Consider the following 72089-nt stretch of genomic DNA (forward strand, 5'->3'; position numbering starts at 1 on the left):
AGGATTTGGGATTTTTGGAGAGACCATATTCAAGTGGGACGATGGTAGACGAAAATTGCTTGTACTGACTCAACGGCGTTGTTCACGTTGCCGAAGGCATCAATGAGGAGGTTAGTTTGTTTTTTTTTTTAAGCATTAGAGTTTAGAATATAAAATCTAGTATTTAGGGTATAGGAATTAGAATATAAAATTTAAGATTGATAGTTTAGAATTTAAAATTTAAAATTTAAAATTTAAAATTTAAAATTCAAAATTTAAACTTAAAAATTAAAAAATTGCACATTTGTTACTTGTTCTAAAGTACATTAGCATTCGTTCTATATTTTTATTTAGACAATCATATTTATTCTTCTACTTTATTAAAATTAAACTCATACAAGATTTAACATAGAATTTTAAGAGAACTAAATTAAATATTTAATTAATGTATACTAATTGAAAATTAACAAAAAGCAAATAAGTTTTAGTATCCTGAATTTGATTTCCGTTTTTAGAAAAGTATGATAGCATTTATTATACTGTGAGAAAAACATGTCTTCGTTCTTCCAAATCAAACAAGATTGGTATCTTTTTTATCAATAATTTATTGATTAGGTTTTAATATATTAGAATTTTTATGTTTTTTATTCTTACTTCTAAAAGATTAGATAGATAATAGCTATGTAGTTTTGCACCAGATTAAAATATTTTTAGTAATAATTTATGGTTTAAACTTGTAAGTATTAGAATTTAGGGTAAAGTATATTTTTTGTCCCTGAAGTTTGACAAAAGTTTTAAAAATACCCCTAAGTTTTATTTTGTTTCAATTTTGTCCTAAAAGTTTTCGATTTGCATCAAATATACCCCGAACGGCTAATTTTTCAAAAAATTTAACACTAATTCAACAACAATTTCATAAGAACAACCTTCAACACAAGCAAATCAAGCATAGTTTTCATGCATTATTGTTAGATTGGTCTTAATTTTTTTGAAAATTTAGCTGTTAAGGGTATATTTGATGCAAATCAAAAACTTCTAGGACAAAATTGAAACAAAATAAAACTTAAGGGTATTTTTGAAATTTTTGCTAAACTTCAAGGACAAAAAATATACTTTACCCTAGAATTTAATTACAATGTGGTTATTTTTATCATATGATGTAGCCAAGTATGTGTATTTACAGTGTTTAGAGGCAACAAAATATGCCGATGCATGAAAGGATCATACCTTTTTTGAAGAGGGCTAATTTGTACCACTTGGTTTGGCTGAACACTCATTGGTTCTTGTTGGATGAGCCTATGATCAGTGCATTCATTGAGAGGTGGTGTCCTGAGACGCACACTTTTCACATATCGTTCGGAGAGTACACAATTACGCTGCAAGATGTGGCGTATCAGCTGGGGTTGTCCATGGATGAGAAGGCTGTTAGTTGATGCCTTACCGACTTTGAAAACTTTATGGAAGATGACAGACCAGCTTGGGAATGGTTCCAGGAGTTATTCAGCGAGCTACCGCCGCCGAATAAGGTTAAGCAGATGACAGTCCACTTCACATGGTTCCACGAGAGGTTTAGGATGCTATAAGCTGATGCGAGTGAGGATACTGTTCGCATATATGCACGTGCATATATCATGATGTTGCTATCCACTCAATTGTTTGGTGACAAGAGTGTGAATTGGGTTCATATTCGATGGTTGTCATTTGTGGCGAAGCTTGACGAGATGGGCAGTTATAGCTAGGATTCAGCTGCATTGGCATGGTTGTATCGATGCATGTGTCAGGTGGCCAATAGAAATGTCACCAACTTGGCTGGTCCTCTTCAGCTCCTACAATCTTGGATCTTCTGACGATTTTCCACGCTGAGGCCACATGGGCTTGACGATTTTTCTTTTTCATTGGCATCTAGGTATCGTTTATTTGTTTCAAGTTATTAACCTTTTAGTTCCCATGTTAAACATTGACTTTACGTAATTATTCTTCAGGTGGGACATCTATTTACCAACATCTAATGGGAAAGACCAAAGACTAATCCAGTATCGCCTTGCATTAAACCGATTGGATGGCCGAGATGTAAGTTGATTGTGTGTGGTTGGATGTTTCAGTGGTTCACCGACCTCTCCTTACATAGTCTTCTAATGTTAGATTCTATTGCCCTTTTTAGATTGTATAGGAGCCTTATGTTGCGCTTGACGCACTTGTCATAGTTCATTCGAAGATACTTATTGAGGAGCACTGTCGGTTTCAGCTTGATATATTCTGCCGTGATTGAGTGACATCAAGTTGATAGGGTGGTCCCACAGCTCAGCGGCGCACAACATGTACCTGATCCGGCTCTGAACATAGCCTGACTTCAGCTAAGGACCGTAAGGGTGGAGATAGGTGGTTCCCCTCTTATTTTCAGATATGGCATCTGCATTGGACTAACAAAGTTGATTCATTCTGAGTATCCAGAGAGTGGCTGATCCAAGTCCATCCGCAGAGTACTTAAACTGGTGGCACCATGTGGCGCACAGCGTTCTATCACCGGATGCCACATTCGCTGATCCTAGGCCGATCGAAATTCTGGTCAATGCTTTTCACAGAGGGTTCTCGCAGTCGCCTGCTAGGGTACAAGTGTCAGACGTGCTTGATAACAAGCGTGTGGAGTAGCAACGGCGTATTAATACACAGGCTACTGATTAGGAGTGGCGATGGCTACATGATATGATGTTAGAGGAGAAAGCTGGTGGTGACAGGAGACGACTTGGTAATGATCATGTTCGTGGGGTTAGTGCTAGACGTTGGGGTGCTAGAGCTGGCAGTGCATCTGCTGGACATGGTAAGAGCCCCGTTGGTTCAGCTGATGGTCACCAGTTTGATCAGGGAGGGTTGGAGACACGGAGCTGGGACTGGGGGAGGCACATTTACCGTTGGTTGGAGCTCTCAGTTATTCCACGATGTCAGCACCCAGATGTATGCTAATTTTGCTACCACTACGATGAACATGGATATCGACAATCAGATGGGTAGTTCACATTTCGATGCAGAGTTTGCGGCCATGATACAGGATGATGATGGTCAACATTACATGCCGCAGTTGTCAGAGGTTCAGGCTCAAATACCGGAGTACCAATGACAAATGCCAGAGGTCCAAGCTCAGATATCGAAGTACCAGCTCTAGGGTCCTGAGGGCAGTCTCAGATTCCAAGCTACCAGTCACAGTTCGCGGTCGACCTTAACGAGCCTGCAGGTAGTTCATAAGACACTTAGTTCACCAAGGGAGGGACACCCCCACCTGCATTTCGAGTGGGTCCGTCGGCTGATGTTTCAGCAAATCAGCCTCACAGAGATGCTAGAGTGAGGCATCCTGCTCGGTGTGGCACAAGCTCTCATTTACTTGGTGCATTTGGGGACGATGACCATGACGATGGCGATGATCAGTAATAGTATTATGACTATAGTGTTTGTATGAATTTGTATCCCGCTTATGTATGTTTACTTGTATGACTGTATGGCTTTATATGTATTCCGTTTATGTATGCTTATTTGTATGACTGTTTTTATCTATATATACGCCTGCTATATTTATATTTACATGTACGCCTTATCTATTTATATTTAAATGTACGCCTTTTAAGGTAACTTTTCTTTGCATATCTTCTATCTGAAAGGAACCAACTTAACAAATAAAAAGCAAAAGAACATGTCCATATAGCAATACATGAAACCATACATGATTTTTAAACCCATATAATATTTCATCCTGGTTCAAATAAAGATAAAATGGCAACAACAAAAAAAAACCAAAAGAAAGACATCATAACATCTACGTATCACCTTTGACCGTAGAGCCTCGCTGAGGGCAATTTCCGCGAGTGTGCTCGGGTTGTCTGTAGAGGCCACAATGCTTCGGTCTACTAGAATCAGCCTCATCCATGGTATTATGGATTCTGGTGGACCTTGGTCGCCCTTCTCTTTCACATCTCATGTTAGGATCAAGAATGACTGTGGGACTGTCATATGGCAGCCAAAGTCCTTCTGAAATAGGCAATGCAAACCCTATCCAGTACACGTTGAACACCTTAGTCGTGTTGTAAACATCATCAACATATATTGCCTAGTTCAGTTGCGACTGAGCACAGCATGCGATTGCATGGCAACATGGGTAATGGAGAACTTGAAAGTAGCCACAATCATAGGTACGATCCCTAAGGAAACTCAATACGTACCCAGTGAGAAGTTACCGGTAGGAGTCATCTCGGCCACAGTATACTCAGACTGATGCCTATCAAACAGAGTGACAATGAAGCATCTTGAATCTCTCAAGTTGCACTCTATTGCTTTCACCAGCGCCTGGCAAAACTAGTGCCCAATCCCCAATTGCGCTTCTGCCGTTTGACCTCGAATCACAAACAGCATTGCAAGCCATCCGTATGTGGACTTTACCAACGAAGTGACTAGTAGATTCCTTATGCCCTTGAAAATAGAATTAATACACTCAAATATGTTGGTCGTCATGTGGCCGAAGCATCTTCTGCCATCCTGGTGCTGGGTCCATTTATCATACTCTGTCTTAGTCTTTGCATAGGCAACATTTACAAGTAGCCTTTCCGCATCCTGCCCCTTAAAACTAAGGGATAAATTAGCTGCAACATGACGAATGCAAAATGCTCAATATGCATGAGGAGGTAGCCAACCACTATCAGGTGCCTCCAGTGTAGCCTTGATGTCATTGTGCCTGTCAGAGATCACCAGAATACCCTCTTGTTGAGTCACATGTCTTCACAGGTTGGTCAAGAAAAAAGACCAGGAGTTTGCATTTCCCCTTCTACAAGTGCAAATACAATGGGCAAGATATTTGAGTTTCCACCTTGCACGATAGCTAGGAGCAAAGTACCTCCATACTTGCCATACAAGTGAGTACCGTCGATGCTGACCAGTGGTTTGCAATGTCGAAATGCCTCAATACAAGGAGAAAATGTCCAGAAAAGATGATGAAAGTACACAGTAGATTCATCAACCTGATTACCAACTCTAACTGGAGAAATCTTTAACAGTGCAACGATTCCCTCCATGGTGGACTACACACCAAGGATCCAACGGGGTAACTCGCCATAAGATTCTTCTCAATCTCCATAGATCTATGCTATTTTCTTTTGCTTCGCCAGCCAGACCTTCCTGTAACTAGGCATGAATCCATAGGTTACTTCTGTAGCTTGCTGCAACACCTTTATCATAACTGCAACATCGACTCTAACCAACGAAAAGATCTTCACACAAATGACATGATAATCAAGCTGCCGGTGATCGCTTGAAATCGATGTAGCCAAGCAAGTGTGAGGTCCATTGTACCTTCTAACCTCCCAGGTACTCTTTCGTTGTCGAAGTGTGATGCGAATCAACCATGTGTAACCTTACTGAACTTCTTGCATCTCCCATGGTACTTAAGAAGATCTGACTCTATCACCCTATACTCAACTCCACGAGGGATGTTGTAATCCTTTACACTCAGCATAGCTTCCTCCTTACATTGGAAAGATTGGCCAATCTGAAATTTTATAGTAGCAGTTCCATCATGCAATTCCTGACTCCCAAAGGTAGGATCTATGTCTGGTTGTTGGCCGATGGCTTCCAAATTTAAGGTTGATAAATGTGGAGGATGTTATTGTGTGCCAGAACTTGATGGGCCATGATGTGTAGGTGGATTGCTCCGAGTATCTTCATCATTGTCCCCAACAATGTCAACAGACTCTTCGTCCGAATCATCATTTACTGCTTCACAATTGCCTTCCACTGGTATATATAGAGATTCCACCTATGCATAAACCACTATTGAATGCCACGGATTAAGCTACCCACTATTTCTTCATAAACCGCTATACCCAGCAGGGGTTTATGTAACATACATATTCTTCAGAAATCGCTACACCCTCCAGCGATTTTTGCTTTCCACGTTTTTTCACGCAATTCGCGCTACCTTGTAGTAGATTATGTTCAAGTTAAAAACCGCTACACTCTATAGCGGTTTACTTAGATATTAAAAAGTTACAATTTGATAAATTTGAAGTCTAATTAATTTATATATGTAACTTGCCCAAATATAAATTGAAATTAAATTACTTGAATCCAAAATTGCAAAAAAAAAAATTGAATAACTTCAATTCAAAGAAAGTAACAGATGCCTTCAACACAGTCGAAGGACTTTGAAATGAAGAAAAAAGCAGTACATAATTTAAAGAGGAAAGAAAACGACTTTTGTAGAAAAAAAAAAGTAAATTGCAGAAGAAGAAATTACAAGAAATTGAGAAGAGAAAAGTAAAAACATGAATGAAAAGACATGGAAGAAATCCTACAAAAATAAACTCGATGCAGACTCAAAATTTGTTGGGATGTGAGTCTGCAAAAGTATTTTATGAAGATAAATTTCAACCCTTTATCCCGATCCTAAAACTTCTATTTATAGAGAATAATAATAATAAATTATAATTATATCTAACAATTGCCAAGAATTGCTTCTGGAGGACTTGTTCCTGTAGACACACTTATACAATTATGACTTCAATAAAATACGTAACTGAGTATGTAACCGCTTCCAAAAGAGTTTGAATTTGCTTCTAAAGTCGTTCCAACATATACTTGTAACTTGATCAGCAATATTTTTGGCACTTGGAACTTGATCAAAGTTCAAATTTGTCGAAAATATTATTTTTAATATAACAAATGCTCGTAAGTATTTTTTTAACTAAATGGAATTAAAATATAAATACTTAATTTGTTAAATTCTTTCGACGAACTCCGAGTCATCAACTATTTTTTCTAATAACCGTTTCCATAATCAAATATCACCCGCTCCTCTTTGTGAAAATTCCTCTTTGATGGCTTGATTAATTTGACAATCAACTCCAAATAATTGTTTGATCAACTTCTTCTGTTACCTTTTATAGACTTCCACAAATACTTTTATATAGTGCATGACAAAATATTAGTGAAGCATCACGTTATTATTGAAGAGCCAAGAATAATAAAATGGATAAATATGATGTTATGTTTCAACCACGCTTTTCTATTTTCTTTCAATTTGTCGAAGAAAATTTATTTTCGACATAACAAATGCCCTAAGTATCTATGTTTTTAACTAGGACAAAAGCATAAATACTTATCATCATTGAATATTATTTTCAAAAAACTCATATTTAACCATTTCTCTTTCTTTCTTCTTTTCTTCTCTTATTTTCTCAATTTGTCGAATTCTTTCAACTAAATGGGTTCAGGAATATGCACAGTGACTAACTTTTGATGCATATTAAAATTGAGACCTTTATTAGCTACTTTGATAATCGCACTTTCAGGAATCGACACATAACATCAATTGTGAGTATATTTGAATCAAATAATATAATCATCTATCAATTCATCATCATCCCTTTTCAAAGCAAACAAGTCTGTTAGATTTACTGGCAATTTTTCTCTGATCTATAGAATTGACTATGAAAAACATTTTCAATTGAATCTATGTTAAAATCAATTGGGCCTTAAATTCGAAAATCAAGTAAAGGCATTTTTTGTCAAAGAAAAAGGAAAAAAATTCATTTTCAGATCATTATTGTTTGCTAAATTTTTGAGTTCGACCAAATATCGAGCAACATGCTCTACAGTTGATTCCCCTGCTTCCCCAGCAAACTTGGTAACTATTTTAAGATTTTTCACACCTCTTGACACTTCAGCCATCTGAACTTCAGCAGAAAATGCTAACACAAAATAGGGTCGATTTATAAGCCCCACATTAATACCTACTTGATTGAGAACATTTTTTATGATCCTAATCATTTGGTAATGATTTCCATACTTGTTAGCGCGGATTCTATTCAACACATCATCAGCATTCTGATTACGTCGAACTATATGAGGCTTATGTTCTTCTTCGCCAAGGTTCACATGTAAATTTTCTTGATCATCACCTAAATTTTTAGGATTTATCCTAAAATTTTGATAATGAGATTGTCCTTCATCATAATTAACAATTCGAGTAATCCATTCGACTTGTCTAGCCAAACACTCATATTTTGTTTCATTATCAGCTATTATAGGATTTCAAATGGTAGTGAATTAACAAATTGGCTAAATCATGATAACTCTCATCGATATGTTGCCGAAAGGTTGCCAAAAGTCCCGATTATTCGACGTCAAACCAATGTGATAATCACGACTCATCTCAGAGTAAGGAAAACCTAGTTGATTATTAACTGCAGCTGACGCATTTCCAAATTTAACTGAAGGCGCAAAACCACCCATAAATGGAGTGTAACTTAAACGAAGACCAAAAAAGGACTAACCTGCAGTTACCGACAGTTGAACTTGATTTAGAGAAATTCGAGGAGGTGGGTTAAACTACTCCCAGCGCTTGCATTATTAACCGCAACATTCTCTCCAAAATCGTTTTCAGCGTTCTAAACGTTTCCTTCTGCATGGGATGTTAAACTCACAGAAGTTTGTGCTACAACTATAGAGATATTATTGTTTGATGTGGACTTTAAATTATTGTTTGAAGTTTCTTCGTTCATATTAATAATTTTACTACTCCAAAATTACATGCACTAAATCAATATCATAACAAAACAACAAAAATCTTTGACACAATTTCACAAAAACTATCCCAATGAGCGTGCCAATTCGTTATGAAGATTTTTAGTAAATTTGGGTTTTCGATATGTATGATCTAGGAGCAAAATTTACTTCTCTTTCGCGGATACCAATTTTTCTTTAAATGCACCAAAGACTCGTTTTTGAATGAAATAAAGCGTACAAAAGGATAAAATATAAATTGACATTAAATTACTTGAATTTGAAATTGCAAAAATAAAGTGAATAACTTCAATTCAAAGAAAGTAACAGATGCCTTCAACACAGTCAAAGGACTTTGAAATGAAAAAAAAAATACAATGCAAAATTTAAAGAGGAAAGAAAATGACTTTTGCGGAGAAAAGTGTAAATTGCAGAAAAAAAAATTACAGTAAATTGAAAAGAGAAAAATAAGGACATGAACATGAAAGAAATTTTACAGAAATAAATTCGAGACAAATTCATAAATTCGTTGGGATGTAAGTATGTAAGAGTACTTTCTGAAGACAATTTCAAATCCTTTATTCTAAGTTTAAAACTCCTTTTTATAGAGAATAATAATAATAATAATAATAATAATAATAATAATAATAATAATAAAATTACAATTATATTTAATAACGGCCAAAAACTGCTTCTGGAGGACTTGTTCTTGTAGACACACTTGTACAATTATAACTTCAATAAAGTAAGTAACTAGAACTTTGAATACATAACTTGTAATTTAATTAGGAATATTTTTGGCACTTGGAACCTGATCAAAGTTTAAATTTATCGAACATTGGCTTATCAAACATTAGCTTGTCGAAGAATTCAATAATAACGAGTCAAAAATATTATTTTTGATATAACAAACTTTTAAAATAGTAAGTATAAAAATTAATTATTTTTTATAGTGTAATAATATATACTATTAAATATGCGTACAAAACTCTTTTTTAATAACAGAATCATAATACATAAAAATTAAAATGATATAAATTTATATATGCGTAAACAATTATTGTGGATGTTCACATTGGGATGGACCCCTAGCTTAGGTTGTTTTGTCACCGATGAGAATGTGAGCAGTGACCACCATCTACCCTAGGCAATAGGATTCGACTCATATTCGTTTCTGGTAGAAACGGGACCGCACTTGGTGATTTTTCACCCTCTTTGTTTCGACAGAAACTCACCCAACTAATAACCCCACCCCAACTGGTGGTGAGTACTACCTCTCCTTATCCACGTTAGTGAAACTATCAAGTATGATTGACATAGCTTTATTTGTACATTCTTTTTTTCCTGCACGAGCTATAATGTTCTATGGGTAACTATTATATGCAAATGCAATCAACTAATTTTCTTCACTCTTAGCTTGTGACCTAATATAACAATTATTTTTATATTTATTATATTATATAAAAAAGAGTAAATGACATATAAGTTTGTGACTTTTTATTTCGAAAATAAATAAGTTTTTAATTAATTAAAAATATAAAAACATCATTTACTTTTTAAAATGTAAGATATTTAAGTCTCTTTAAAAAATTAATTTGTCTTTATATATTTTGGATGAAAGAATTTAAATGTCTCGTATTTTATATAAAATGTCAGAAGTATTTTTATATTTTTAATTAGTTAGGAATTTATGTATCTTTGAATTAAAAAATAAAAAATTTATTTGTCTTTTTTATAAAAAAAAAAAACAAAAACTATCTATACCTGCTGTAATGTAGGACTAGATAATTATTCGTTACTCATTAGTGTGAATTTTAAAATAACTATCATTATAGTGATTATAGAATTTTAAATATTTGAAAAACATAGTAAAAATTAAGGTTATATTTTATATTATTTAATAATTTTTAATTTAATAATACTTTTATTTTATTTTTAAATAAAAATATTTTAACATAATAAAAAATAAAATCTTAATTTTAATTATATTTTTTTAAATATTATAAAAAGATTTCATACTCACCATAGTCCATAGCATTCACTTTCCTATATAGAAGTCACACATCACGTGTCGCGCATTACTGAATTAGTTAGATGTGTGTAAAAGATGAGTTTGTATTATGTATCATCATCAGTTTGGCGCTGTCTCTAACGCCTTAATTAGTTCTAACCACCCAACACATGAACCAATTCTATCGTACTAGTATAATTTTGTTGTTAACATTATTAATAGTTAATTATCCCAGATCCATCGAATTACCTACTCCTTTGTCTTTTCCCTTCTGTTAATTAAGCCTTTATTGTTTTTTTTAGAGTTAACTATCAATTTGGTACATGAAAGATTTAAATGTTGATAAAAAAATTTCTAAAAAATATTATCGATAAAATAATTTTTAAATGATTTAAAAATGTAACAAAAATAACTAATAAATAGTATGTTTTATAAATAACAAAAAACTTCCATATTTAAAAAATAACTTATCTATTTGATCTGAATTTTTGTGATAATATTTGAATAAATATTTAAAATACAAAAAAATTCAGAACAAAATTTAATCTCTAAATTTTTTTATTTTTCAAAAATAAATGTGGTCATTCACAATAAAATAACTTTTTAAAAGAATTCACTTAACGTAAAATTACCAAAATTTTAGGATAAAAATATTTTATTTTTGTAGTAATATTTGTAAAAATTATATTAAAATCTGTTTTATAATATATATTTAATATTTAATTATTTTATCATATTTTTAAATTTTTCAAAAATTTATTTATCGTTTATATTTTTAGGAATATTTTTATCAGTAGTATAAATCTTATTTTTATTAAAGTTTGAAGCCAATGAGTGGCTATATATATAGGCAGTAGTAGGGAGCAATGCAATTTCATCATGACAGATTTAACTAGAGAATAAGGTTGGCTAATTATTAGTGCATATACGTGATGACTATGTGACTTTCATGCACTCAAAGAGCGAGTGAATAAGTTATGCAAACAATAACAAAGAAAGGCTATTATATAATTCATATCATCATCATAACCTAGATCGATCTTTTCATTAATAATAATTGTTGGACATATACAATTATTGGACTAAGATATACTTTGGGTCTTGATTGAATGATAACATGCAAATGCAATTATTGTCTCTCTTGTTATGTATACGTGGTTATTACTTCATTGGTTTTCAGTTTTACCATCACAATCACAATATCTATGTAGCCAACTAGCCATACATGCATGCTTCTCCGTAGTAGAATGTTAGAAGAAAGCTACACGAAACTTCCAATGCGCCCCACCCCTCAAATTTGTTTCTTTCATTTGTCTTTACCTGTTTCTGATCTGTCATTTCAACAAAATCCAATAAGGTTAATGATTATTATTAGTCCTCTGAAAAAGAAAATAAAAAAGAGAGAGTGATTTCATTCATTAATTTGTTGGGTTAATATTTAAATTACCCTAAAATTTGCCTCAAATCTCATATTAATTTTTGAAATTTTAATTGTTTCAGTTTAAATTCTAAATTTTCACTCAATAATTCACGTTAACTTTTTAAATAATTTTGGTTAATGCTATATTGACATGTTAATGCCACATTGACATAACATACTAACGTAAACATCCAGTGTTACATATTAAAAAAAAGGACAATTTACGCAATTAAATTAGTGTGAAGATTTTTACTCAAATGCAACATTTTCAATTCGTTTATATTGAATGTCTTTTTTGGTTATTATGTAAATCATGGTAGGTAATCACGGTTTTTAATTTGTGCATAAATCGTAGAAGGTTGGCATGATTTACACTTAGAAAACGTTGCACATAAGCCACGACTGCTTACTACGGATTATGAAAGAAAAATGCTACTAGAAATCGTGCTTGGTCACCACGGTTTATGAAGAAAAGCTATGAGCATAAAATCTGATTGGTTACTACGGTTTATGCTTTTTTATTCCTATTTCGCATAACTTCCAATCACTTCGTCTTCTTTCTTATTCCATTCTTTTTTTTCAGCTATTTGTCTACTTTTATTAATTTTTTTTATCTCTTTGCATCTTTTTTCATTTATTAAATTAATTATGTATTATTTTTATTTTTTTCTCTAAAAATTACAAGAAAAAATGACTCATAATTAATCATGCCAAAAATTTCTCCATTTTTATGATAATTATAACAAAAGTGGTTATAACTTTTTTAACAATTTGTGATAGTATAAAAGATATTTATTTATATTGGATTAAGGCACAGTCAAAGAAAGATTGAGAGTAAATGGAGTATTTATTTTTTTTTTCATTCATATGGTTTACATACAAAAATTAAGAATGAAACTAAATTTTAAGGAAAAAAAAAAGTATACTTTAGAAGGGATGAAGAGGAAAAAAAATAGTTTTACCTTACATGGTTTAGTACTCACTACGTACTCTGTGATATATTGTACTGTACTCTAACTTGTAATTCGGTATCAACTTTTAACAAACATAAATAGAGAATTCATTATATGCATACATTCTTCTCAAAACAACGAGGACTTTATAGGAAGAATTTTGGTGATCGTCTTAGAGAAGTTTGAAAATATCTTTTCTATCTTTCAACTTCTTGGTTGTCCTCCTTTGATACTTCAAACAGTTTCACCTTTCTCCTACCAGACAATGTTGCATTTGAAATGATTATCCTACCATTGAATACTCGCTTTTGTTCAACCTTGTTATTATACCATTCATTCTCATCCATTACTACTGATTCCAATGGACTGGTCATAATTAAATAAAAATAAAAAATTATAAAAATAAAATTAAAATTAAAAATTAAAATACATGTGTTCACAAACATATTAATAAATTAAGTATCAATTCTTAGACATAACTAATAATGCAAAAATATATCCTAAATTAGTCACTAATACAAAATATTTTTTCAATTTAAATGATCAAGACCATAACAAATTCAAATATAATGAATAAATATAATGAATTCTCTATTTATGTTTGTTAAAAATTGAGACTGAATTGCAAATTAGAGTACAGTACAGTATATTATAGAGTACGTAGTGAGTACTAAACTATATAAGTTAAGAATATTTTTTTTTGCTCTTCATCCCTTCTAAAGTATACTCTTTTTTTTTCTTTAAAAATCGCTTCATTCTTGAAAATATCTTTTCTGTCTTTCAACTTCTTGGTTGTCCTCATACTTCAAACAGTTTCACCTTTCTCCCACCGGACAATGTTGCATTTGAAATGATTATCCTACCATTGAACACTCGCTTTTGTTCAACCTTGTTATTATACCATTCATTCTCATCCATTGCTACTGATTCCAATGGACTGGTCATAATTAAATAAAAATAAAAAATTATAAAAATAAAATTAAAATTAAAAATTAAAATGCATGTGTTCACAAACATATTAATAAATTAAGTATCAATTCTTAGACATAACTAATAATGCAAAAATATATCCTAAATTAGTCATTAATACAAAATATTTTTTCAATTTAAATGATCAAGACCATAACAAATTCAAATATAATGAATAAATATAATGAATTCTCTATTTATGTTTGTTAAAAGTTGAGACTGAATTGCAAGTCAGAGTACAGTACAGTATATTATAGAGTACGTAGTGAGTACTAAACTATATAAGTTAAGAATATTTTTTTTGCTCTTCATCCCTTCTAAAGTATACTCTTTTTTTTTTTCCTTTAAAAATCGCTTCATTCTTGAAAATATCTTTTCTGTCTTTCAACTTCTTGGTTGTCCTCCTTTGATACTTCAAACAGTTTCACCTTTCTCCCACCGGACAATGTTGCATTTGAAATGATTATCCTACCATTGAACACTCGCTTTTGTTCAACCTTGTTATTATACCATTCATTCTCATCCATTGCTACTGATTTCAATGGACTGGTCATAATTAAATAAAAATAAAAAATTATAAAAATAAAATTAAAATTAAAAATTAAAATGCATGTGTTCACAAACATATTAATAAATTAAGTATCAATTCTTAGACATAACTAATAATGCAAAAATATATCCTAAATTAGTCACTAATACAAAATATTTTTTCAATTTAAATGATCAAGACCATAACAAATTCAAATATAATGAATAAATATAATGAATTCTCTATTTATGTTTGTTAAAAGTTGAGACTGAATTGCAAATCAGAGTACAGTACAGTATATTATAGAGTACGTAGTGAGTACTAAACTATATAAGTTAAGAATATTTTTTTTTGCTTTTCATCCCTTCTAAAGTATACTCTTTTTTTTTTCTTTAAAAATCGCTTCATTCTTAATTTTTGTATGTAAACAGTATGAATGCAATAAAAATGTATACTCCATTTACTCAATCTTTCTTTGAATGTGCCTTAATCCAGTATAAATAAACATCTTCCACACAATCACAAATTGTTAAAAAATTTATAACCACCTTTTTTATAGTTATCATAAAAATGGAGAAATTTTTGACATGATTAATTATGAGTCATTTTTTCTTGTAATTTTAAAAAAAAAAATAAAAATAATACATAATTAATTTAATAAATGAAAAAAGATGCAAAGAGATAAAAAATAATTAATAAAAGTGGACAAATAGCTGAAAAAAGAGAATGGAATAAGAAAGAAGACGAAGTGATTGGAAGTTATGCGGATTAGGAATAAGAAAGCATAAACCGTGGTAGCCAACCAGGTTTTATGCTCATAGCTTTTTTTCATAGACCGTGGTGACCAAGCACTGTTTCAAGTAGCATTTTTTTTCATAATCTGTGCCGCGGTTTATGTGCAACGTTTTCTAAGTATAAACCATGCCAACCTCCCACAATTTATATACAAATTGAAAATTGTGGTTACCTATCATAATTTACATAATAACCAAAAAGGACACTCACGTAAACGAATTGAAAATGTTGCATTTGAGTAAAAAATCTTTACACCCATTTTAATTGAGTAAATTGCCCTTAAAAAAATTTTCAGCCATATAAAATGAAGAAATGACGTATTTATTAGTGTACGTATATTAATATAAATAATAATAGCACGTATCATAATAAGATTTATCTATGTGTCATTTATGTATCAGGTGTCATTAGTACATTGTCATATTAAATAACTCAAATTTGACTTTTAAATTTTTATTCATAACTTATTTTAGTTTCTAAAATTAAATAAAAAAATTTATGGTAACATTTTTTTAAGTGTTACATAAAATATCTTTTGTAATATTTTTTAAGTATTACAAAAAATATCTATGATAATATTTTTTTAAGTGTTACAAAATATATCTATTATAACATTTTTTTAAGTGTTATTAAAAAAGATCTATTATAACATTTTTCATAATATTACTATAGAAGATCTATTATAATATTTTTACTAAATATTATTAAATCTTTAGAAAAATGTTAGTAAAATTCTTTAGTAATATAGAATATATTTAATATTATTAAAATATTACTAATATACATAGATAACATTTTAATATAATTTAGTAATATTTTTTAAATGTTAGTAAAAATTAAGTATATAGTAGTGTTTACGTATATTTAATAGTAAAAGAATATTAAAAATATTATATTTTAAATGTTAAGAATTAACCTAAAATTTAATCCAAATGTTAAAAGACTAAAAAAAACTTTGTCCCGAAAAAATGACTTAGGCTAATTTGTGAATGATAGTGTAAATTTTAATTTATATATACTCCAATAGTTATTGTTCTTTATGTATTTACAGGAAAGGCAAACATAGACACATTAAAGCACAGGTAACATAATGTAAGCCTTTTTTTTTCTCATTGTAGTTATTTTTCCGAAGTTCTGTGAATTGGCCTGGCTATACATATATGTTCCTATCTGGTTTATGAATATAACAAATTAAATTAACAATCACCATCACTAGTCACCCTGCTGCAACGAGATTCATTGAACTGTAATAATGAAAACGATCAATTGAGACATGAACAACATGCCCGCACAATGATTTTTCATACAACATGTGAGACAGGGTGCAATTGGGCACTGACATAGATATTCCCTTATCTTCGTATAACTTGACACTACGTAATTGTTATTAATTTCATGCCCTGCAGTTTATTATTATTATTATTATTATTATTATTATTAGGGGCGAAACTACAAATTTTTTTAAGAGAAGCTAATATAAAAAATATAAGTTAAGAAGAAAAAAATTTAAATTAAAAAGGAACCAAACTGAAAAATTAGAGATTTAAGCATGTATAAATTATTAATTTGAGGGGTCATTGTTCCTCTTTCCATCAACTAGTTCCGCCACTTATTATTATTATTATAGCTAGCGAAGCTAACTAGCATATAAAAATATGTAATTGGTAATAATAGAAGAGAAATGCTAGAGAGTTATCAATATTTATTGTTTTTGAATATTAATTAGGTATTAATGTTTTAAAGTGTAGATTAAAGTATGTTGTTAGATTATTAAATTATAAAAATTAGATTAATGGTTAAAAATATGACAAAAAATAATAAATTCTAATACTCTTTTAATATTTTTCATAATAAAATTAGAAAATATATAATTTAATGTTTAATAATTATTTTTTACTATAGTCATGCTTTAAATATAATTAATTGCAAAAATTTAAAGTAACGAAATAATTCATAGCAAAGACTTCTAATGCTAATTAGGTCTTTGCTATGAAGACTTCTAGTGCTCCCAGCATATAAGGATATCTGGTGTTTCAGTACAGTGGATAGCTACTGTTAACTAAATTTATGGATCCGGGAAAACTTTGGTACATGCCATCTGAAATAACATGACAATCAAGACGATTACCTCACCGTCTGAAAATGCTTGTGGTCCATTATTTCTTACTTTTTTTTTTTTTTAATATAGAATAAAGAGGAGTGTCTACTCTAGTGTCTACTAGTAGACTACTACAAATATTGTTTAAATAATAATAATAATGATAATAATGTTAATTTTTTTTGGTGATGAGTTTCTTGACTTTTGTTTTTTATGAAAACGAATTGGATATTTAAGCGTTGAATTCCTGTAAGTTCATAAAGTGATTCAATGATCCAGTTTGAGTTTTACTGTTTTAGATGTCACCATGTATTATTGAATTTTTGGCCTAATAATTAATGTATATGATAAAATAAGATAAGATTAAATAATAGTGTAAAATTTATTGTGATTTAAGTTTTTTATGGTTAATACTTGATCATTATATATACATCAATATATGTTATAAAGAAAAGAATCACATTTTAATCTAATTCTCTTAACGTCTAATGAATAAATCCATCACGTGTCATTTCTGAAGAGATTAGACAGAATTTGTGCTCTCAAGTATCAAAGGCTCTCTTTTATTTGGTATTCTAACTTTTTGTATAAATTAATAAAATCTAACAAATAATAATAATAACAACCCTTTTTTTTATTCCTTGGTTCAGAGTGGGAGATCAGGAATTTTGTAACATCATAAATAGCAGCAGCACTTTCAAGTTTGAATAAGAGAGTCAATGTGTAGCACTTTTTTTTTTTTTTGGGGTGGAATATGTAACAATCCGAATATAGACAAGAAGTATATGATTCTTTTTGGGCCCTCGCCGGATGTCTTGACAACTAGTTTCGTTTTTGGTATTTCTTAATAACTAGTTATTGAGCCTAGATTCAAAGCTCGAAGAAACAAAAACACGAGTTTGGGTTGTCACTATGAAATCCAATTTACAAATATTCATTTTAGTAACCAATTAGTTTACTAAAAAAGAAACTGACACCCTTCCCATGACCAGAAAAAAAAAAAAAGGAGACTACCTACACTCTTCTAATGTTATTTTTTTGAATTACGTTGCAATACATTTCAATTATAATAGAATTATTATCAGTGTTATGCAGGTTTTGGTTTTTTTTTTTTAACAAGGAAGCTCAACACAATAAGTGGAGCGAGAAAAAACTAACAAACAAGGAACCTGTAAAAACAAAGAATAGAAACATGTCCCTAATGTTATCTCCGGCATTGCCATCAATAATAACAAAAGGGATCCAAATTACACCATTCTCTATAACAGAGTATAGATTTATGGAACACCTCCTCTGCACCTCCTTCCATGTTCTTGAAAATCTGCCGGTTCCTCTCTAGCCAAATGTTCCAAATAACCGAAAAGAAACATATGAGCCACTTGTTGCGGTCTCCTTTCCTTCTAGCAACACATGTCCAGCTCTCAAAGTGTTCCTTTAGTGAGCCCGGAATAGACCACAATCTCCCAAAGTCAGATAGCCATAGACACCACACCTGCCAAGTAAACTCAGCCCAGAAATAAGTGATGTATATATTCAACGTCTTTTTTACACAGAACGCATATGTTATCACCATGTTCAACAATTCCCAGTCTATGCAATCTTTCTTTGGTGTTCACTCTCCCTATCAAAGTAAACCAAATAAATAACTCCACTCGTGGTGGAACCAAACCTTTCCAAATAATTCTGGTAAAACTGTAGCTGGTAATTTCCTCCGGGAGGGACTCCGAATGCATTACCTGCACAAATGAGTTAGTTGAAAAAATACCTTCATTGTCAAACTTCCACACAACTTTATCTTGCTTATCATGTGCTAGCTTAATAGGCCGTAAAGTTTCATGTAATTAATCCACTAATTCCAACTCCCATTGGTATAACTCTCGCCTCCACTGGAAGTTCCAGATCCACTCTAACCCATCCCAAAACCCACAATCCCCCTATAACAGATCCTTTTTGGTTTAAAATAGAGAAAAGCCTCGGAAAACTCATCTTTAGCGAACCACTTTGTAGCCAAACATCCTCCCAGAATCGAGTCCTCCTTCCGTCACCCACCTCCATAGATAACCCCGCAATCATCTTATCTCTCACATCAGTATCCCTGATCTGCAGCTGACAGATATCCTTCCATGGACCCCCTCTAGCCGGTAATGTCTGAGCCGTTAACATCACATTGGGGTTCAAGTCATAGCAAGAACACGCGACCTTCTTCCATAATGGACACTCCTCTTTTGAGAACCGCCACCACCACTTGAAAAGAAGTGCAATGTTTCTAATTACTGCATCACCCACCCCCAACCCACCCACCTTTTTAGGGGCTTGAACTAACTCCCACTTAACTAACGCCAAACCATTCCTACCTTCCTCCTTGCTCCATAGGAATCTCCTTTGCAACAATATCAACTTGTCTGACATTGCCTTCGGCATCTTATACAGACTCAAGTAGTACACCGGCAAGCTATTTAACACAGATTTAATAAGGACAAGCTTACCCGCCTTATTGAGTAGTTTTGCCTTCCACAAGTTGAGCTTCTCCTCATGTCAATAATCGGTTTCCAAGTCCTGACTAGTCTTGGGTTTGCTCCTAAAGAAATGCCAAGATATCTTACTAGAAGACCGGCCTCCTTACATCCCAAGTAGCTGCACATGTCGGAGGTCCACTGCTGTTCGCAATTGATTGGAATTAGACTTGATTTATCAAAGTTAATAGTCAACCCTGACATCATCTCAAAGCACCTTAGCAACCTGGCATAGTTTCTGATGGTCTCCTCCTCTGGTGGACAGAATAATATAGTGTCATCTACGAATTGTAAATATGATAACTCTATATTGTCCTTTCCAATCAGCAGCGGTAAAATACATTTGTTTCTGACTGCCTCCCCTACCATCCTATGCAGCACATCCACAACCAGAACAAACAGGAATGGAGATAGTGGATCACCTTGTCTCAAACCTCTCTCCATCTTAAAAGGTTTAGATGGTGAGCCATTTACCAAGATCGACATAGAAGCTGTGCCAATACACTCCTTCACCCATGTCCTCCATTTCCAACCAAAGCCCATCTTCTGCAGCACAATATCCACAAAACTCCATTTTACCCGATCATAAGCCTTCTGAAAATCTAATTTGATAATTGCCGCTTTCTTCTTTCTACTCTTTAGCCAGTGCACTGTTTCACATGCAATAAGAGCCCCATCATGAATTTTCCGCCCTTTCACAAATGCGCCTTAGGTCTCCCCTACTAGACCTGGCATGACTGATCTCATCCTCTTAACCATCACTTTGGAAATTACTTTGTATACACAACCAACCATGCTGATTGGCCGAAGGTCCTTGATCTCCTTAGCTCCGGTAAACTTAGGTGCTAGGGCCACACAAGTAATATTGGCCTCAGAAGGTAACCGTGACGATCGAAAGAAGTCCAGAACAGTTGTCATGAACTCCACACCAATCTCATCCCAGTACTTCTTAATGAAATTTATGTTATACCCATCACTCCCTGGAGCCTTGGAAGATTCACAATCCTAGACGACTTCTCTAATCTCCTCCATGGTTGGTATTCTCTCCAGAGCTATCGAGTCTTCTTCATCAATCCGATTTACCAGACCGTCCCTAAAACCCACTACCGGTGATCTCTCCTGGTGATATAGATCTTTATAGAAATCTCTGATAGCAATTTTGATCCGAGCTTGATTTCTTATCAGCCTATCATGAATTACCAGAGCATCAAGTCTATTGTTCCTCCTTCTTGCCGATGCCAAATTATGGAAGTACCTAGTGTTCTTATCCATATCTTTCGCATACCTGGATCGCGACATCTGCTTCCAGTGTATTTCTTTTCTGACATACCACTGCTTGCAACAGCTTACTAGTGCCTTCCTTCTAGCCTCCACTGTATCATCATAAACTCCATTTCCTGCTAACTCGTCTAACTTCCTGATTTCATCCTCAAAATTGGGCAGTGATCTGACAGACCTTTTGGTCCCTCTTTTAGTCGAATCTCCGGAAACTCCTCCGTCCATTCTACACTCACTAGGACTGTATCAATGCGACTGCAGGAGCATCCTCTAAACTAGGTAAACTTACGATCATGCAATGGTAGGTCCACTAGCTGCATATCTTGTACCCAACACTTGAATTCTTCTGCAGACCCTGTTAACCTATCCTGTCCTTTTCTCTCTTCAACCTGTATAACCTCATTGAAGTCACCCATGTAGCATATCGGTACTTGACATACACCAGCTATAAAGCTCAATTCCTCCCACACAACAAGTTTTTCCGCTCTATTATGAGCACCATATACCAAACAAAAAGCGCAAGGAAAATCATTTTTCAATAGGACTCCTTCAACACATAACCATCTCTCCCCTTTGTAGCAATTATTCGTTCTAAACAGCATAATATCCCACATTAACACCAGCCCCTCTGACGTGCCTTCCGAGCCTACATACTCCCACCCTACAACATCGCTCCCTCAAATACGTACTACATCAAACTTAGTCACAACTGACATTTTAAACTCAACCAACCCTAACATATTCAGCTTCTGTTTTGTTTTGAGCTCTTTAACCATACTCAGCTTACCAATCCCCCCTAACCCACTAACATTCCAAGAGCTAAAAATCATTTTAAATCTTTGGTACACACCTTTTTGAGCTTTTTTGGTCTGCATCTTTGCGCCTTTTCTTTCTGCTTAGCCAACCTCCTCTTTTGAGCAAGCGCTTCATTCTGTTCTTGTAGAATCGCCATTATGTCGTCATCTTCATCGCACTGCACTGCTCCGGATTCTACTGCTAGATCCCATGCCCTTTTGTTTTCAATCATCTGCTCTTCTCTTTCCAGAGTTTTCATATCACTAAGTCCCTTGTTCCCGCTGCCGGCATCCATCCTAGGCCCATTATCGCCACCGCCTTCCTCAAGTCTTGCAGCAGCCAGAGGCATAGCGTCTGCTAATTCTTCGTTACCGACTTCTAGGATCTCTTCCCAGCCGACTGCAGCATCCTTCCCTGGAGCTGGCTTCGTCTTCTGGGACTGTCTCTCGTCCCCATCTTCCCTGTAGAAGTCGACTCCTACCATCACCATCGCGGAGTTCATTAATGGCTTGGGGAGACGGTCTGTTGATTCCAACTCAGTCACAAAGTGCCCCGTCACGACGTCAGTTGCCTCATGCTCAGCCCGTCGGTGGTCTTGCTCGCCAGCTCGTCCGCCTCCCTTCCCTCGTGGCCCAGTCTCGTCCGTAAGTTCCAGGTTCTCTCCTTCAAGGCAGGCATGTGCTGCGGTGTTGGATCCAGGAGATGAAGAGCACCCGTCTAGAGGCAGCCCGACCCGACCCAGTCGCCTGGTCCATCCTTCCATGCCCTCCACATCAGTCTCTGCCTCCTGTTGATGGAGCGGCCCAATCTCACTCCCTCACTACTTGTGCCACCTGATGGATTATTGGCCAGCCATTCAGTCTATTTTGATTTTGTTTTTTTCTCCCAAATCCACCAAAATTCAGCCCATCAAATCCATAATCCCAACTAACTGTTTTTTCAGATTCTGCATCAATGAGTAAATCATGACATCCCTTGAAATTTGCTATTCCCTCCCTAACTGAATCCTCTGTTACCTTCCCCGGTTTAATTTCAATTAAGTTACAATAACTCCACTCATTCAAAATGTTAACGGGAATTACCAATCTACCCTTTTCAGCTTCTTCCTCTCTTGGCATCGCCATCAGCCCCTCGACCACTGGATCTCTGCTTGCTACCGGTGTTATCAAATTCAACCTGCTCGTACCCAAAATCTTGCATGCTTTTGGGGGACCAGGAGTGCTAACATCCTCGAGCTGACACTTCGATCCATAACTCTCCTGCCCAACCTCCTTAACTAGGATGTCGAACCCACTAGTACCAACAGTGATGTGAATCCACTCATTGATAATGTCCATAATATAAGTGTCAATTTGCATCCGCCCCACACTGAAGGATAGACATGATTTTGTGGCTTCGTCGCACCCAACAACTTCGTCCCATTGACTACCAATCAGCTTAAACATCTCCACAGACCACGTGTGTAGCGGGACACCAAAACACTCTAGCCATACCATTCGGGTTTCACTACGCTCCTCCTCATCCCATCTCCAGACGCTATGGAAGAACTTCAAAATATTGTTCATTTTAAACGTGAAGGCTTCTTCCGCACTTAAAATGCTATCAAACGTCAGGAGAGCTTTGTAAGCTCCGAGTTCTCGTACCTCCACGACTTGCGGTAAATTCTTGCCTATCATGGCCCTCAGAGACTTATAGTCAATAGCCTTTGTCGTACCGCCTATTAGACTTCTCTGCAACCAGACCAGGTTCTCTTTTGTCACAGGTACTTCCATCTTCTTCGTCCACCCATTGCCGTGAGGGTCCCCTTGTCTCCTCTCTTTCCTCATCTCTTTCACCTCAGTCCCTAGATCCCTTTAGCTAACTTCTTGTTGCGTTTGAACCTTAACCGTATTTTGAACGGCAACTGCCACCTGGTGTCTCTGAGTATTCATCGCTTCCTTCGTACGTCGATACCGAGCTTCTCCTACCGAGACCACTTTGCCTCGTAGCCTCATTCTATTCATTTTCGCTATGGACTTCATGGCTCCACCCTTTGTTGTATACCTGATGAATGCAAAGATGTATGTGTTTCCATTTTTTTGTTTTCTTGATAAGTAAATATCATTTATGCGTCCCGTCCAGTTGAACAAAAGATACAGCTCTTTCTTTGAAATATCTTCAGGAAGATGTTCTACAAAGATAGAAAATAACTCGTTTTCCAAACGATAATACTCTTCTTGATTCCAAACCCTAGGATCTCTGATCAGGTGCTTAGTGATGCCTCTCTCTCTCTCTCGGTACACCAGTTATGCAAGTTTTGGTGTTTTCGAAATCAAAGACAACAGTTTGACGAAATCAAAGTAAGATCATGGTTCATGATCTAAATTCTAGAAGCAGAACCAAATTTCTCTTTTCGAATATCAATTTTAAAAGCGCATCAAAATCTCTAATTTCGTCAATGAAAAAAAAACAAGACAAATACAATACAATCTTTGGCAAAATTATAAATATGCATGCAAAAGACTAATAAACATTCTGGTAATGTATCTTATTTGCACTTTGTATGAATAAACATAACAATGGCACTTTACAAACTTCAAGAATTCGGAATAAATATTAGGGCATTATAGAAAAGCAAATAAACTTTTTGGAAGGGAAGTAACTTTGCAGAAAAATGAAAACTCATGTGAAGTTGATAGGTAAGAACCCTTAAATGATTTGACAAATTTGACTAAATTATCATCTAACGACTTTCAACTATCGACTTCATATGAAATTAATTGTATTTGAGTTTTTATCTTGCAGAAAATAAATTACAGAATCAAAATAAACTAAAGAAAAAAGAAGAATGGAAGGAAATCTACTTAGAGAACTCACAACAAAACTCAAAAAATCGCTAGGATGTGAATGTGTAAAATATGTGTTTTTGGAGCAAATTTCCAATTCTTTGCTTCTCGCTACCAAGAGCGACGAACCCACTATTCGAGAATGTTATGGTGTGCAACCCTTTCTTGTCAAATTGAAACCTCGATGCAGAATTCTTCGAATCCTTGGCAAAAGAACTTTTCTACACCTCAACGCTGTCTTCGATCCCCTCTTCCTTGTCTGAGTGATAATTAATCAGTATACAAGCTTGTTTTGATCGACGACTCGACGTATTTTTTGCATTTATGAGTAGATTTGTTCAGATTAAGCCCGGAACAATTTAGATGATACTCAAACTTTTTAGAGTATATACCCAAATTGGTTCCTAAGGAATTTTAAAGTGGACGTTTTAATCCTTAACTAAAATTAATCACTCTGTTAGTCCTCAACATTTTTTGGCGTCAGACCAATTGATCTTTCCATTAAATTGGTCTGTTAAAGTCTAACGGCGATATCCAACGTGTCACATTGAGTTGGTGACACAGATGATAAGAGACAAGTGGGAAAGCAGACAACGTAGTCCCTGGGGTGGATTGTACAAAAACGACAATGAAAGATTACAAATAGCCATGAAACGACGTGTGAAATCAAAATCTTCTTCTTCCTCTTGCCAAAACCCTAATTAACGAAGGCTATAGTGTTAACAATTGCTGCCGGAGATAGTTGTGGAAGTTCATATCGACAGCGAGTTAAAGGTAGTGGTGACGGCAGTGTTAGCAGTGATTCTGCCCACGGCGGTAGGTTCAGAGTCGCCAAAGGAGAAACTCCAAGATGTCATTGTGGAGCCTATGCCATAGTTGTAGAGTCTGGAACGGAGAAAAATCCGAAAAGACCTTTCTTTGGCTGTCCTTTTTACAGGGTAATGTATTGATGATTTTAAACTTTTTTTGTATGTCAAACATGATTTCTGATAATGTTGTACTCTAAACCCTTCTATTTTTATGGGCAGGAGAAAACTCCCCACTGTGATTTCTTTGTGTGGTTTGATAGGGTATTTCAATGTGATGGTCATGGTAGAGAGGATGATGATGCTCTAGCGGAGAAGGTGAAAAAGTTGAAAGAATTGCTTGATGCATTTGAGAAGAAGAATAAGAATCCCGTTGAGAATAGACGATGGTTCGAGTGCTGCAGTCCTGTGTTCTTTTTCATACTAGGATTTATGGTCTGTCTTCTTGTAGGTAGGATTTAGTTAGTTTAAGGAAGATTTTATCTTATGTTATATAGTGTAACAAGTAATTACAGTGTTATCTTTTGTTTATGCAACTCCAATCTGTAGGTGCTAGGACAAGCAATGAACGATGAGTAGATGAATGATGAGTATTTTCTGGATAAAGAAAAGTTGCATTAGAAATGGAATAAAATCAGACATACTTAAATCCAAGTACCATACTTGCATTCCATATAACCAAAGTTTAACAAAAAAAGGTAGCTAGTCTTTACGTTTCTGCTATGAATATTAAGATCTTCCAAAAAAAAGGTGCAGTGACATACACTATCAACATAATAACCAAACATAGTCAGACTACGTTGTCTCAATAAGATGTACTAACAACATAACAAAATATGACAAAGTTGTATTAAACTCATAAAACTACGTTGACACAGTAGGATCAAATCTATTTTGGAAGCCTTAGTCCAGGTGTTGGCATGAACTTGAAGATTCTTGAAGCTGTGCCAGAACTTGTAGCAGCAAGTGTTTCAGGTGATGCTGACTGGATAGGCCTCTGTGGTGCTTTGGAGATGGTTAGGCTTGGAGAAGGTGCTAGAGCAGATGGTGGGGTAGGTGCTGGAGTAGAATGTGGCCTCCTAATTGGTTGTTTAGGTCTTGGAGGCCTAAATGTTGATGGAGGTGCAACATGGCTTGAACTATTAGTTATCTGCTCCTAATAGAACACAAGATAAACAAATCATTAGACATTTTGATCCCCAACTAAATATTTTATCTGACATACAGATCCCCAAATAGATAATTTATTAGGCAAATAGATCCTTAAGTATTAAGCCAATCAGTCACAATCACATTGAAGATCACATGAATGCAGGCAACATGACAACAATATGATTACAACAAATTCAACTGAGATTATACCTGTGGCAGTGGTTGGGGTGCTGTTTGGGAGACTTGGACTTCATCTTGTGATGGTGGAGCAGATGAAGTATTTTTCTTTGCTCTTGGCTGTCCATTTTTCTTAACCTTTGGGGGTGGTTTAGGCCTTGGTGGTCCCTTGCATGTCTTTGCATTGTGACCAGTCTGACGACATTTTTGGCAAGTGACCATGAATGTCCTTCTTCCCTTTGTTGCATCTGGTGAATCCTCTACAGGATCAGGTTTTCTCTTTTTCTTCGTTGGGCACCCAGGAGGTCTCTTAATGGTGGGTGGCTCCGGAGCCAAGAGACCGGTCTTTTTCCAATACTCCTCTGAGTTGACTGGTCTGATTACATGTTCATACGTGGCTTGAAATGCATCCATTTTGAGCCAAGGGTGCACATAAGGTTCTGGTCTATCACACCTCTTTTGTATAGCTGTCAACGCATGAACACATGGAATTCCTGCTCAACATTATCAGGCAGTAACATAACATCAGCAAAAAATCTAATTCCTACTCAAGATTACATGTTAAACTCACAACTCACAAAAAATGAATAATAGGCCTAATCACCTATTAGTTGCCACAAGTTGAAACTACAAGTGTGCCTTCCAAGATGCATACCAACTTTCTTTAAATGTCTTTGGACTTCGAATACATTATGATCGTTGTCACCAGTCCACTGAGCTGTCCAGAACTTAGTATCTTTCATAATATCTTCCATTTTTCTCTGCTGAATTGGTGCCAATACTCCAGTGTAAGTGCTTAGAACCTTCTTATGCTTAGCCATTCTCCTCATCAAGTAGCAAAGGATCTCTTCCAACATGGTAAGAATGGGTTTTCCCCTGTAATGGTTTATTTTGGCGTTCCAAACTTCACTCATGTTGTTTGTCACATTATCAAGCTTGGGCCAATGGCTGAAATGAGCTTTGGTCCAGCAAGATGGTTGAAATTTTGCAAGATAAGCCCATGCACGCTCATTCATTCTCTTCAACTGCTGCATGTGATGCTGGAATTCAGCATCTGTGGTACTCCTTGCACATGCCCAAATCATATTCTTCAACCGTTTATCCTTAAACCTTCCTATAAAATTTTTCCAAATGTGTCTTACACAATTTCTATGGTGTGCATTTGGCATCACCTCCTGCAAAGCAGGCAGCAAACCCTGCAAGATAGGTGCATGTAGTGTATAAAAGACATACAAAATCTAATAGCATACAAACTTTCAAATAATCAGACACGTAGCTCCCCAACAAAGTCATTTATCAGACACATAGATCCCCGACTAACTCATTTACCAGGCAAATATATTCTTATTTAAACAATTTATCAGACACCCTAAACCTTAATAACTTCCTCAGTCAGTAATGTATCACAAAGTTGGTAAGTTCAAGAGTATGATACTTATTCTAGGTTCAGGAATATGATACTTATTCTAATCATTCCAACATTATACAAAGCAATTCACCCACAAAGTATATCTAAGGATTAGTAGATAATTTTGAGTACATTATTATGAATGAAATTAAGTCTGACTTACCTTCTGTTGGTCAGAGATAAAATTCCAGCCTTCCACTGTGCATTGACCCAAGTCCTCTTGCAGAAGTTGTAGAAACCATTTCCAATTTTGCTTCGTTTCACTATCAACCACCGCATAAGCAATCACATAGAAGTGATTGTTTGCATCCTGACCGACAGCTGACAACAGTTGCCCCCCATAATATCCTTTCAAATGGCATCCATCCAAACCAATCAGCGGTCTGCAGCCAGCCTTAAAACCCCTTTTACAAGCCTCCAGGCAAACATACAACTTGCTGAACAATGGTGGTGAATCAGGAATTGTTGGAATTAATTCCAATAATGCAGTGCTACCAGGATTACTATCATGTATCTCTGTGAGGTAATCTCTCAATCTTCCATACTGTGCCCTCTCATTCCCAACATACCTTTCTCTAGCAACCCTTAATGCTCTATAAATCATCTTGTCACTGCACATGACATTAAAGTCTATCTTTATATGATCAAAGGCTTCTCCGTGAGTCAAGTGAGGCTGGGTCAATAGCCTTTTCTCTAGTTTATCAGCAACCCAGTTCTGGTCAGCCATATTAGAACCGAATTTTCTTGCACAAGTGTGTTTGGGATTGTAGGTCTTAACCTGGTAGCACCCCCTAGCACTGTTCCAGGCACAATAAATCAGCCGTGGACATTCAGTTTCGTTGCTATCACTCTTACCCTTCCCTTCAGCCCCATTGATTTTTGGTGCACCTTCTGTAGCCCCTGCTTGCTGACTCACATCTGTAGTGTGTTTTGATCTTGATCCCTCACTAACATCAACAGTAGCTTGCACTTCATCTACTCCAGAGTTATCAGTTACAGTGGCCCCCCTCTTTTCCTTACACTTGGCCTTGAACTTTGCCTTTGCACTCATAGCCTTCTCCTCGCCATTTGCACACTTGCACCTAACTCTCTTCTTGTCATTTTTAACATAAAAAATCATCCTCCCTTCAGCAATAGTGTAATCCTTTAGAGCTTTCTTGAATTGTTCAAGTGTGGTAAACTCCATGTTCAGCTGGAGTTGAACTTCACCAAAGGCTGCCTCCTCATTGAATTGAGACCAGTCAAAACCATCTCCCTCATTATCAAATGATTGAGGTGTATCAAAACCCTCTGACTCAAAACCTAGACCATCAGACTCATCACTAAATATCTCACTATCAACCTTCCCTATACCATGTCCAGCAGTAGAAGTAGGCCTGTCAGTGTAGTTGGGCCCAGCTGTGTTATTGGGCCTGGATGTGTGGGTAGGCCCAACAGTGACTTTAGGACCAGCATTCTTCCTTACATTTTTTGCAATTTTTTTCTTGCCAGCCTTCTTATCTCCTTTGTCACCTTTTCTCTTGGTTAAGTTAATGAGCAATTCATCTTCATCATCATCGGTATCACTCTCAAAGCCTGGAGGTGGGGGTTTATAGGCCTCATCTTCAGCACTTTCATAGCTATCATAGCTATCACCATCAGAGATTGGATCATCAGAAAAGACCTCTGCTTCTCTATCCTCATCAGTGTGTTCTTCATTCATGCTATTATTACCATCATCTCCCTCACTGAGATTCATCTCATCTTCTTCTGACCATTCAACATCTTCCATAATTGGGTGGTCAAAAAACAAGTACAACTCATCAGTTTCTTTGTCTTCCCTCTTTGCATCACACATCTCTCTAATTTCTTTATCTCCATAAATAGGGTGTAAGCCTGCTTCCATGCTAGGAGCTCTTGGATCATACCAACACATCTTCTTGAATTCATGGTAGCCGAGTTCTTCAAACAACTTCTTCAAGTCAAAGTAATTCACTAAGTCCAGATCCATCGGAGGAAATCTTTTTACATTGCCATTAAGATACAGAAGTTCACCCTTGTTATCTTTGACAAAGCTCCCCCCATGTTGAAACACAGGGGTAACCCACTCAGTCATCTGTAATTTACAAATATGGAATACCACTATCAATATCAGAAAACTAAACATTACCCTTAATCAGATAAAATTTAGATAACATTTCATCAACACTAAATGTTACTCTAACATCTTTTATTTGGGTAAATGTCATAATCAGCTTAATACATCAATGCAATGTGTTCATCACTTCATATTGTGTCTTTTTCATGTTAACCTCGTAAATGTATGCACCACAACACTTATCAGTAACCCATGTGAGACAGTATCAAAGCATCAAAAACAACTTTTATTTCCAGCAACTAATGGTATTCTAACAAAAACAACTACTACATGATCACACCGTTAAACAATGTCAACAATGATCAACTATACCATCAACAACTTAATCGATAAACTCATCACTATACTAACCTCGACCAGTGGCCGTGGCGAGCAAAACACTCACAGGAAAATTCTTCTGCAATAATGCTGACTCGTTCAAACCCTAGCGTCGACAACAGCAACAGAGGTGGTCGGAGGACTACAGCTTGACGTGGTGGTGGCTTCCTAAGTAAAACCTAGGAGAAGAGAGGGAGTTCAGAGTAATTTTGTTTTCGTGGAGGGAAGGCAAAGAGATGCTTCAGTTTTGATAGACTCTTCCTCTCACAGAACGACGTCGTGCCCTATTCTCAAATGCAGCGTTTTGTATCAATCTGGCTAGGGACCAATTCGTCCGAACGAAACACGTGGAACTTCACTGCTGACTCATCACAGTCACACGACACATCACCTCCTTCCGTTAGTGGTTAACGGAGATGAGAAAAAAAAGATCAATTTGTCTGACGCCAAAAAACGTTAAGGACTAATGGAGTGATTAATTTTAGTTGAGGACTAAAACGTCCACTTTAAAATTCCTTAGGGACCAATTTGGGTATACACTCAACTTTTTAAGTTTGTCTTCTAACTTCTAATGAAGTTTAAAGTAGTGCAGGACAAAATCAAAACTACAATTTCGCAAATGACACGGCACCATCTATCTATATATGCAACAAAGACTACAATGCTGTAAACAAATCTGATATAGTCCTCATTATGCGCGCTTAAACCAGCATCATCCTCTTCAATGCTGTCACCACAATCCTTTTCTTTGTTATTTATTGTTTTTCACTTTAACAACGTTGGAGTTGTCATTTTAAAAGAGGATCTGTATTTTAAAAAAAAAAAGGATAATGATACTATACATTTATACAATAGAAATCCTGAAATACAGAAGTCAAAATTTTCTTCGTAGAACAGAGAATCCATTTGTTTATAAACTAAGGTCAAGATAAGGAGAGACAAAAGTTGGCGAGTGCTAAGAGGAGTGTAATATAAAGAGACAAAATAACAGCATACATAGATGAGAGATGACAAGGATGGGAGAGGGAATTTCAAATTTTGAAGTGGTAGTATCTGTTATGCTGGAGGTGAGGGATCCAAGAAAGAAAGAAAGAAATGGTTGGTTGGTTCAGATTTTTAGAAGATATCGAGAATCTCTAGAATGGAACGGTTGCAAAGAGGGCAGGTGCCCCGGTTCAACCAGACCTCTCGACAGCACACTCTGCAGAACGTGTGTCCACATGGTATGAACGCCGCGCCTTTCTTCCGCCCCATGCACACGCAGCACACCCAATCACCCCCTTCTTCACTATCCCCACCACCACCCCTTTCCCCTCCTCCTTCCGTTTCCTCCAGCAGCCGCATCAGCGACATCCTCCATGGCGTCTCCGATCCCGCGACATCCCTCTCCCCCTCCTCCTGCGAACCCCGCAATTCACGCTCCGCCGCCAATGCCGCCGCCAGATTCATCCCCGTAGAGGGCCGTTCGCATTCGGGCCCGTCCCGGTTCGGATCTTGACCCGGGTCCGTTTCTTGCGGCGGTGATGCGGCTACTGCAGCTCCACCCTCAGGCGCCTCTTGTTGGTGTGCAGCGTGCGTAGTGAGGGTTAGGGGAGAGGGACGGAAAACCCAGGTGGCACCGCAGCAACCCATTCCGGTGAATCTGAAGCGGTCCTTGAGAGTTCTCCTTCTGCGTTGTCCTGTGTGGACAACGCCGTCCATCTGGTCCGTTAAGAGACCCAGAATGGTTCTTGCCTCCGTTTCAGCTCGCAACGATTCCTGCAGCATCATACCCAGTTGACTCATCTCCGAAAGAATGAGATGAGCTACCCCTAGACCAGAGATCTCGCGACGGAGTGCTGAAACAGCATTTAGTTGTGAAAGAGGGAGACAATGACTCAACGGGGCCTCCCTTCAAACGGTGGAGCGTTGAAATACAGAAGGAGAGAAGGAGGGAAGAGGGGGGGGGGGGGGTGGGGGGTTGTGAATTGAGCACGACAAAAGAGAAGAGGGAGAGAGACAGAGAGAGTGAGTAGTCCAAATTTTGGGAGTTTCTACGCGGCCCATTGTCAATTTATTGTTCTTTATTTCCTTCTGTTGGTGCAGTCTAAGTAAAAATGCGCTTATTATTTTTTGTGTGGGGGAGAGTTGAGTGCATCTCACAATGATGGGAGAAGAGATGAGTTTTTCATTGTTATGGTGTGAACAAATCGGTCCCTCCGATTTGTTTCATTTTTAAAATCAACAATCACAAATCGGATGGTCCGATTTGTGTTTTTAAAAATAAAAAAAAAATTTCTGTTGAAATCGGACCGTCTGATTTCTATTTCAAAAAATAAAAAAAAATTAAAAATACAAAACAGACCATACGATTTGTAGTTTTTTTTTTATCAAACAAATCGGACCCTCCGATTTGTACTTTACTTTTTTTTCAAACAAATCGGACCTGAATAAAACACCATATAAAAAAAAATACCTAATCTTCCCATAACAATGTATTACACATATATTTATACAATATAAAAAAAAATTAGCCGTAAAAATGCGATACATGACTGTGACTTACATCACAATGTAAAAAAAAAAATTTACCCTCACAAATAACTAATTAATACTATAACTAGGCTGTTTTATTTATATAAATAAATACAAAAATATTTTAATTTCCTAAATACGTATTATGAGAGGTGAAAATGAGTACTGGACTAGACCAAACTCAAGCTCGACTCATAAAAATTGAACTTGACTCACGAATCACGATTCAATTCATTAACAATCGAGCATATTTCTTAAGTTCAAACTTGAATTATCGAAAACTCATAAGCCGATTCGAGCTCACAAGCTGGCTTAAATAACAGGAACATAATTTTATGTGTATCTATTAATTATAATTTTTTTATTTATATATATCCTACATTAAAATTATATAAAAACTAATTGTAAAAATTTAAATAAGAACATTAATATATGTAAATATATATTACTATTTTATATGTATATATATAATATTAAAAGTATAAACTAAATGTATATAGAATATGTGTATTAATAATTTAATATATATATAATATCGAACCAGTTCACAAGCTAATAAAATGAGTTTATCCAAGTTCAAACTCAACTTATTTAATTTATGAGCTCAATTTCAGGTTCAACCTCGGCTCATCAGCTTACGAACTCAACTTATCGAACTATTAATGAGTCGAGCTCGAGTTGGTTCATGAACTAGCTTCACTCACTTTCAATTCTACATATCATAAACAAATTTTGTGAAAGTATGTATAACTAATTCACATAAACTCTTTGTGAAATAAATTTTGTCACCAATTAAGATGTAATACTCACAAAATAAAGTTAGTTATGTATTATTTTTTATATAAGACAAAAGATATTTTTTTAATGATAATATTTATTTGTCAAATTCAAATTCAACTTATAAAAAACTTTTATTAATATTCTTTGATCCGTTTAACTTTATAAATATTTTAGAACTGAGATAACATATGATACCAAAATTATTTGTTGCTTCGATCTACCTTGTTGAATCATCTACATTAATTGAGGACTCGATATCAGAATGCATTCTTTTCAATTGTAGAAGTTTTCATCTAGTTCCTGTAGCTAGTCGTAAATGCATATTCTAATATACAAATTGGCTATGTGAAATAGTTCCTGCTAACTTAAGAAGATAGGGAGCACTACTTTAGTCGTTTATCGGTATAATTATTTACTTAATCTGATAAAAATAAAAATAAATGATCAAATAATTTTTATTTTTGATAATTATTCTCAAAGATTAAATTCTAACCACATATTTCTCCACTCTTATATTCATTTTTCTCTTCCAAATTCTTTCTCTACCACATTCACCATGTGATAATTAACTTGAAGATAAGTATGATTATTCATAAAAATTAAAGGCAAATAAATTCAAATTCATCCAAAGTCTCCCTCTAAGTTTTATATAGGAGGTTTTGGTAATCACAATAATTAAATCAGTGATTTGGAATGACTAACAAGAAAAGGTAAGTGTTAGAATAGTTAAAATGATTTATATATGATTAATACATTTTTATTGATATTTTGATGATGATTAGTGACTATAGATGTTTATGTTGATGCTTGAATAATAAATGAGTCATTGATATTATTTATAAGTGTTTGATATAAATTTTGGATGGTTATACATATATGTTGATGATGGCCCAAAGTTAACATACTCTTGGAGATAAATTATAATTTTATAAAAGTTAGAAATCAAGTAAAGAGCCCATAAAGTAATGTTTAATGAAGTTAATTATATAAAATATTAAAAGATTTAAAGAAAAGTGAGTAAAAAGCTCAAAGATGTCATAAACAAATAATTTAAGGATATAAAATTTGTATGATGCACAAAATATGAGCATTAGGTAATTTAGAGTAAATAATAAAAATTTAAGTTTAAAAATATAAACATAGGAAGCTCAGGGATAAAAATATAATTGTATAAAAAAATTCGGATTAAAAATATAATCAAGAGGGTATAAATAATAATTTTAGTAAAGATAGAGGTAAAATTATAAATATAACAAAATATTAAGATAAGGATAAAAGAATAAGGATAAAATAGTAGTTTTAATTAATAAAAGGTAAATTAGTAACTTGAAAAGTATAAGGAGTAAAATTGTTATTTTGGTAAAAGATAAAGTTAAATGGTCATTTTGGTAAAATATAAAGTTAAAATAGTAAAAATAAAAATACTAAGGATAAATAGTTATTTTAAAAAAATGTGAGATTAATATAGGAAGAATTGAATGTTAAAAGACAAAATTGTCATATTATAAAATATTAACGGTAAAAAAGTAAGGTTTAATTATTCTGTTGGTCTCTATAGTTTCGCAAAATTTTTAATTAAGTCTTTATATTTTTTTTCTTTTTAATTGGGTCTTGTACCAATTTTTTTTTCAATTAGGTCCCTCTTGATAGTAATTGGCTTAATTGTATAGGGACCCAACTAAAAAAAAAATTGGTGCAGAAACTCAAATAAAAAAAAAGTGTAGGAACTCAATTAAAAAAAAAATTGGTACAAAGACTTAATTAAAAGAAAAAACTTATAGAGACCTAATTAAAAATTTTGTGAGACTATAGAAACCAATAGAGTAATTGAACCAAAAAATAATTATAAAAAAAAACATAAAAATCTTTTTAAAAAAATTATTCGACAAAATAATAATTAAGATAAAAGACTAAGGGTAAAAATATAAGCTCAAGGGATTAAGGACATAACAATTATTTTATAAAAGTTTGAGAATAAAGATGTAACTTTGAAGAAATATGACTATAAAAATTATTATGGAAAAAGAATAATATTAAAAAGAATAAATTTAAAAGATCAAAGAACATAAGAGACAATATGTAAAAAAAAAAAAAACAAAACAAAACTGAGGGTAAAAGGGTCTTTTACAGACAAAAAGAATTCACTATAAACTATTAAGTTACAATTTCAACAGGAAGGAGAAATAAACTTTACGTTTTTAAAATGTACATCCTAATCCGAGGATAATGGTTCAGTCCCATTTGCTTAATGCAACGAGGTGGAGACGTCCACCTATGTGATAACTTTTATTTTTTAATTAGAAGTATATTATGGTATCAAGTTTTGTGATGATTGCCAAGTGTCTCGAGTGTGCATGGTTATGCACATGAGATACGTATGATAAGCATAGGCAGTTGAGGAACCATATCTGGATTGGTCCCAGGTAATGCCGGATTACGAGTAGCTAATAACACATTATCTTAAGCGATTTTTAAAATTTTTTTTCATTTATTTTCTTAGATTTTAGTCAATTTTTTTATGTTTTTAAATGAAATTTAATAAATAATCAAATATTTGGAGTTATTTAGTATTTTTATAATTTCAGGAGTTTTTAGCACAAAAACAATCAAAAATCAAAAGAAAAATTCAAAAACAGTAAAAGCATGGCTTAAGGAATCAGAAACCCAAACACCTAGCGGATGGAAGCCATGCCTGATGGACCCCCTTCACATTTCAGCACACCCGGCGGGAGGAACTTGCGCCTAGCGGACAGCTCTTGTGCCCGGCGGCCCTTTTAGCATGCCCGACGGACTCTCCGCCTTCCTCTTTCACGCCTGGCGGCCTCCAGTTCACGCCCAACGGCCTAGCACCTCCTGGAAGATGAAATCTTGGACTTTTGTCCAATTTCTCTAATACAACCTAAATTAAGCATAATTACAACTCAAAAGATGTAATAATTAAGGTCTAAGATTAATTATTTGTATAATTAGAAGTCTTAATCACATTTAAAATATTGAAGACTCTAAAAGATTAGTTATTCATTCTTTTTAAAAACACAAGGGATTTCGTTAGTTTAGAATTTGAAATAAATTTTCATTTTGAGTTTGAAATTAAAGTAGTAAGTAGTTATTTTGTTTTCTTTTCCAGAAGATAAGTGGTTATCTTATCTTTCTCTTCGAGAGGTAAGATTAGTTTAGTTTGAAATTTGGATTCTAGAATTAAGATATAAATAAGTGAACCTAGTTCACAGAGAGGATCAGCCAGCTCCTCCGTAATCTCTTCTTCTTGTTTTTCTTTTACTATGGGTAGCTAATTCTTTTTCAAAAGATTAGGAGCTCTATTTATGTTTTCTATGGGTTATTAATCTATGTTTATTTTATTTTGATTTTTTGCATTGATCTATTTCATGATTGAGTTATTCGTTTTTCATTCGAATGAGTGGTATTAAAAGATATGCTAATTTCTTTTGAATTCTTTTATTATAATTGAAAAATTTGATATTTGAATTAAAACTTGAAAATTCTTTTACATGACTCTTTGAATTCAACTAGGAATAGTGGTTCAATTAGTATGTGACACATACATGACTTTCAATCACTCTAATTTTGAATAAGTGACATATAATTCGGATTAGAACAACTTTTAAAAATTGTGTTTTCTTCTAAGATTTAACTAAACAAGATTAGCTTGAATACGTGACATATAATTTGACCTAAAGTATATTTTTAAATCTTATTTGAATCTAAAATAAGTTTTTGTACTTAATCTCTTTATTAATTAATTGACGACTAATTAATGCTAGAGAAACCGAGGAGCCAAGGAATTGGAAATCAGTTACTAAATGTTTTGTCGTGAAAGATCTTTGCAAACTTCAAGATAAGTGAACAAGGTTTGATTTCTCTAAAAGTATAAATATATCCGAAATCTTTGATTCTCACCATCATTGTCTTCTCTCAAATCAACATTCAAGCTCTCTGTCCGTAAGCATTCAAGGTTCTCAAGCTCTCAACTAGACACAATCTTGCTCCCTTCAAAATCAGGTTTTATTGATATAATTAGGTTTTTAATTTAATATTTGCTTGCTCAATTCTTTAATCATCATGAAAACGATATTCACTCACCATGGTATTATTTGAACTATCGGATGCACTTGTCGATATCTGTGAGTTTTAATTTTTGCTCATCAGTAGCCAACTGACATGTAAACTAATGACTTGTGTAGAACAGACATGTATCATATTATTTGCTGCATTTTCTTTGTGTTTATACTATGTGCATATTCTCTGTGAGTGTTATATGCTTGTTCTCTATTTTTCGTGTTCTGTGATTAGTTTGCACTTATTTATTATTACTACTACTTGTTTACTGAAATAGATTATGATATAGTTAATGAGAGATTGTGACTATGATAAACGGTAAAATATTAGATTTTGAACCTAGGATTAACATAATAAAGGGTAATGCTAGGAAGATAAAAAAAATAGTCAGAACTTGTCTTATTTAGCATTCATTAATTGTTGCAACAATTAATGAATGCTAAATAAGACAATTTATGATTTTTTTTTTGCTGATTTTCTTTGGTTACCAAACTGTCCAAACATTTTCACATAATAAAACGGATTTGAATTCTTTAAAGTTTGAATTTCACTTTAGAGAATAAAGTGTGATCTTAGAGGATCCAAATCCTAATAAAACATACAACTATTTAAAACGTTAGAAGTTTGTCTTAAGATCGATATACAATTCATCTTCTTCGTTAGGTCCTCTTGAAAACCATAAATTTTCACCTTTTTTTCATTGTTCCTAGGAATAAAGTTGGTAATGACATTTATTAGTACGAGAGTCCTATTCTTTGAGATACTGATGTTATTCACTTACGAAATATATATCAAAATTAATTACTATTATTTATATATAAATATAAATTTTTTAATTTATTTTAATATATATTATTATATATTTTAACATATATATTTTATTAACAAGTGATTTTAGAGTATAAATAGAATTTTTTTAATATTAATATACTATTGTGTCAAAATGAAAAAGATTTTTGTTTGCAAAGGAAAAAAACGAAAGAGAGCCACTTAGATAAAGATGTTAAAAACATCTTTTTTTTAAAGATATGATTTAAAAATTAAAATTTAACATATATAATCAATTAAACTGTATTATTTTTATTAAAATTAGAATAGACAAATTAATTTAGTCAAAAAATTAATAAATTAAATTTTGAATTGATATAAATTAATTTTTTTTATAAAAAATGACTACAATATTTCTATTATAAAAAATAACTATAATATCCCTATTATTTATATTTATATATATATATATATATATATATATATATTGAATCATAAGTTCATAATCCTATGACGATAGAGAAGAAAAGTGTTAGAATTTAAGATTTTCAAAATTAATATATATAATAAGAGTATTTTAGTTATTTTTTATAATAGAGGTATTATAGTTATTTTTTGTAAAAAATAATATTAATTTAGATCAATTTAAAATTTGATTTACTATTTTTTAGTCAAATTAATTTATTTAACCTAATTTTAACAAAAATAATACAATTTAATCGATTATATGTGTTAAATTTTAATTATTAAAAAATTTAAAAAAAAAAACGTTTTAATCATTTTTATCGAAGTGGCTCCAAAAAAAAAAAAAAGTCCCTGCCGGGCTAAGCGTGCAAGTCAAAAGCTGCACTTCTATTCTAATTTAAATTATCTTACCTTTCCCTATTGCTGCTTGCTACTTTGTTATTGTTTTCCTATTAGATATTAGACACGAATAATGATCATGGACATAATAATAAGACACACATGTTACGACAAAACGTATTAATATCTAAATAATATTAATATTAGTCAATTTAAAAAAAAAAACAAAAGAAATAGTAGTGTATCATTTACGCTTATACTAATAGGATTTGGATAGAACATTAGCGTGGCTAGCTAGTGCTGTCTGAATTTCTATATACACACCTACACTTTATTTTGAAGGAGATGAAAGAATAGAAATGGAAAGGAAATGACAGAGCAGATATCATGGTAAAGATGATAGTGGACCAAGTGAGAGAAGCTTTAGACTTTAAAGCTTTAACAGGACCTAATCATGTGAACTAAATTAAAATCAAATGCAACCCCGCCCATTTAATTTGTTGCACCACTACTATAGCTACTAGCTCAAGCTAAGTGAGGGAAAAAAAAAAGCACCGTACCATGAATTATTATTACCCATGGACTTTAACATTCCGACAGTAAAGAGAAAACGCAACCTCCTACCACATGACCCCATTAATTCCCCAATTACTGCCTGCAAGAGTTGCTCACTTTTCCCACTTTCCACCACCATTACACTTGCACTTACAATGTTTATTTACACTCACCTTATGGATATATTAATAAATATCTGTTACAAAATTTACTCAATATTAACAACACATGTAAATATCGAATTTATATTCATAATAATTGACTTAATAACTAATTTTTGGTGTGCAAATCAAAATTCATATTCATTTGATCTTAGAGGAAGGGTGACACCACGAATAATGAGTGGGGATTTGTATGCATAAAAAGGCATAACTGGCGGCACAACACATGCATTAATGAAACGTTTGCGTAGCATGCATGAGCATGAGTATATTAAAAGGGAAAAGTTAACGAACTTGTGGGTTATATTTGTCGCCTATCCAAATCTAATCTAATATAATTCATTGAAATATTAAGCAACCCTTGAAGCCTAACATATGTGATTCACAATAGCCTTAGCTTGATGGTTACTACCAATGACATTTACATGATAAGAATAAATTAGTACAAACCTCATGAAAAAGCTCAAGTATAAGACTATGGTACTCATTGGAGTTCATGGAGATATAATAGTTGAGTAGGCTACGAAGATCTTTGGCTTCTTTGATGCGATTTGCTGTTATCATCTCCATCATGGACTCCCTAAAATCTTCTCTTGGATCATAAGAGCGCTTCTCCATTGCCACCATCACAACAAACTTAGTTCTTTCTCTTTCTCTGACTCTGCTTTGCTGCCTCCTCTGTCTCTCTTCCATCCTCCTCTCCCTAATCAACTGGTCAAGTCTCTCTTGCACCATGGCGTGTGCGACGCTCGACACGGAAGGAAACCGATCGGAGGCTGATGAACTCTCTGCTTCCTCTGTGGAAGACACACTAAGCCTCCTACAACTGCTGCAGCATAAGGCCTTGCATCCTCTCTGCTTTAAGGATTTCATTGCTTCGAAGCAAAGACAAATTAAAAGTCTTTCAAGGAAGCAGGTTTAATTTGTGCAATAACACTAATCAAATCTTTTATTCACAATAATTCATCAGTAATAGTGGGACACACAGCAACGGATTAATCATTATGTTTTGTTCTAAGTACATTCAGAAATTAAATTAGGTGTTAGCTTGGAGGGTAGATGGGGGACATTGTTATAGTTAATTAACTAGCTAATGATCATCATTATGTTTAAACTACTATAGTCCTATCATTATCTCAAGTCCTCAACCCTTTTAGGATAGTAGTAGGTGGCCTTTTTTTTTTTGTAACATTTTAATATTATCAACTTAAGCCTCCTTAATTAGACCTAGTTGATAACGTGCCTTTTGTAGAGCTCTAGAACATTTTTCTTAATTAGTATTATACTCATTTAATTTAACACAACATATGGCCCTTGAGAAAAAAAACGATAAATGCAATGATCAATGGATAATCAATAATAACTTAATTAGTTGAGCCAAAGATGTCTGAATTCGATGTTGGATGACTAGATGAATGCATATAATGATATAAATTAATTTAAAATTTGTGTTGCAACATACAATTGCTTTTTTGTTTGTGTGCCCTCTACTCTAGCTAGTGGTTTGAACTTTTAGGTCCAATTATGGTGAAAATCCAAGAGAATATACACACAGCTAATTTGGAATATCTTTATCAGGTTCGTGTTCATATGATGCACAAATAAAAAAGGGCGCAAAACTAGTAGTAGAGAAAGCAAATTAAAGGTGGCTAGTGGGTGATTAGCATGTGATTAAATATATATGATCCTTGTTTTGCCACACCATTAGGGTAAAATTATAATTTATTTTTGCATGCCCCGGAGCACATGTTAAAGATAAAGAGATGATGAAAAGAATAAGGATTGGACAGACTGTCTCTCGTTTTTAATTTGCTTTTCTTTTAGAATAAGAAGCAACTGGTGAAAAGGGTGAATGGACTTTGAGTTCTTTTATCTTTCCCATGACAAAATCATGATAGACTACTAGGAATGATTTCTGTTTTTAGGTCTTAAATCTTAACAATGCAATACCTCCAGTAATTATAAGTTGAAAGGAGTAGTGTAAGGGACTTTATTTATATTATTGGTCATTAGGGACTTTTCCTTTTTGGATTAGGGTGATTACTCATCATGGCTTTTATTTATATTATTTCCTTTTAGTGCCATACTAATTCTTTTCTTGTGGGTCATTTATTTAAGGACAAAGTGTTAATTATTTGATGTTTTCCTGATTGATCTGATACGGATTAGGTAATAAACCACCAGGCCATATCCACATGATTTAATTATTTGTTTACACTGTTTACAGTAATTAAAATATAAATATGTATTATATCAAATAATTTAATCAAATATATTAAATTATCTAATAATTTATAATTATTATTTTTACATATATATAATATACAATCACCTAATTATTTATATTATGTTATTTACTTTTTTAGTGATATGCTTGATTTGTATGATTGGAATAGAGGTGAGGGACTCATAAATACACATGCTAATACTAATCGTTTAATCCTATCTATGGATATCTGACCTACTATAGGTAGGATTAAAACTTAAAAGTGCAGCTATATGAGCTGCAAGCAGTGACGAATCCAGAAAATTTTGTTAGTGGGGCAAATTTTATATAACATGATAATAATTTTTATAATAAAAATAATATGTGTATATAAAAAATTAAATATTAAATTATCTCTTAACCACTATATATCTATATATAAATACATGTATTGTTTAACTTATTTTTAAGGTGTATTTTATATTTTAATATATATTTTATACAGATAATTATTTTTTATGTACATGTAGCATGATTATTATTATGATTATATTTTGTTATTATAAAATATGATTAGCCTTCAAAATATCTAATATACAAATTAAAACACTAAAATAGTAATTTAAATAATAATATATAATTTAAAATTCTATTCTTTTAGATTTTATATTTTTAAAAAATTAAGTAATTTTTCTCTTAATACTACCATCAAAATTTCTCTTTTTCCATATATATTACTAAACAATTATTTAAAAATTCACTTCCCAGTACAATTAGAAGCCGACTCTTATTGATATTCATAGTTAAAAAAGTTCTTTTAATTAATATAGTTGCTACGTAAAAATTAAAGCTAATTTGAAAAGAAGATAAATAATATTCTTTTGAGTTGATTTTTAAAAAAGAATACTAATTTCGTTTAAAATTGAGAATTGATTATTCTAACAAATATCTAATATAAAATTTTTAAATTGACGATTAAGTACCAAAAGTTGAGTAAAAAATTATTGTGGGTCAAATTTAATAATCTAATAGGGACAAATAAATATTATTATCGTATACTACTCAAAAAATTCCAAATTGTAGTGGGAGCGCTTGCCCCTACACTAATGCACTTAGATCCGTTCCTGGCTGCAAGTAAAGTAGGATTTGGATTTAGAATTAACCCTATTAATTTGTCCGCATCCTCGTTTTATTAATTACTATATGTTAAAAATAATTATTAGTAAGGATTTAGTGATGAATTGATGACTATATTATTTATAATTTTAATATAAATTTGATTATAATTTTGTTATTTTTTATTTTGACACGAATTTAATTTTATGTTTGTTAATTTATTAGTATATTTAAAATATGAAATAATTAAATGTTATATTTAATTGAAAACAATTGATTCTTTGCGAGTAGAATTTGATAAGGTCGGATAAAAAATTTTAAGGTACAAATAGCGTTTGGATTGAAAAATTTTCAACCTATAAATAGAATAAAATTAAATTTACAATAGATTTAAACCTACCAATAAGTAAGAGTTAAATCAAAATCCTACCTTTGGGAGTCCTATTCATATATTAATAGGCTTGATTTCCAAGGGAGTGAAAGCTATTATACATGTGAAGAAGGCCCATAAACTTGGTTGCACTTTCCATCAAATAGAAGACTAATATCTGACCAAAAATACAAGAAAAGAGAGAACAATGGGATCAGTTTCTTCGAAAGAACAACCTAAGCCCAAGTGGAGCGTAAGAACGTCTTCTATGTGAAGAAAAGGATCTCGCTGGGGAGACAATGGATTATTTGTACAATGTTTATAATGGGTTATTGAATTACAAAATGAACATCTCTCATATTATCTAGAATAATCATCCGAGTACTAGCGATAATAAACATCTTCCCAAAAGCTTAAACTAATTTTGGGGTTCACCAATAATCGAACTCTTAACCTTTCGGATCTAGCGCCTGATGGGAAAAGGTAACACTGATGATTATATCTCTAATACTTCTTAAACTTCCATTGTACATATTGTATAAATATTCCATTGGCTCCTCATACTTTCCCGAACCACAAACATTCGTCAGTAACCTATAAAGCACTAATGCTTCTTTAATTTGTCGTGTCTATCGTATTGGATATATTTTGAATACGATATTCACAACACTCATTTAATACAGTGTCTTTTGTATTTAAATCGTGTTATAATAGGAAATAAATTTTTTTTTTCAGACACGCTTGGACATATTTAAATACCATTATATGTCAATGTGTCCAACTTTATTCTTTTAAAATGAGTTTAAAAATAGTATATATTACTAATTATTAAAACAAAAAATATTTTAAATATTTTATATAATTAAAAATATTTAAAATAATTAAAAATTTAATTTATATTTTAATATCAATAAAATACCAAAATATCATTACAATTTATCGAAAAATACTTTATATTTTATATATATGTTGTGTCTCCATGTCTTATAAGAATTTTAAATTCACGTGTTCACATGTCTCATATCGTATTGTGTTCCGTATTTCAGTGTCCATACATTATAGTCACTAATTATTTTAGTAATTTTTTTAGTTTTATTTTTAAAAACAACTATTATTTAAACATTTGACTCACTACAAGACCCAAAAAAAAAAACAATTGACCCACTGAAAATGGAAATGAAAACCATGATCCAAAAAAAAAAAAGAGCAAATGAAATAGAAAGAAAAATACATATTTTTTATTTAGATGAAAAACAACCATGTATGCTCATGTAGAGGGATAAACAATGAAAATAAAATAAAAAATAAAAAAACCAAAAAATTTATAAATATTATAAGCGCTTTGCTATTTTATTGACGAATTCATAGTTTGTCAATGAGCAATTACAAATACGTAATACATACAATGAGTTTAATTTATCAAAACACCCTAAATCCAAAAAGTCACGCGAATTCACTAATAAAAAACAATTTTGCCAATTGTCAACTACGGATATGTAGTTTCTACAATCACGTGTGATTCACTCTTTTTTCCGCTCCAAAATCACCTGTCCCTCCCCCTCCCAAATAATCATTTTCCGCAAAATCACTTCTCACGTCTCATGTCTCATGTTGATTTTCTTCTTCCTCCTGTTTTTTTTTTATTATTTACTTTAAAATTCGAAATTTTTTGTTGCTTCTCTTCATCCAACCTCTTTTCGTCTTTGATATTGTTGTCTCGTGAAGTTAGTTTCTCCTTCTTATTTGTGTACCCTTATTTCATTCGAATAGTAAATTGTCTCCTCCCACATAGATTAATGTTCACATACATGGTTTGATTAACACATGAGTTTTTTTATTGATCATCAAATCAATTAGAGATACATGTTTTTGGATATTATGATTAGAGCATTTTCTGCGTTGTTTGATATAAACCAACCACTGTGTGAATTTAATAGGGAACATGACCCTAACCTTTAGGTAATGACGATACAGATTGTGTAAGAGTGTTACTCTTCAAATTTGTAACTTTCATTTCAATTCATATTTATGAACACTCATTCCAAATTGAATCACCTTCCTTTCAAATGATGACACATTCAATTCTTGTCATTCTTTACACAGTTATTTTTTTACTCACACTCACTTTATATACTATCTTACCAACCATATTATTGACCCTCTATGTCACAGTAAAATGGCACAACTTAGCAATCCTCAAACCATTAACTATATGATCAGTAGGATCATGAAAAGGACACATCGCAATGAGTGAATGATTCGTTCTTCGACCTTCACCTATAACCTCAGCAATCCTAGCCGCAACATCCTAAAATTGTCAAGCAAGTGCCACAGTCTAGTCGGCAATCGCCTCGAATTGTTCTGGATCGGTTGTTTGTGGATTTGACACTACATTGTCGTAGGCCCTCTCCACACTATGGGACGAGAGTGCCTGTTGACTCGAGATAGAGTAATTCGATCCAGAGTGTCGCTAAAGGGATTGATCGTAGTAATGTTGACGATTTCCATCAAGTGCAAGCGCCAATGACTGAAGATAATGATGATGGCGAGGACGACAGTGACTATGAGAGCGATGGTAATTATGATACAGGTAATAGTGCATTCATTATTATTGTTAATGTTGGTTCTGCTGGTTTAGTGTATTTTTTATTCTTAATTATTGTTAAGGTCAATTTTACTGGATTAATGTATTTATTATTGTTGTTAATGTTTGTGTTGCTGGATTAGTGGTGCTGCTGGATTAGTATATTTATTAGTGTTAATTATTATTAATGTTGGTTGTGCTGTGAAAGATGTAGAAGGTGTTACTACAAGATTTATATTTAATTGAGGGAATTTTTTAGTAAGGGTTTTAAAAACCTCCAAAATACATTTTATTTATGGCAATTTATAAAAATCTCCCCTAATAATTAATTTATAATTAAAATTTAAACTCTCTAAAAAAAACCCTATTTCTTCTTAGTTTTCATAGAATGACACCGAGTTAGAGAGAAGAGAAGAGAATGGCGACAAAACCTTAAGTTCTCCACCACCAGTTTTGCCGCCGTTGCAGTCGTTGGTTTCGCCGCCGTTTCTGCCACAATTGTTGCAGGAAGCTTTTCAATCGAGCCACCTCCTCTATCAACATTATGGTTTCAGATCTGTTTACTCTATAGCTACAGTTGCCGCTGCAGTTTCTGCCGCCGTTGCCGCCATCGTTGCTGCTATAGTTGCCTCGTAGAAAGCTTCTGAATCGAGCCACTGTTTCAGATCTGTTTTCTTTTCTTCTTCAGTTTTTATTTGTTTTCGTGTGGAGTGATTCCTGTGGTTAAAGTTCTCTGACTCCACTTAGTTACTAGATAAAAGCAAAGCATTTAATTTACTGAACTATTTTATTTATGTATCTTCCATTTTGGTTCCTTACTCTCCAAATTAGATTTGACAGAAGCTGGTAACTGGAGTTAAATTTTGGAGCTGAGCACTTTCTTTTCTTTTTGTTTTTACATCTATATATTTTCAGAAATCAGGTTAGAATACATAACATTCAAGATATGTTCACATCAGAACAAAGTTAAATATTCACATTTTTTAAAGTGATAATTGTAATATTTAAGTATTTTTTAATAATTTGAAAGGTATGAACATTACAACTAACCTGTAATTGTTTATGCTTTCTTTGTAGCTTCAACATGAAAACATGTCCATAGATATTATAGAAGTGATCTGAAAGGAATAAAAAGTGAGTTGAAAATAATATTTGAGAAGTTCTTAGTACTATAACTGAAATTTCCTTTCTTTCTCAGGTGAAAGCAGTAATGGCATCAAAGAGCTTAATGCTAAAAACACAATGTAGAAAGCAAAGGTAAGATAATATTAGAATAGTAGTTTAACATGAATGAATTTTAGCAGGATCAACAAACTTAATATTGTGATTTTCAGGAAAAGAATCTAAAGGGTTCCAGAGAGAAGTAACAATTTTCACAGAGTCTTCAATAACTTCTATGACTTCATCATCTTGTTCATCTAGCATGTCATCCCTCGAGTTCAACAGGACAATTCAAACCGAATCGCTATCAACCAGTTGAATCAATGTTCTTGAAAACTCGAATTCAGAACTATCATTGAAGCACCTTGACACCCCAACGTAGAAATCCATTGACTTCTATGATATTGTCAAAGAGTCAATTCAGAGAGAATCTCATGGATTATCTGTGAAGACTTTGCCTAAAGAGCAAAAGAAGGGTCTGAATCACACCTTGAAATACATCGACTCGCCCCGGCCCTGCCTTTTCCAAAATCTGTCAATGCAGGAGTTATGATCTCCAATGAAGCATTCCATAATCTTGTTAAGTCTAAGAAAGCGCCTTGGGACTCGCCCCGGCTGTCTTATGATGGAAGAGACACATAAGTTAGATTTAAAACTGCGACAAAGCATAAGGAACTTCCAAGGCTTTCCTTGGACAAAAATTTTACTGGAATCGTTAACCTTGATATCTTTTAATTACTCACTAGTTAATAATTGGCAATAATAGTACAATGAGAAGATAATTGAGTTCCTATTCAATATTCATAGTTATGTTTGATAGTCTTGTCAAATTATTCTTCTGTGGAAAGGAAGAAAGGAAGGAGTAAGTTGGAATTTTTTACATGTGATGGCAGGTTTTGAGTACAACATCGATGATCTGTACCAGGAAGCTAAGAGAAGATGGCTGAAGCTAGTGGAAATGCTATACATTTTGCGGAATCATGACCAGTTCAAGTTCACCAATATTCCCCCTCAAAAGCCAACAAGTAATGCCTATGTTCTTGTCCATGAAACACAAAAATCACATCAATCTTGCTAGTTGATTTTCTTAATAGGTGGATCCTTGTTTCTATTTAATAGAAGAATCATGCAGTTCTTCCATAAAGACGGTTATAATTGGCGGAAGAAAAGCGATCGAAGAATTGTGGGAGAAGCACATGAACGGCTTAAGGTAAACTAGAAGTGTATGATCATTTGAATTTCAAAAAAAGGGCTTAATCAAAATATTAAAGTAAAAAAAGAAAGGAATTTCTTGGTTGTTTATTGATATTTATGTGTCTTATTGTACTGCCCCAACATGTAATGATATAATTTGTAATGAAAATAAATTTAGACTGAGGTCTTTATTTCCTTTAGTTGCAAGTTCTGCATAACTAAAGACTAAGATATGATATTTGTCCCATAATCATAGCTTGAAATTTCACACCTTTTCAAATTTGAGCTTAGTGGTACTTAATTTTGACATTTTTGTTGTATTGTGTTGGTCTGCATGATCTTCTGATTTTATCCATTTTGTTGCTTAATATAAGACGCTCAAATTTTTGTGGTAGTTCTAAATGATGAAAATTGCAGTACATAAACATGTATAAGAGACTGAATTTGATAGCACTACTAAATTATTAAAGGAAAATATCAACTTCAAAAGATGTCTCAAGCATGGTCAACCAATGTATCATTTGAAAATAATTAAAGATTCTTATAATTTTTGTTTTCAATTCCATTTTTGGATCATATCTGCACCATTAATTGCTTCTATAATTCTTTTGAATGACATAATTCTTTTTGAAAGGATATTTGTTCAAGCACTTTTATGTGCATGAGGATGTAATAGAGGAATGAGATGCATAGCTTCACTGTTATTGAGCATTATTCATTTTCATTGTAATTCCTTTATAGTTGATATGTATCAGCCTTTATGCCATCATTTGTTTTGTGCTGGAATTCTATGTTGATTTCCTTAACCCAAGTGATTACTATTCTGCGTGACTAGATTGGAAACGTTGAAATACTAAATTGTTACTATGCACATAGAGAGGAGAATCGTAGTTTCCAGAAGAGGAGCTACTGGATACTGGATCCGTAAGTGAATTATAGTTCAGCTCACTAAATATCCTTTAAACTATTAAGCTTACAACATGTTGTATATTTTTAAACTGAGAAAAAAAGGGTGTAAGTTTAGGGAAAAGCTCATGCTAAAGTAAATACATGATAAAATTATGTTGACGTCAAAACCTAAATCAACCTTTGTTAGGCATGACTGATCTTGAGCTGAAATTGACAGGACATTTCATGTAGAGAGCTGAAATTGACCTCTTATGAATTGTTTTAGTGATATTATCTTAAGCTGTAACCAATTCACTACGTTGAAAATGTTGTCTTGCTTAATACTTGAATGACAATAAAATAAATGTAATGTATGTGAAATGTATTAGATTCCATTTCCATATCAATTTTAAACTGAGGCTCTTCTATTCTAATTTGTTTGCAGCTGTAAACTGGGAGAAGTGGGAACGTAGTTATTTTTATGTGAAGCAGGTGTTAAGCACAAACCTAAAAAACTACAGCTCAATTTTCCAAGGTTAGTTCTTAATGTCTCTTATCATGGTTGCTTCTATAGAATGGATTCTTTAGATTTTAGAAACAAATATTGGGATTTTAAATAATACAATATAGACACCTATTCGTGTTGAATAAGTTTTTTTTAATTGCAACTTAGTTATGGCTTCTCTGTAATTTTTCACTTTTTGCTTATTAGAACAAGTTTGTAAGTGATTTTTTTCGTAGAGTAATATATTTTCATGGGTTTAAGGTTTAGGTGTGTTGAGTCATGTGGGTAAATGTTGAAGGGAAAAAAATTAAATAAATGTGTGAATACTTCAACCGGTGGCTAAAATTTACATCTCTTTTACTGAATAAGGATTACAATTATGCTAATATATAATTCTGATGATTATCTGCAAAAGTCTTTTGAGTATATAATGGCAAAGAAATAATTGAAATTTGAAGTGGAACCATAGTTCAACAAATCGGCTAAGTGCCTGCAATAATATGGAGAACTTATTCAGCTGTTTGAAGTACATGCTCTGTGGATATTGAATATTAAATACTGAAATACTTTGTGCTTTTTAATCAGGCTGAGATTGGTTCTATTAGTTCAGACAGTAAGATTCTATAGGAGAAGTCTATGGATAGGGTTTGCACCTAAAGAATCACAAGGTATGGCTTTGTTTATTTAAAATACTCCCTCAGTTTTATTTGTGATGTGTGTGGTGTGGTGTTGTGATGGTTTTGTGACCTGATCTTCTTTTAAGTACTGTGATTGTGAGAAAGCAAGTTGATACATTATTGTGTGCGATTTTGGAGTTTCATCATGCTATGTGTATTGATGGTTCTACTTTAGTGCTTTTCCCTGCTAGTAGTAATATGAATGTCTTGGATTAAACTTTGAGACAATTTTACCCCTGCCTAATGATGTATTCTTAGTGATAAATCTTATTTGAATTTTGGTTTAAGTGTTTGAAATGCTTTCTGCAGAGTTTCTTTCCAGCTATGACTAAGATTGTCGGCACACCCGATCCAAAGTCTCGTTCAATCGACACAATTTCACGTTGCCTTGACGCAGGAATTTCTGGTATTCTCCATTGCAACCCTTGATTCTTTCTGATATTTGTTTAGAAAATTGATTGTAGATATATTGAGTTGTTTGTCAAATTGTCCTGATTGATTCTTAGCTATTGATAAAGAACAGTTAGATGGCAATTTTCGGATAGTTCGTTTATTTTCTTGGTATATTGTTAAAAAGCTTAGAATCAACAATGCATTTAGAGTTGAAGAAAATTGTGTTTGCTTTTCTTCCTTTATTGTTTGGAATCACTGCTTCTATCATCTCATTCTTCTTTTGTTACCATGTACTAGTTTCAAGGTTTGATTTGTCGTGCGAAAATCCGAATACCACCAAGAGACATTGGAAAACTTGAGGGCTGCTATCAGACATTTGGAAAATTTATTCCAGAATACCTTCATGTGATACCACCATGTATCCCAATCTTTAGACTATCATTTTTTCCAACGTTTGATGACATAAAATTTGTTTATATATAGAGTTATGTCTTATATATTGAGAAATTGTGTTATAAAAGATTTAATTTTTAAATTTTGATATTAAAAAATAAATTTCTAATTTGAAAGTATGTAAATGAGATGAGATTAATGAATGTTTTGAAATTAAAAATAAATATATAATTACAGGGTTTGTGAAGGTTTGAAAATCTCACAAAATAGTTAATTTTTGTTAAATTAGAAAATCGATTTGTAGGAGTTTTAAATTGCCACAAAAGTGATTTAAAACCACCATAAAAGTCCAATATAAAACCTCCACTAAACACACACAAAAACTCCACTAAATAGATTGTGGAGGTTTTTAAAAACTCCCACAAAAGACCTCATGGCACCTCAAATTTTGGGGGTTTTAGAACCCCCTCCTCACAAACCATTTGGTGGGAGTTATAAACCTCCACAAATAGGAGAAAAAACTGTCACAAATAAACAAAAACCTTGTAGTGTGTGAACAGTGCGGAAAGTTTCCATACTCCAGATATCCATAATAAAAGATAGAGTAAAGTATCGTTTTTGTCCCCAATATTTGGGGTAAGTCCCAAAGTTGTCCCTAACGTTTCAATCGTCCTATTTAAGTCTCTAACGTTTCAAAATTGACTCAATGTTGTTCTGCCGTTAGGGATCCGTTAACAGAATTGACGACGGGACAAAATTGAGACGATTTTAAAATGTTAGGGACTTAAATAGGATGAAAACGTTGGGGACAAAAACGATACGTAGAACTAAATTTTAGTTTTATTTTTGTGTATCATTTTTGTCCCCAACATTTTCATTCTATTTAAGTCCCTAACGTTTCAAAATCGTCTCAATTTTGTCCCGCCGTCAATTCTGTTAATGGATACCTAATGGTAGGACAACATTGAGCCAATTTTGAAATGTTAGGGACTTAAATAGGACGATTGAAATATTAGGGACAACTTTGGACTTACCCCAAACGTTGGGGACAAAAAGCGATACTTTACTCTAAAAGATATAACTTGAGAATGGACCTAGCACGCATAAGCACAAATAGATATACACCTTTCAAATAAAGAAGGCAATTAAAAATTATATCATATTTGTGAAAAAAATGTTTAGCAAGTAACTTTTATCATTGTTGTTCACCTTTTATTGAAAGATAATATTCTAATTTTTATCATTATTGTTCACTTTTTATTGAAACCTAAAATCTAAAACCTTAAACCATAATGTAGTTCATAACTTTAAATCATAAATCCTAAACTCTAAAATAATACATACGCCCTGTGTGTTCTGTGTTTTTAATATTAAAATAATATAATATGTTCCCTGCATATTGTATTTTTAAATATTTAAAAAAATACAATATCTTCCCCTGTATTGTTGAAGATAAATTAAAAAATTTTTTTAGAAAACTTTTTGTCAGCAACTAAATCTTTTGGGTACCGAATTGGTAGTTAACCCTTAAAAAATTCTTACTACAGCAATTCGTCCCCTGTGAATTGTCTCGCTTTCAAAACTCTGAAAAACACCATATAATCTAATAATTAGTTGTTACACCAAACCTTTCTTAATAATTAAAAAAAAAAAATCAGCCCCACACGATATTACGTTGTCAATAATCTAATCTAAAAACTTTTACATCGAAGAGTAATGTTATATGATCAGCGAATATTATTATTTTGAGTTAGTATTTAGTCAGTAATAATTTGTATCTATATTTATAAAAATTAGCACATAAAAAATATATAATTTGTACTTATATTTATTGGAATTTATATATATAATTTAATAAAATTTATTTATTAAATACTGGTCAAAATTATTAAAACTACTTGTCCTAAGAGTTTCTAATTTACATATAATAACTATCTAGACTAAATTTTCAAAGTGATCTTTCAAATTGGGCCTTTACACCAATTTTACCCCTAAGATTCCAATTAAACTAATTTGACCTCCTAGATTCAGCACCAAACTACATACAAGTAGTCACTTAGTCTATTTCCGATGTAAGTCCACAAGCAGACTGCTAATGTGGCATAACAACTGCCACGTTGTCAATGATAATGGCTAGTAATGTATAACTCCCTAATTTAGTCCATATTCTCATTTATGAACCTTAAAGCTTCTTCTTCTTCCTTTCGTTCTTCTTCTTTTTTTTCTTTGCTTTTTCTTCGTCTTCTACTTCTTCGTTAGTCTCCAAAATTAGTCGTTACCCATCTTTTTTAGTGTTGACACCTTTTCTCTTGTGTTGCTATGTCTCCAACCACAGTTTGAATCCTCCTAGCCACACTTAGCTATCAACTCTAACCTATTTTGTGTCATATATACTTTAGTCTATCAACTCTAACCCATTTTGTGACATACTTTGTGTTCTTGTATGAATACCTTGGAGGGAGCTCGGTTCCTGGTGATGGTGTCGAATTATAGCTTTCGACACCGAACTTGTGAGTTCTGGGAGTCTGAGCTTGTAACACGCTTATGGAGAGAGCGAACAAAAAAAGGGAGTGTACCTGCAATATACACTCCGATGCTTAAGTTAGTACTGTGAATTTCAGTGTATCGTTTGAAGAGAAAATATCATACCTTTATAGGTGAGATAAAATAGGTCGGTTACGTTTCTATTGATCATCTGAATTGAAGAGCACGCAGTTAATAGGTTTTAATAGGTGATAATGTCTGGTCGGACATTTTTATTCCAAGATGTAGTCTGTTGAGTCTGATTGTAACGTATAACGCCAAGTTATAACGTAAAATACCAAGTTATGGTGCATAATGCCGAGTTATTGTACATATATGCCGAATTATGATATCAGATTTGTAACGGCGTTATCATAGCCCCCAAGCTTAGCCTGGGAATGCATTTTAATGAAGCAGGTTGAGCTTTTAATAAATCATAAGTCGGCTGCTTAAGTGAGTTCATAACTTGGCTACTGGCTTAGCCTTGGAGCCCCCAGTTCAAGATGCTTTATTAAAGGAATAATTTAATTGTTATGAGAGAGAAAACAACTTTAAATGACCATTAAGGGACGTGCGTGTTTCCAATGCACATCATTACTCTTAAAATAACTCATGGGTTGGGTAGTGGATTTCAAAATAGTGTTAAAGTTTTAATTCAAAGCTTTGGAATCCAAACGGTTTTAGTGTTGATACAAGGGTTTTGTTTGATATCAGAGGCACTTTGGAATAACATGAGCAAAAGAGGTACGATTTATTTTTTCTGTAGTTTCTTCGATTTTTAGTCTTCTTCTTCATCTGTTTCTTCTTGCTAATGGGTTTCAAAAAAGAGAAAAAAGAGAAAAAGGAAAAAATAGATTGGTCTTACGATTGGGTAAATGAAGACATTGGGAAGCGTCCGTCTTTGTTCCTAGATGAGGATGCTGTGAAGGAAATAGACAAGAGTTTGACTGTGAGGGGTGGTTCTGGGGTTCGGTTGGAGTTGCTTCCCTGTTCCTCCAGTGATCGTGTATTTCACAGGTGTGAGGGGTTCGACTATTTTTACATGTATAATAGTTTGTTGGAAGAGTTGAGGGTGAAGCTTCCATTTACTGACTTCCAATGTCAGGTGCTTAAGCAACTGAACTGTGCGCCATCCCAACTCCATCCTAATGGTTGGGCGTTTCTTCGCAGTTTTGAAATTCTAATGGAGTTTCTGGAAGAGACACCCTTAGTGGAGTTATTTTTCTGTTTGTTTCAAGCTAAAGGTGTTTGGAAAGGGGGTTGGGTGAACTTGAATAGTTCGCTTGGGTTTGCGGTTTTTAAGATTTATAAGTCGTCATTTAAAAACTTTAAGGAGATGTATGTGAAGGTTAGTAATGCTGAGGAAGACTTTCCATTTTATATGGATGAGCATTTAGGGGAAAAGTTTCCGATTTGGTTGTATTCGGAGCCTCAGAATATCCTGGGACCAGAAACCATTAGTGCAAGAAATGAGTGCATCATTGAGTATTTAGTGGAAGCCATTGATCGGAAGGAATTGATGTCGGTGTTTGATCTTTTGCAATGGGATGAAAATAGGCAGGCAATAATAGATTATATAGGTGAGCTTTTTAAATACTGTGGTGTGGGTAAAACCGAAACATTGTGTTAACTGATTTATTTGTTTGATTTCAGAAGAAAAATATCCTGGGGTATCCGCGTCAACCCTTAGAGCTCGGGTGAAGAGTAAGAACTTGGATAAGAAGGGGTCGACCTCAAAAGCCGAGAAAGTTGTTAGTGCTGGCGAGGTGAATCAACCCAAACCGAGAAGAGTAAAAGTGATTTTGAAGAAAAGAAAACATGACATGGTAGATTTATCTGAGGAATCCAAGGATGTCAGGGATGAAGTCCCAATGGAGGAAATTCAAGGTTTTTTTGAAAACCAGAAGAAGTTGCATGACGTTGTCGATCAGAGTGATGTCTCGTTACTGTGGGGAGGGATTTTTCCTATATGGTTGTTGCCGATGAAGTTTGTTAGATATTGGCAGATGTGACTCTGGCAGGCAAAATTGGTGACGTTGCTATTGATCAATATATGCAAGTATTTGTATGTTTTATTTTGTGAATTGTATTTTAGATTGATGTACATTATATATATATATATATATATATATATATATATATATATATATATATATATATATATGATGTGTTTTTTGTTGTTGAAGGTGGTGGGTCTTTGGCTGGCGAGCTTAGGGCGTAGTCAAGAGAAAAAACATCGGAAAGTGGCCGAATAAAAACAAGACTCGAGATTGAAAGAGGAGCTGGAGCTAAAAAATATTAAGGTTACTGAATTGGAAACCAGGTTATCTGAGATTGAGAAAGAATTGAAGCTGACGGAGGAAAATTATGCGAAGGAGGTAGATGATGTGAAGAAGAAAGAATCCAACCTCACCAGTATGAGTGCTCGGATGGTTGAGGTTACGGTGAAATTGAAAGAGATGGAAAAGAGCAAAGAAACAGTTATTCTTGACTCGTTTGTTGAAGGATTTGAACAAGCTTCTCTTTAGTCCCAGTTTCTGGCTCCTGAAGTCGATTTCTCCCAGATGGATCTGGGGAAGGTCATCCGAGATGGAGTTATGGTGGACGATGATGGAGATGCTGAAGAGGAGGATGAGAATGTTGAACAGTAATGTTTGGTTGGAGTTATATATATGTTTTGATCATAGTATATTTTTTGTTTGAGATATTTAATAGTAGTAGTTGGTAAACTGTGTTGCTCCTTGGTGAGCTGTTGACTGTTTTTGCCTATGCTTTACTGAAAAAGAAAAGGCAATGTTTTTTACGATAGTTGGATAATATTGAGTTTGAGTTTGTATGGATTGTTTTTAGTAGTTATTTTGAATCAGTTGCGTAATTCGTACAACTGTGATGTTTTTTTGGTTAGTCATCTCTACAGAGATGCTGTTTGAAATTGTAGGTTTGGAACCTTAGTTGATTTTTAGGTTGGATTGATAATCCACATGTTGTGAATTGTGATTCAGAAAGATAAATGATGGTTTTGCTGGTTTGCAAAAGTTGCAAGTAATGCAGAGAGTAGTAAGATGTATTTGTATAATATTGATTGACCGTAGTCATTAGTTGTTTGATGGGTATATCTGATAAAGATATAATTGAAAGGATAGGAGTGTCTGATATAGATCGGCACTTTGTTTATTTGATCGGTCAAGTCCGATTTGTTTGGTTCTGTATATAAGTCGGCAGAGTAATTACTTGAATTCGGAAGGAAATTAAAGATGCTCAAAGCAGGATATAGTAAGTTAAAGATATAAGATACTGTATATATTTATGGACCTTTGGTTACAAAGGTGCAGGTATACAAGCCTCGTTAAAACCTCTCCGAGCAAAACCCTTGTGGGAAAAATCTCGTGAGTAGGAAAAAGAGTACTCGCCTATCCCTGTCTTTTAACTGTAATACAACTTTAAAGATGATACATTCCAAGTGTTCGGGAGAGTATTACCATCCAAAGATTGTAGTCGGTAGGCTCCGTTGCCGAGTACCTCAATAACTCGGAAGGGACCTCCCAGTTTGCTGCTAGTTTACCATGGGTTGGGGGTCTTCAAGCTTGTTCGATTCGTCTAAATACTAGGTCATTTAGTTGAAAGGACCTTGGATGGAACTTCTGATTGTATCGCCGAGCTATTTGCTGTTGCATAGCTCGGTGTATGATTGCTGCAGAAGAACGAATCTCTTCAATGATGTCTAGGTCGTGTTGATGAGCTATATCTGCTGTAGTATGGTCGGCCATTTGAGTTCGGAGTGAGGCCTGGGAGACCTCGACTGGTATCATTGCATCCGAGCCATATACTAGTCAGAAAGGCATTTCCTTTGTTGTTGAGTGGATCGTTGTATTATATCCCCTACGACCTCCGGTACTAATTCGGCCCAAAGACCTTTGGCATTGTCAAGATTTTTCCTCAAAGCATGTAGGATAACTTTGTTTGCAGCTTCGGCTAAGCCATTTGTCTACGGGTGTTCTACTCATGAAAAATGTTGTCTGATCTTTAAATCCTGCAAAAAGAAGTGAATTTATGATCGGCAAACTGGTGACCATTATCAGTGATAATGTGCCGAGGTATGCCAAATCTACAGATAATATTTTTTCATCCGAAGGAAACCATTTGTTGTGACGTGATCTTTGCTAGAGGTTGTGCCTCTATCCATTTAGAAAAGTAATCAATTGCTACTATTAAAAATTTCATCTGCCCTGCCGCTAAAGGGAAGGGACCGAGGATGTTGAGCCACCATTGATTGAAGGGCCAACTTACCTCAAAACTTAGAAGGAGTTCGGCTGGAAGGTGCGTGATCGGACTGTGCTTCTGGCTGTCACACCTTTTCACTTTTGTTTTACATTCTTGTTGCAATGTTGGCCAAAAGAAGCCAGCTCGGAGTATCTTCGAGGATAAACTTCGGGCTCCGAGGTGTGTGCCACAGATTCCCTCATGTGCTTCGGCCAGCGCAAGGTTGGCTTCTGATCTAGAGAGACATTTAAGCAGAGGACGAGAAAATCCTTGTCTATATAGGCAATTGTTATATATTGTATAAAATGAAGCTTGTCAGCGAAAGTGCCAAGTATTTTGGATTTTGCCTGGTAATATTCCAGTTTTGAGATAGGCTATGTAAGGTGTTCTCCAATCTGCATCCTGTATGACACTTAGAATTTCTGTTAGTTTTATACTTGGTTTAAGTAGCATGGATTGGTGAAGTGACGATGTGGTTGTTTTGGTACTGGTGAGCTTAGATAGAATATCAGCTCGGCTGTTATTCTCCCGAGGTATATGTTGAATTTCACATTTAGAAAATTTTGAAATTAAGTTTTGAACAACAGCAAGCTATTTGGATAGTAAAGGATCTTTTACTTGGTACAAGTCGTTTACCTGTTGTACAATGAGCAAGGAATCACAATATACCTCGAGTTCGGGAATATTTAAATCAACAGCGAGCCTGAGGCCAGCAATGAGAGCTTCGTACTCACTTTGATTGTTGCTTGCTTTGAAAGAAAAGTGTAGAGATTATTCTATGACAGTACCATTTTCATCTTCAAGTAAAACTCCGGCTCCACACCTTTGTGGATTAGATGAACCGTCTACATACAAAGACCATTGGACTGAGACTTCGGTGTAGATTGGAACTGTGAATTCGGCGATGAAATCTGCCAAATATTGAGATTTTATGGGGCCTCGCCCCTGATATCGGATGTCAAACTCAAAGAGCTCAACCGACCATTTTACTAGTTGGCCAGCTAATTATGGTTTTTGAAGGACTTGTTGTAAGGGTTGATCTGTGCGAACATAGATGACATGACTTTGAAAATATGGCCGAAGTCTTCAGGCCAAGAACACCAAAGTTAAAGCTAGCTTCTCGATCTTCGGATAGCGAAGTTCGGCATGTTGCAGAGTTTTACTAGTGAAATAGATCGGTAGTTGCTGCTTTTGTCTCTCTGTAATAAGAACAGAGCTTATAGCCCAGTCAGCGATAGATAAATACAAAAAGAGTGGTTCCCCTTGGAAGGATGTTTGTAACATAGGTGGTTTTGATAGAGTTTCTTTTATAGTTGTGAAAACTTGTTCACATTCATCAGTCCAATGAAAAGCTCTTTTCTTTTTTAATGTTTGAAAAAAATAGAAAGATTTAGAAGTTAGGCAAGGGAGGAATCTGGAAAGTGCAGCAAGTCTCCCTATTAATTGTTGGACTTCTTTGATAGTTTGTAGGCTTGTCATATCCAACACAGCTCGGCATTTTTCCGGGTTGGCTTCGATTCCTCGGTTGGTAAGCATGAAGCCGAGGAATTTGCCCCCTTGCATGCCAAAGGCACACTTCTCTAGGTTTAACCGCATGTTATATTTCGGATTTGATGGAATATTTTTGCAAGGTCGTCAAGATGGTTGTTGCCGAGCTTTGTTTTGGCTACCATATCGTCCACGTAAACTTCGAGGTTTCTGCCAATTTATGTGGCGAATACCTTGTCCATGAGGCATTGATATTTGCACCTGCATTCTTAAGACCAAATGGCATAACTTTATAATAGTAATTTCCGTATTTAGTAATAAAAGCAATCTTACTTTGATCGGATGGATGCATAAGAATCTGATTATAACCAGAATATGAATCCATAAAACTTAAGATTTTATAGCCCGAAGCATTATCTACTAAAGAATCAATATATGGTAGTAGGTAGGAATCTTTTGGGCATGCTTTGTTGAGATCGGTGAAATCAACACACATGCGCCATTTACCGTCATGTTTCTTAACCATGACGACATTTGCCAACCATGTCGTAAATCTGATCTCTTGTATGAAGCCGGCATTGATTATCTTCTTAGTTTCCTCCAAGGGGCCTTGCTTTCGTTCAAGGCCGATGTTTCTTTTCTTCTGTGCTATAGGTCGGACAAAGGGGTCCAATGCCAGCTTATGAGAGATTACAGATGGGTCAATGCCTGGCATGTCGCAGAGGTCCAAGCAAATAGGTCAGCATTCTGTTGTAGAAATGCTTGAAATGAGGTTTTTTTCTCCGAGCTTAATGTAGATCCTATGTAGGTGAATTTTTTCGATCTATCTGAAAAATAAATTTTTGTAAGTCTTCCGTTGGGGTGGGTCGTTCGAGAACGTCCGCCCTTGGATCAAGGTCAGCCATAACTGGGAATTCGTCTTGATTGGTGATGCTGTGTATATATGCATGAATATTTCTGTTGGGTCTTTTGAAACTATTGTTGTAACAATATCTGGCTTCACGAGTGTAACTGTGAATGGTTGCTATAGTATCATCCTGGAAAGGGAACTTAACACAAAGATAAATTGTAGAAACAATAGCGCCGAACTTATTTAGAAAAGGTCGGCCAAGGATCAAATTATAAGGGCTAAAACAGTTAACTACTAAATATTGAACATCTGATGTTTTTGATAGGGGAACCTCACCAAGTGTGGTTTGTAACCATACATATCCCAAAACAGGGACCCTTTCACCGGAAAAGCCGACCAGGTCTCCAGTGGAAAGTTGTAGCATGTTATTGCTTAACTTCATCTTCTGGAATGTTGAATAAAAAAGAACATCAGCACTGCTCCCCGGGTCTAGTAATACTTTTTAAACCAGGAGATCTCCTAACTGGATGGAGATTACAACAGGTTCATCAAGATTTTGTCGTAGTTGTATTGAAGTCGGAGGCTTGAAACGTCATCTGAGGAAAGTGTAAAGGCGTTTGAGGATTGTTTGGACTAGCTTTTATTGATAACATAGCTCGGTAAATGCACTTCCTTGCCGAGCTTGTAGCACCTCCACCTGCAAAACCTCCAGAAATACAGTTAATAACTCCTCTTAACTGTTCAGGATGACTTGAGCTCGCCTTTTCTTTGTCTCGGCTGTGATGTCCTGCCGAGTTGTGATCGCTAGCGTGAGGAGCACGTCATTGAATATGACCGCTGATGTATTTATCGAGATGACCTTGCTGAGCTAGTCATTCCAACAGGTCATTGGCGATAACACACTCATCAGTGGTATGTCCATATATTTTTATGGAAAGTGCAATACTTTGATTTGTCTGCACCTTTTGAGTCTGGATAGTTGCCGGCCTTCCGGGGTGGCTTGATCAACTTGGAATATAGGATTGCATTGATGATGTCGTCTCGCTTGGTATTGAACTGAGTATAAGAATCATATCAGGGAGTAGGTTTAAAATTTTTCTTACTGTCCCGTGGTTTTTTGTCCTCCTTGTATTGTGGTTTTTCGACTTTCCGAACTTGTTGGAGTTCTTCAATATCAATCTGACGCTTTGCTTTTTTGCAAAATTTGGCCAAGGTTTTTCGGCTTGGCTACAGCAATAGTTTCTTGAAATTTGCATGGACGGAGTCCACTTTTAAGGGTGTGCAGGTGTACCTCGGGGTGAAAATCAGGTATACTCATGACAATCTCTGTGAAGCAAGTCATGTAGTCTTTGAGGCTTTCGTTCTAACCTTGTTTGATCGTGTTCAGGTAGTCAGAATCATGTAGGTATATGGCCGAGCCAGCAAAATTCTCTTCGAAGAGCTTCGCAAGTTCCTAAGAATGAGAAATGGAATCTGTAGGCAAAGAACAAAACCAATCAAGTGCAGGACCATCTAAATAAGATGGAAAACAACGGCATAAAATTTTATCAGATGCACCATTTACTATCATTATGAATCTGAACTTTTTGATATATTTTGTTGGGTCGCCCAATCCATCGTAGGGAGTTAGGATCGTTGGTAAAGTAAACCTTCTGGTTAACTCAAAGTTCATCACTTCGGCCGTGAATGACCCAATAGGATCGTCAGGTACAACGTTTTTGTTTTTTGGCCGAGCTTCTTCATTTTGTTGAGCTCGACCTTCTTCATTTCAAGCAGTTTCGGATACGTGTGTTGGGCCAGACTGGTGTTCTTCCGTTGGTTCTTGACAACCATCGTTGTTGTTTTCAATCCAAGCATTGGTTAGCTCGGCGATCTGGTTCGCCATTTGCTGGTTCTCCTCCGCCATGCACTGGTTGGCTTGTTGCAACTCAGTTACCATCCGAAGGTGTTTGGCTGGTGTAGGTGGGAGTTGATCAGGCATGGTTGGAGGTGGAAACATTGAGGCCGATGAAAAGAAAAAGGGATTATATCTTCGGCCCCAAGGTGGGCGCCAATTGTTCTTGTATGAATACCTTGGAGGGAGCTCGGTTCTTGGTGATGGCGCTGAATTATAGCTTTTGACACCAAACTTGTGAGTTCTGGGAGTCCGAGCTTGTAACATGCTTATGGGGAGAGTGAACAAAAATGGGAGGTGTACCTGCAAAAGGTACTTCGATGCTTAAGTTAGTACTGTGAATTTCAGTGTATCGTTTGAAGAGAAAATATCATACCTTTATAGGTGAGATAAAATAGGTCGGTTATGTTTCTATTGATCATCTAAATTGAAAAGCAGTTAATAGGTTTTAATCGGTGATAATGTCTGGTCGGACGTTTTTATTCCATGATGTAGTCCGTTGAGTCTAATTGTAACGTATAACGCCGAGTTATAACGTAAAGTGCCGAGTTATGGTGTATAATATCGCGTTATTGTACATAATGCCAAATTATGATATCGAAATTGTAATGGCCGTATCACTTTGCAACACAATAGGAATCAATAGCACCCCCTTTACCTTATTTCAATTTCACATACATAAGCACCGTGGCACCCAAAATTCCAATCTCAAGAACACCAATGTGAGGCTTCTAAAGCCTCTTATTCATTGGCCTAACATCATAAGTTTGTTACCATCATCAATTGGGAACCACCTTAAAGTCATCAGCTTCTTGTCTGTTCTCCTCTCAACCGTGGGTCCACACCACCGAAGAGCCATTTTGGCCACAACCTCATCCCTCCCCGATCCAGTCTAGTCCTCGACTAATACCAAAAGATAGTCATCAAAAGGCTCAACAATAATAAACAACAACTCATTTCAATAAAGATTTGAGAATTTCGAAAAACCTCGCAATCAAGAGGAAGAAGTGTTCTTCGTTAAATGAAGGTGTTGAGAAATAAACATAAAATTAATAAAAATGTGTTTTTGTGAATGATGAGGATGTTAAAGGAGGGAACTTTAAAGAAAGAAGTAATAGAAATATTTATAACATTAAATTTTGTTATGTATTTTTATTCATTTATATTCATTTATTCCTGTGTGGATGTTGTTGTCTTTGATGATGTCGTTAGCAACCATGGACTAATTGTGTTAACCGTGAAGGATGCTAATGGAATAATAATGAAATGAGATGTGTATGGTGGTGAGGATTTTGACCTATGTTTTCTTTTTCTCTTTATTTTCTTATGTTTTCTTATTTACTCTTTGGTTGGGTTTGATTGTTGTAGAGAAAAAAGAGTAATAAGTGAATGAATAGAGTATAGTAGATAAAAAAGAATTAAATTTATAGAAACATGATAGAAGTAAAAGACAAAAAGGAAGAAGCATCATTTTTAGGGTCATAAATGAAGATAAAGACTAAATTGGAGAATTATACATTATTAGCCACGTCAATTAGTCATCATCATTGACTGCATGACAGTGGTTATGCCACATTAGTAGTCCATTTGCTGACTCATGTCGGAAATGGACTAAAAGACTTGTATATAACTTGGTGCTCAATCTGAGAAGTCAAATTAGTGTAATTGAAATCTAGAGAATAAAATTAATGCAAAGACCCAATTCAAAAGACTACTTTAGAGATTTAATCTAATCAGTGACAGATCCAGAAAATTTTGGCTGTGGGAAAAAATATATATATAATATAATAATAATTTTTATAATTTTACTATAATATTATAAAATATGATAACTCCTCAAATTATTTAACCAATAAATTAAAACAATAAAATAATAATTTAAAATAATAACAAATAATTTAAAATTCCATTCTTCTAGATTTCATATTTTGAAATGATTGAATAATCTTTCATTGTCAATACAATCAAATATCTCTCTTTCTATATATGTGACTAAACAATCATTTAAAAATTTATCTCCCATATGATTACGAAGCCGGCCCTTTATGACGTTCATAGCAGAAAAGGTTCTTTCAATTGATGCAGTTGCTACAAGCAAAACTAAAGCTAATTTCAAAAGAAAAAACACTAATTGATAAACAATATTTTTTCGAGTCTCAACCAATTTCTCAAAAAGAGCACCAATCCCATTTAAGTTTGAGAATTGATCATCAGAACACACATCTAATATGAAGTTATCAAGTTGACTATCAAGTGCCAAAAGTTGAGTGGAAGAAAATTCTAATGGATAGAATTGAGCTAACTCGATCAACTTCTCCTTATCAAACGCAAAAAATGAGTGTCTTGGGTTCAAGCAAGCTATACAAAGAAGCAATTCAGTATTCACTCTGTAAAATGATTGTTGAGTTCTTGAAGTTGTCTATCAACTACTTGATAGAATATTTCAACTTAAAAATGATGCAAATTTGAGATCTTATGAGCTTTGCGTCTTGATCTTCCTTGTGACACAAATATATCATCCATTTTTGGAACAATAATATTATGTTTATCACAAAACAATGAGACTTCATCAAGTAAAAGGGACCAACCATCATCTCTTATATTTTGCAACCGTTGCTTAGACACTTTAACCAATGCCATAACATTTACAATGTCTTGATCATTCCTCTGTAATGCTTGAGATAACTCATTAGTAACTTCCAAGATATTTTTCATCAAGTGCAAGTTAAAAATGAATTCAAAAGATTGAATGATATTCAATAAATGACATGCTTCAGCTCTTTGTTCTGAATTATTTCCATCTTCCTCAACATATTCAAGAACATTGACCACGGAAGGAAACAAAGAAATTATTTTTTTGCAACCATTACAAGAGCTAACTGAAGTTGGTGGGCAAAGCAATGCACATAGAAAGCATAAGAATTTTCTTTCAATATCAAAGTTTTTAAACCATTAAATTCTCCTTGCATATTACTTGCACCATCATATCTTTGTCCACGTATTCTTGATAAACTTAAATGATATGTTTCTAATAATGACTCCAATGCTAATTTTAGAGATAAAGCATTAGTATTAGAAACATGAACAAGACCAAGAAAATGCTCTCTAACTTGTCCTTCTTTATTCACATACCTTAAACAAACTGACATTTGCTCCTTAATAGAAATATCGCGGGCTTCATCAATCAAAGCAGTAAACAATTCATCCCTAAGATCATTAACAATAACTTTTGTCGTTTCACTTGTAGCCGCTCTTACAATATCTTTTTGAATTGAGGGTGCTCTTAGTTTAAGATACCCACGAGCATTTTTGAAAGCACGATCAATCTTTTCATTATGTTGCGCCAAGAAAGTTTAGAAGTTCCAAAAAAATTTCTTGATTAATAGAATCATCTGTCTCATCGTTACCACGAAAGGCCAATCTTTGTCGCAAAATAAATCTAATACAACCAATTGTGGCTATCAAGAGAATTTGATAATTCTTTTTAGCTTGCTCAGATTGTTTTTCAATAGCAGCACTGATGTGTTGTTTTGACTTCATAAGTGCTTCACATTTTCTCCAAGCTTGATTATGAGCACTATCATGAATCCCAACATGAGTTTGTAGTCTCTCTTTTTTGGCCAATTTGAAAAGCCATTAGTAACAAAAGCATCACCACCTTCAGTATCAGGTTTCATAAGATAACAACAAAGACAAAAAAAACAGCATCTTTTGATATACTATACTCTAACCAGTTGCCATAGTCATCAAACCAATTTGGATTAAACCTTCGAAAAGAAGAACTAAAAGCAATTTGCGAAAAATCATGAGTCCTTGGTTGACAATGACCTTTTTACAAATATGCACACCTAACTTTGTCTCTGTCATTCGGATGATAACTTGAAATCTTTAGTCGTTGTTCTGGATCTGCTATAAGACTCTCTACTTCGAATTCTAAAAACCTCCTTTTGTTAGAAGAGGTCGACGAATTGTTTTGAGATCCAACCTCCGACAATGAAGTTCTTTTGAAATATTTCTCCATTACTAATAGGATAAAATTATAAACCTAAGTTAATTGACTAATATAAATAATTCACAATTCTACACAAATTTAAAATACAGTATAAAATTATATATACAAAATTGATAATCATGTGTCATTTAAATTGATTTCTAAATTCCAACAGCAACAACTAATGAACTAAACTGCAACAAAATTCCAACACCAACAACTAATGAACTAAATTCCAACGCAACAAAATTGATTTCTAAATTCCAACAGCAACAATTACATAGACAGAATCACAAAACTAAATTGCAGAACCCAAGAGGCAATTAACAAAAAGCAATTAACAATCATCATTCATGAATCATGAATGCATGTACTAAGAGGCAAGAGTAAAAAGTCCAGACTGAACTGTAGAACCCTGAACTCCACGAGGCAGAACCCAACACCCGTGCGGCACCCAACGGCAGAACCAGCATCCAGCGGCAGAACCAGCAGCACCCCGCAGTCCCGCACCCTGAACTGCTGAAGACAGAACCAGATGCCGAAGCCCGAAGGAATGGGAAGACAGAACCAGACGAGGATTGAAGCTGTGAAGACCGAGGAAGAAGAAGAAGAAGACAAAACCAGATGCTGAAGGAACGCAGTGGCAGAATCAGACGCGGGCACGCGGCGATGCAAGGAGAAATCGACGGAGGCAGAGCCGGCGCGGGAGAAAGGCTGAACGGGACAGCCACAGAAAAACTGACGGAGTAGGCGAGTAGCGGCAAAAAATCTGGAGGGCTGGAGTCTGAAAGCGGAGGTTGGAAGTTAGAGGTTGGAGCAAAAAAAACAAAATTAAAAAATGGGAGAAGGAGAAGAGTTAGAAATTTAAAGGGTGGAGTCAAAATTAATTGGATAATGGGGACAAATTAAATATTTCACTAAGAATTATTAATTAATTTTTTCAATTTCATTGGGGCAGTTGCCCCCACTACCTGCTAAGTACATCTGTCCCTGAGTCTAACTATCTTTTCTTGTATCCTTATAAATATAAAACATTAAATTCCATATTTCCTTTTACTCAAATATCACCGTTTACTTTTTCTTTTAAAGATTAAAAATGCTCTAGTATCAATTAATAATTTGCTACTAGTAATCATAATAATGGAGGTCAAAATTGGTAGATAGAAAATAAATTTCAATCTAACGTACAAATGTAAACGCAAAAAGCTATAATTTTTTGTTTTAGCTAAACTTGGGTTAGAGAGCAGAATCACGTTTACGTTTAGAAGAAGAAAAAATATCCAAACTAAAATGTGAAGCTTTCAAGAAAACTAAACGTATGTTTTTTTTTGTGACTGAAATAAACTAAACAAAGAAAAACAAAACAAAGGATCTGCTTAAATAGAGGAACAGTCCTTTTTAAGACTACTCTTAAACTCCTCCCAAGGTGAAGGAAGCTCTATATGAGAAAGTTGTAACTTTATCGCCATCTTTGCCATAGTATCTGCCACCGTGTTTGCATCTCTCATAATCAAACGAAAGTCAACACGCCAATTCCAATGCATGATATCTCTTATTTTGAGCACCAATGGATCAATAAACCCAAAACCATATTGATTATTAGTAACAAGATTAAATGCTTCCACACAATCTGTCTCACAAATAACATCTCGTTGACCCACATCCCAAGCTAAGAGATATTCTCTCCAAATAGCAAACAATTCCCCTTGAAGAATACTATTACTTTCAATCATTCCCAAACACCCCCTTTGCCAACTCCCATTACAATCTCTAATAATACAAGCAAAATCAACACTATCACCCGAACCAAGATAACTAGCATCACAATTAATCTTGAAAGTACTAATGGATGGGGGATTCCAAAAACCATTTAGAGTAGAGGGAAGGGACATACGTTGTAGTTCAAAAATATTCCTAAGCTCCTTTTCTGAAGTTAATGCCAGACAAATCACTTTTTCCGGAGGCCAATTTTCATGAGGATTAAAGATGTCATTATTCCTTGCTCGCCACATCCACTAAAATCCCGAAAAGAACTTGAATGGATGCTCTCTGCTATGATACAAGAACCAGTTCTTCAAATCCAAAGGATGACAAGAAATATCCAACCTATGCCATATAAGCTGAGCTTCTGGGCAATCTCGAATACAATGTAAAACCGATTTCTGGTTAGAAAGACATCTTGGGCACCTATCCGATGACGATATCCCTCTTCTAAAACGAAAACTTGCAATAGGAAGAGCTTCCTTAAGACACAACCAAGCCAAAAACTTATGCTTTTTCGAAACAAGCTGACGTCAAAGCCAAAGCCAATTCTCCCGCTCCTCCCAACCAAAAAGCTTCTTACACAACCACAAATAACTATTGCGTGAGTCATAGACTTTGACAGCAGACCCAAACCAATACCAACTTACTTCCGAACTTGTTTGCACATCTATAAACTAAACGTATGCTTCAAAGTCAAACGCTAAGTCAAACACATCCTAAGTAATTTTAAGTAAGGCAATTGCTATCAAAATGTAAATAAATAAAAAATTTTCAATATATTTTGTTAGTATTAATTATTATTAATTACTATTAATTAACAGTATCTGTGGAAGAGTTAGGTAAGCACTTGAATTTGTACTGAACTACACTGATGAGTTGATCGCACTTGAAGGGATAAACATCAATCACTCTTTCTCTCACTAACTTAACTCATAACAATGGCACCGTCTTTCGCAATCAACGATGGCGTCAACGGCGGCAGGATCACTCCTCCTTCCACCACCGGCCGATTCGCCTCCGTCTATAGCGAAGTCCAAAACAGCCGGATCGACCACAACCTCCCTCTCCCCTCCGTCCTCAAAAACCCTTTTAAGATAGTCGACGGTGCCCAAAGCTCCGCCGCAGGAAACCCTGGTAATCCTCTCTCACTCCGAAACCATAGCTGTTACTGCTTCACCTGAATTTTCAATTTTCTTTTTCGGTCAACAAGTTTTCTTTTTCGCAGATGAGATCGCGAAGCTGTTTCCGCATCTGTTTGGGCAACCGTCGGCGACGTTGGTTCCCGGAGGTTCAGACACAGTGCAGTCGCACCAGAAGCTAAAAATTGGTGTGGTTTTGTCCGGTGGTCAGGCTCCCGGAGGACACAATGTTATTTCTGGAATTTTTGGTCAGGATGATTTCCATTTAGCTTTGAATTATTCATTAATTTTTCTTGTCTTGTTATTTTCTAGATTTTACCTTGTTAAGCTTGGGTTGAATTTTTGAATAACTGAATTGGCCTTTTCGTCTTTCAGATTACCTGCAAGAACGAGCAAAAGGAAGCACATTGTATGGTTTCAGGGGTGGTCCAGCTGGCATCATGAAGTGCAAATACGTTGAACTCACCTCAGATTATATCTATCCTTATAGGAATCAGGTTTATTTACTTAACTACTTTTTTATTTTGTTGCATAAAGCTTCAAACTTTACATGAACTTATCTGGGCAGAATTTATTATTCTTTGAATTATATCCTTGGAGCTTCGTATCTTTCCTTTGTATATTGAGTAAAAAATAACTGTTTCTTTGAAGAAAGTTCCATAGAATTGATTATATGCCATTGCGTGCATTTTCCGTGTGATTTTGTTTGTATTGTCATGGCTCTGAGTTGGATATTGTTAACGTAATACATTTTTAAGGCTTATGCTTGTGAATGAAAGTTTTAGTGTGTCCTGCCTACTATTGTTTGTGTCTCAATGATCTTGAGATTATGACGCCTAGCTGGAATAACTTCTGTTGGCAGGGTGGCTTTGACATGATACGCAGTGGGAGGGACAAGATTGAAACCCCAGAGCAGGTGAGCCTATTTGTCTGCTATATGGATAGTTCTTTCGAACTCATATTCATCTTCTTCAGGTATGTTGATTAATTTATTCAACATTTTCAGTTTAAACAAGCGGAAGAAACAGTGCAGAAGCTAGACTTGGATGGGCTTGTTGTGATTGGTGGAGATGACTCAAACACAAATGCATGCCTCCTTGCCGAGTATTTCAGGTTCTCTTTTGGAGGAATTTTATTTTAGGCATCATATATTCCCAATAAGCTTTGTTAGCTTATCAAACTGATGTTTGCTTGTTTTGTTATAATATACTTGCAAAATATAGATGTGTTTGGTATAGGCATATAAGAAGAATAATTAGCATTCATGATTTTTGTGAGTTTTCCTCTTTGTTTAATTTTTTTTTTTCTCTTATTTCAATTTTATGTAGGAACAAAAATATGAAAACTCTCGTGATCGGATGCCCTAAAACTATTGATGGTGATTTGAAATGCAAGGAAGTGCCGACAAGTTTTGGGTTTGATACCGCATGCAAGGTGAATGAAGTTATGCTGTCAATATTTATTGTGAATCTATAATTTGAACATATAAATATTGTAATCTTATCTTTTGGTCACCAATAATTTCCCATAACAAAATATTATAGTTTGGATGAGAAAATAGTTGAACGTTAGGATGCTTTTAACGACACTAGATGCATTGCATTATCTCCGTAGACGATTATACCAATGACTTATTTTATTCAACATTTTTTTCTACAAGTGCTATCTCTTAGGTTGCTGGAAACTTAATTGGATGTTCTATTAGCGTTTGTTTTGAGGTACTGGGATGGGGACTGAGAGATTGGAACTCAGTATCATGTTTGTTGGCTCAGAGACTAGTACTAAAATTTCAGTCTCTGTCTTCAAAATTTCAGTATTTCAGTACCTCCAAAAAATGGAGACACGGGGAGACTAAATTCTTGGGGACGAGGATTGAAATTTTAATAACATTTTTTCCCAAAAATACCCTTATTCAACTTTTCAAATTCTCGTTTTCCCCCTTCCACCATATTCACCTCTCCAACCTTGCCTCACCTCATCCCACACCTACTCTCTCCATCTCCTCTCCTGTGGCCTTCTCCCTCTTCTAGCGTCGTTATTCCCAGCGAGCATAGCAGTGACGGCGGCGAGCTTCATTGTACAAGTCACAATCTAATTGTTGTTTCACCGCTACTATGTCATCATCACTGCTATCACTATCATTATCACCGTTGCTTCCATTTCGTTACCGAGGAGTGTGTTTTGGTGTTGGGCGTCAGATTCTGGTTGAGTGTCATTGACTGAAATATTGGTGTCGGTGGGGGGTGGGGGTGTGGGTGGGGATGGGGAGGAGATCTGAGCAGAGGTTGAGAGCGGGGTCACAATTTCTGAAGAAGATGAAGGGAATGCTG

General features: G+C 34.3%; 5 protein-coding genes and 2 pseudogenes across 5 annotated transcripts in view; 2 read left to right on the top strand and 5 right to left on the bottom strand.

The window, feature by feature from the left end:
- Positions 1 to 22690: 22690 nt before the first annotated feature.
- On the bottom strand, positions 22691 to 23955 carry LOC148578609 (uncharacterized; annotated as a pseudogene).
- A 2446-nt stretch (positions 23956 to 26401) lies between these two features.
- LOC148578610 (uncharacterized) lies at positions 26402 to 30344 on the bottom strand. Its single transcript, XM_088503123.1, has 6 exons — positions 29988 to 30344; positions 29208 to 29936; positions 28413 to 29099; positions 27446 to 28037; positions 26875 to 27335; positions 26402 to 26668 (listed from the first exon to the last, which is right to left on the bottom strand). The coding sequence occupies exons 1-6, from the start codon at positions 30342 to 30344 to the stop codon at positions 26402 to 26404; spliced, it is 3093 nt and encodes a 1030-aa protein (XP_088359249.1).
- A 1015-nt stretch (positions 30345 to 31359) lies between these two features.
- On the bottom strand, positions 31360 to 32676 carry LOC107619670 (uncharacterized). Its single transcript, XM_016321965.3, has one exon. The coding sequence runs from the start codon at positions 32487 to 32489 to the stop codon at positions 31821 to 31823; it is 669 nt and encodes a 222-aa protein (XP_016177451.1). The 5' UTR covers positions 32490 to 32676; the 3' UTR covers positions 31360 to 31820.
- Positions 32677 to 40667: 7991 nt separating this feature from the next.
- LOC148578611 (putative transcription repressor OFP9) lies at positions 40668 to 41338 on the bottom strand. The gene has a single exon (XM_088499668.1). The coding sequence runs from the start codon at positions 41234 to 41236 to the stop codon at positions 40772 to 40774; it is 465 nt and encodes a 154-aa protein (XP_088355794.1). The 5' UTR covers positions 41237 to 41338; the 3' UTR covers positions 40668 to 40771.
- Positions 41339 to 47564: 6226 nt separating this feature from the next.
- On the top strand, positions 47565 to 51872 carry LOC107636515 (calmodulin-binding transcription activator 4-like). The gene is made up of 8 exons (XM_088499674.1): positions 47565 to 47896; positions 47974 to 48825; positions 48920 to 49010; positions 49871 to 49918; positions 50328 to 50417; positions 50973 to 51055; positions 51374 to 51470; positions 51755 to 51872. Exons 2-5 carry the CDS (start codon positions 48687 to 48689, stop codon positions 50353 to 50355), a joined length of 306 nt encoding a protein of 101 aa, XP_088355800.1. The 5' UTR covers positions 47565 to 47896; positions 47974 to 48686; the 3' UTR covers positions 50356 to 50417; positions 50973 to 51055; positions 51374 to 51470; positions 51755 to 51872.
- Positions 51873 to 65714: 13842 nt separating this feature from the next.
- LOC148578612 (uncharacterized) lies at positions 65715 to 66886 on the bottom strand (annotated as a pseudogene).
- A 2553-nt stretch (positions 66887 to 69439) lies between these two features.
- Positions 69440 to 72089, top strand: part of LOC107636505 (pyrophosphate--fructose 6-phosphate 1-phosphotransferase subunit beta) — a 7248-nt gene continuing 4598 nt past the window's right edge. The window contains exons 1-6 of the mRNA XM_016340011.3: positions 69440 to 69754; positions 69846 to 70007; positions 70135 to 70256; positions 70622 to 70675; positions 70766 to 70872; positions 71088 to 71193. Of these exons, the coding sequence (XP_016195497.1) occupies positions 69559 to 69754; positions 69846 to 70007; positions 70135 to 70256; positions 70622 to 70675; positions 70766 to 70872; positions 71088 to 71193 (747 nt within the window). The 5' untranslated portion in view covers positions 69440 to 69558. The remainder of the gene's footprint in view (positions 69755 to 69845; positions 70008 to 70134; positions 70257 to 70621; positions 70676 to 70765; positions 70873 to 71087; positions 71194 to 72089) is intronic.

Source organism: Arachis ipaensis, chromosome B1, assembly GCF_059453495.1.
Source record: "Arachis ipaensis isolate K30076 ecotype BB chromosome B1, ASM5945349v1, whole genome shotgun sequence".
NCBI classification, from domain to species: Eukaryota; Viridiplantae; Streptophyta; class Magnoliopsida; order Fabales; family Fabaceae; genus Arachis; species Arachis ipaensis.

Coding starts and splice junctions, on each gene's coding strand:
- LOC148578610 (XM_088503123.1), bottom strand. CDS start 30,344: ATGACTGAGTGGGTTACCCCTGTGTTTCAACATGGGGGGAGCTTTGTC. Junction 29,100..29,207: donor TAGATGAAGTGCAAGCTACT/GTTGATGTTAGT, acceptor GGGAAGGGTAAG/AGTGATAGCAACGAAACTGA. Junction 26,669..26,874: donor CACCCCAACCACTGCCACAG/GTATAATCTCAG, acceptor GTGTTCTATTAG/GAGCAGATAACTAATAGTTC.
- LOC107619670 (XM_016321965.3), bottom strand. CDS start 32,489: ATGAGTCAACTGGGTATGATGCTGCAGGAATCGTTGCGAGCTGAAACG.
- LOC148578611 (XM_088499668.1), bottom strand. CDS start 41,236: ATGAAATCCTTAAAGCAGAGAGGATGCAAGGCCTTATGCTGCAGCAGT.
- LOC107636515 (XM_088499674.1), top strand. CDS start 48,687: ATGGCAGGTTTTGAGTACAACATCGATGATCTGTACCAGGAAGCTAAG. Junction 48,826..48,919: donor TCCCCCTCAAAAGCCAACAA/GTAATGCCTATG, acceptor TCTATTTAATAG/AAGAATCATGCAGTTCTTCC. Junction 49,011..49,870: donor AAGCACATGAACGGCTTAAG/GTAAACTAGAAG, acceptor CTATGCACATAG/AGAGGAGAATCGTAGTTTCC.